This window comes from Ovis aries, chromosome 3 (assembly GCF_016772045.2).
Source record: "Ovis aries strain OAR_USU_Benz2616 breed Rambouillet chromosome 3, ARS-UI_Ramb_v3.0, whole genome shotgun sequence".
Taxonomy (NCBI): domain Eukaryota; kingdom Metazoa; phylum Chordata; class Mammalia; order Artiodactyla; family Bovidae; genus Ovis; species Ovis aries.
In genome coordinates this window covers 125,107,027-125,179,115 of record NC_056056.1, presented here as the reverse complement: position 1 = coordinate 125,179,115, position 72,089 = coordinate 125,107,027, and the positions used below count along the sequence as shown (strand labels likewise).

At 38.0% G+C, this 72,089-nt stretch overlaps 1 long non-coding RNA gene across 1 annotated transcript; it reads left to right on the top strand.

Moving 5' to 3' along the window:
- Window positions 1-17,392: 17,392 nt before the first annotated feature.
- On the top strand, window positions 17,393-60,127 carry LOC132659610 (uncharacterized). Its single transcript, XR_009600198.1, has 4 exons — window positions 17,393-17,863; window positions 47,895-48,063; window positions 53,956-53,993; window positions 55,080-60,127. It is a non-coding gene; the product is annotated as an uncharacterized LOC132659610 (long non-coding RNA).
- The last annotated feature ends 11,962 nt before the right edge of the window (window positions 60,128-72,089 follow it).

Sequence of the window (72,089 nt, the reverse complement as noted above, 5' to 3'; positions counted from 1 at the left end):
CTGATAATGGGTGATGTTGAGCATTTTTGTTTCATGTGTTTGTTAGCCATCCGTATGTCTTCTTTAGAGAAATGTGTGTTTAGTTCTTTGGCCCATTTTTTGATTGGGTCCTTTATTTTTCTGGAATTGAGCTGCATAAGTTGTTTGTATATTTTTGAGATTAGTTGTTTGTCAGTTGCTTCATTTGCTATTATTTTCTCCCATTCTGAAGGCTGTCTTTTCACCTTGGTTATAGTTTCCTTTGCTGTGCAGAAGCTTTTATTTTTAATTAGATCCCATTTGTTTAGCTTTGCTTTTATTTCTAGTATTCTGGGAGGTGGATCATAGAGGATCCTGCTGTGATTTATGTCAGAGAGTGTTTTGCCTATGTTCTCCTCTAGGAGTTTTATAGTTTCTGGTCTTATGTTTAGATCTTTAATCCATAAATATGTTCAAAATTCTTGTAAAATAGTGAGAAAGACCAAGATGAATGTTTTTCAATCATTTAAATAGCATAATGATAATAATAAATATGCAAAATAACATTAAAATTATAAATAAAAATAAATATTTTTGTGTACCTAAAAAAAAAAGAAAAGAAAAGGGCATTAAAGTCATGCAATAAATAAAGTCACCTTAGTGTAAAAGACTAGAAATCATAGTGAAAGGCATAACTGGAAAGATTTTTGGAGGAGCAGATAATACAGGTGAGAGTTCTTTCAAGGGGACTCAAACAGGATTGAGCAGGGTAGAATTCAGAGTATATTCAGTAGCATCATTTCTAGAAGCAGCAAGAGCAAGTGCTGGATTTTAGTACATGAAATTGTGTGAGGACAGGTAGGGTCAAATAACTTGAGTTAATTGGCAAACACCAATCAGGAAGACAATGAACAAGAGGAAAAGTTAGGTTCACAAATTTGAAAAGCTATATAGGAATGAAAGAGAATCTGAGCAGGATCAGTTCTAGGGTGATCTGAATAATTCTCTCAGCCTGATAATAATACATGTGTTAATTACTTATCAGCATCCATTTAAAAGCACATATTCAGCACACACAATTTTTTTAAATGCTGCAACTAAGTGCCATGCTAGGCTGTGGCCATACAAGGTCAAGCAAAATGCATTCAAGAGTCTACAGATATTATCAATACAAGTGATAGTAGCTGTAACAACACAGTGTCTAAGAGGAGTCATAGAAGGGGCATCTCACTCAGCCTTGGATACAGGGCAGGCTTCCTCGATGATTACTGTCAAAGCTGGGACACAAGCGTGGGAAATTATCACAGTATGGTGGGGAGAGGAGTGCTGGCTGTATGTTTAAAGGAACTTAGGCCAAGTAAACCCGGCAATATTTATAGAACTCTTGCTTGACAGTTTTGCTCTTTGAATTATAATAACCATAATTATAACATTATGAAATACTAAATTCCTATTTCATGCCATATACACTCTTTTAGGCACTTTATATTATCATTAGTCCTCAAAAAGCCAAATAGCATAGGGTTTTTATTCCATTGCACACACATATATACACAAAGACACAAATACAGAGTTGGTTAGGTTAATAAGATATAGAGGTCGGTTTAGTTCCAAACCATAGCTCTTTACTCCAGGATACCTGACCTTTTGATAAGACCGTGGCAGACAAACTAGGAGCTATGTCTACCACCATCCTTTCTACTCTCAGAAAGACCATCAGTTAATCTCAGCGAAAGGATTGCCTGGCTCCCAGGTGGCTCAGTGGTAAAGAATCTGCCTGCAAATGCAGGAGACACAGTAAACATAGGTTCGATCCCTGAGTTGGGAAGATCTCCTGGAGGAGGAAACGGCAACCCACTCCAGTATTCTTGCCTGGAAAAATCCCACAGACAGAGGAGCCTGGTGGGTTACAGTCTATGGGGTCACAAAGGGTTGGACACAACTAAGCAACTGGACGCAAAGCAGTTGGACACAAACAGCACACACAAAGGACTGCTTATTTCTGAAAAGCTTATTTCTTACATTGTTTGTATCTTATGTTCTCTAATTTCTTCAACAAGAAATATTGGTCATTCACATTTACTGTCAACCAATATGTAAATGCGACTATTTAATAATATTTTTCTTTTGAAAATTGAAAGCTGTGTTTTGTCAACAGGGATGTGCACATTTCTGCATCTCTCAAAGGACAGCATATTAACTTTCAAAGCTTACTCAATATTATACTTTTAAATCTGGAAAAGGAAAGTCATACTTATTGTTTTTGTAATGTTAACAGTAGGAATGAGCACTACAGAATCTTCTGTGCTGATTGTGGAGAGGCAGATGATACTCACTCTGCAAGGGGTGTAATGGGGAGAGGAAGGTTTTTGCTGCTATGTCAGTGGAAAGCATAGTAGAAGGGATGAACATTTAAAATACACACATACAGGACTTTCCTAGTGGTCCAGTGGGTAAGACTCTGAGCTCCCAGTGCAGGGGGCCCAGGTTCAATTCCTGGTCAGAGCAGTAGATCTCTAATGCTGCAACTAAGACTCGGTGAAGCCAAATAATATATATATATTATAATAATATTATATATATATTATATATATATATAAAACAAAATGCACACACTCTCACTCAAAGGGTCTGTGAACTAATAAAAAGATGAAAAATATTTATCTTGCCAAAAAAAAAAAAAAAAGAATATAACCTCTTTTTGGATACTCTCTGATCAGTTGACTTTAGCAGAATCAAGAATCTGCCTGCCATTGCAAGAGACACAAGGAACTTGGGTTTGATCCCTGGATCGAGAAGGTCCCCTGGAGTAGGAACTGACAACCCATTCCAGTATTCTTGCCTGGAAAATCCCATGGACAGAGGAGCCTGGCAGACTACAGACCACGGGGTCTCAAACAGTCAAACACAATTGAGCACAACATGAACCCAACCAATTAAATTTTAGGCTTCCACGGTGGCTCAGACAGCAAGGAATCTATCTGCAATGGAGGGGATCCAGGTTCGTTCCCTGGGTAGGAAAAATCCCCTGGAGAAGGGACTGGCCTCTCACTCCAGTTTTCTTGCCTGGAGAATTTCATGGACAGGCTACATCTCATGGGTCACAGAGTCAGATGCGACTGAGCGGCTATCACTTTCAGAACTTCAGTAGAGTAGAAATTAGACAGTTGGGGCAGACTTTTGGGATACATTTGAACTACAATTCCTTACTTTCATTCCTAAGCTTTGCAGGAAGTCTTTCAGAATATAATAGTGAGAATCTGTAAGACAACCTTTGACTTACAGTGATCCACTGGTGAATAAGAAACCTTAAGTTTTCATAAAAGCAAATTCATACATCTTGGTCTTTTAGTTCAGTTGCTAAGTCATGTCTGACTCTTTGGGACCTCATTTGCTGTAGCACACCAGGTTCCTCTTAGTCTTTTAGAAACTGGCTATAAAAAATCTCTTAGTTTTCAGCCTTCATTTGTAAGATTACACTTGAAAACATTTGAATGATGACTGAATTTCTGAAAGCCTTGGTATATTTAATGAGAACTGAAAATTTTTCTTAGTTCATTTAAGCAAGGAAAAACCCCAAGATAGAATTCTTGAACCCCACAAGTAAATCATACCAGAAAAAATTTCCTCATCCTTTGTGAATTGTGAAAGAAGTGACTCTCCCACAGAGAGTTCTCATCTTCTGCTTTGTGTGAGAAACATCAGTTTCACCTGTGTCACCAAATATAGCCTGTTTGATCTCCACAATGCCTTCCAAATCTCTAACCATTCCACTGGACACCAGGTCAAAGGTTGGTTATAAGCAGGGTAGTTGGCAGTGATCTGAAGAAGTCAAATATTATGGGGCAAGCTGAATTGACTCATTTTTATATATTGTCAAAATATAAGTATTTATTGACTTACTGGTTTTTGTTTTTACTAAGGAAAACTTTTGCTTATGAATTTAAAAAGCTCATGTTCAGAAACTAATGTGTAGGCATTGTTATAACATATAATATATATGAAACATGAAAATCAGCATATTCATGATAAAGGTTATCAGCATATAACAATAATAGTTCAGTAACTGTTACTATTAATATTATTTGCTTGATCAGTGATGCAATATGTATATAAACATTTTTGTGGCATTTTTAAAGAGCTTTTTCTTCTGCAGAATCACATTCTTTCTTGTGTAATATGACATAGCTCAATATAACAGTCTCCAAGGGAGTAACTAAACTGTTTTGCTGTGCTATACTCTTTTGTAATAAATATTGTTTAAAAGGAAGGAATTAGTCTGTGAATTCATTTGCCTTAGCTATGATGTATTTCCCTGGGGCTAAAAATGGAGGAAGAAAGGGGAGGACTTGGACACTGGGAACAATGAAAAACAAAATTCAGTGAAGTTTAAAAATTATTCATGAAAGAAGAAAATGCAAATTTGAAGGTGAAATAATTTTAAATGACACAAAATTAAAATTCTATAAATAAATAGAGAATACTTATCTGCAGCAGATATTGTCGTTGGTGGTCTTGATCTCCCCACCGCCCACTTTCCTACTTCCCCTCCTACCCACCTGCAGGTCCCATTGGCCTGCTGTGTAGGTATTAGCTTCTAAGGGCTCATATCTTTCTTTCACTTGAGGCCTGGCCTTGGTTGATAGGAGCTTCCTCATCAGGGGATACTGGAAACCCATGACCACAGGTTTGATGAGACAGGAATGTAAGAGCCCAGCTCTCTTTCCTCTAGGTGAAGATAGACTCTGCGATGCAATCCAAGCTCCAGAACTCCCTACAATATCAGGAGGCTGCACTTCTCCTAAAAGCCTTATTGACTTAACTATCCCCACATGAACTCACTCCTTTCAAACCCTTATAGGTTTCCCATAGGAGTAGTTCTTCAAACCATCACTTGCATTAAGAATCACTGTCTTTTCTCAGCATTTAAGGAGCCTGACCAAAGAATTCCCAGTGTCACATAGTTGTGTAGATGGCAGCTTGACATTTTTAGTTGTGAGACTGTGTTTTATAGAATTATTCCTCTACCTTGCATTGCTGAATAGGTGTCAGTAATTTTTTATCATCTGGTTGCTTTATTCTTTGAATTTGTTAACTTCTTTTATAGCTTCTCTCACCAAAAGGAAACTGTACAGTTTTAGATAATATATTTGCATAAGATGCAAATCTAAGTGATGAAGCTAATATTTTTTTTTTCCAGTAAAGGATTAATATAAAAGACAGAGCACAGGATTTGGAGCTCAGAAATACTTATATACTAATCTTGACTCAGTCATTTATTAGCCATGGAACTTTGGTCAAATCACATACATTTTCTGAGCCTTATCCAACTTTTTGTTTTAATTGGAGGAATGATGCCAATGTCACTTCATTGTTATTATTACTAGCATTATGATAATGTAGATGGCATACTTAGTGTATAGCACATAGTAGTGGGACACTGGGCTGGAAGAAGCACAAGCTGGAATCAAGATTGCAGGGAGAAATATCAATAACCTCAGATATGCAGATGACACCACCCTTATGGCAGAAAGTGAAGAGGAACTAAAAGCCTCTTGATGAAAGTGAAAGAGGAGAGTGAAAAAGTTGGCTTAAAGCTCAACATTCAGAAAACGAAGATCATGGCATCTGGCTCCATCGCTTCATGGGAAATAGATGGGAAACAGTGAAACAGTGTCAGACTTTTATTTGGGGGGCTCCAAAATCACTGCAGATGGTGACTGCAGCCATGAAATTAAAAGACACTCCTTGGAAGGAAATTTATGACCAACCTAGATAGCATATTCAAAAGCAGAGACATTACTTTGCCTACAAAAGTCCGTCTAGTCAAGGCTATGGTTTTTCCTGTGGTCATGTATGGATGTGAGAGTTGGACTGTGAAGAAAGCTGAGGGCCAAAGAATTGATGCGTTTGAACTGTGGTGTTGGAGAAGACTCTTGAGAGTCCCTTGGACTGCAAGGAGATCCAACTAGTCCTTTCTGAAGGAGATCAGTCCTGAGTGTTCTTTGGAAGGAATGACGTTAAAGCTGAAGCTCCAGTGCTTTGGCCACCTCATGCAAAGAGTTGACTCATTGGAAAAGACTCTGATGCTGGGAGGGATTGGGGGCAGGAGGAGAAGGAGACGACAGAGGATGAGATGGCTGGATGGCATCACCGACTCGATGAACGTGAACCGGGAGTTGGTGATGGACAGGGAGGCCTGGCGTGCTGCAGTTCATGGGGTTGCAAAGAGTCAGACACGACTGAGCAACTGAACTGAACTGAACTGAGGTGCTCAGTAAATGAGATATTTAGCAATGAAAAATGATTTAAATACAGATGTCAGCAAATCAGTTAATTAAGCCTGAGTTATCCTCTGCTTTCCATCATTTGGTCAGTTTTCTTAATTGATGATGATGAATGCTTCCTTTAGAAGCTTTCCAACAGGATCTGTTTAATCTGAATCATAGTGTTACATGAATATCCTAAGTGGAACCACACATTCAGCCTGCTGGGGTAGATAGGAAAATGGTGGTATTCAAGCCTCCAAGTTGTAGAACTTCTAGGCCAAAAGAGATTGCAAATTAGTAACCCAGAGGGAAATCTGTTTTTTTCAGGCAAATTTTGTCTTGTAAAGAAAATACAGATAAAGATAAGAGTTGTTGTTCTTGTTTAGTTGCTAAGTCATGTCCAACTCTTTGAGACCACAAAGAGAGTTGAACTAACATTAAATATCAGATGACTACATCCAAAATCCAAAGCTGGCTTCTCTTGAAAAAGCACAGATCTTTTATTTCAACATGACAGCAATTTTCTGGAGCCAAGTAGAAGCTTCCTTCTTTAGGTAGAAAATGTGCTCTCTAGTTCTTCAGAGTTAGGATAGCCACATAATTTATTGCTTAAGCCATCATACTTTGGACATGATAGGTGTCAGTTCAGCTCAGTTCACTTGCTCAGTCGTATCTAACTCTTTGGACCCCATGGACCACAGCATGCCAGGCCTCTCTGTCCATCACCAACTACCTCAGCTTGCTCAAACTCATGTCCACTGATGCCATGAGTGATGCCACCCAACCGTCTCATCCTCTGTTGTCCCCATCTCCTCCTGCCATTAATCTTTCCCAGCATCAAGGTCTTTTCAAATGAGTCAGCTCTTCGCATCAGGTGGCAAAGGATTGGAGTTTCAGCTTAAATGATAGGCGTAGAATCAATAATTATGCCAAAACAACAGTCATTAATCAGGACTGGCCCTGGGCAAACTGAGATAAGCCCTACCATAGCCACAGTCCTTTCCACTTCCTACCCCTTCTCACATGGAATCACTCTATTCTACTTTATCATTTGCCTTTCACCTGTGGGTATCCTAAGACTCTCTTCAAGAGCACCTGGTCCTTTGAGTGAGTGCAAGAATGCGTAATTAATTTATTGGGTTCAGTATTCTTCCAAGTAAATTCCTATTAAGTCGAAAGTACCTATAATAAAATCTGACTAGGATATGCAAGATGATATACAGTATTTAAATAATTATATTTTCTCTATAATTTCTTTGAACTAAAATATTTCATTATTAAAATATTTTTTAAATGTATACAGACTTATACATAATGAAAGCAGAAAAAAAAAAATAGGCACAGTTTTCCTATTAGTGGGATGTCAACAATTTCTCCAAGTCAGCAGGTTTGTGGATTTCGTTTGAAGAACACCTCTGCTGTATGTGGTGAAACGTCTTTTGAAAAGAGTGATGAGTGATTGGTAACCACAGAAGAGTGACACAGATGGCATGTAAAGTTGGAGACATGAACACAACCAGCCTCAGAGAGAAACAATGCAAGTGTATTTAGAATGGACAGCAGGCTTTGCAATCTGTTGCACTGGAGTTTTAGGGACTTACCACAGACAGTGTTTGCTATTGCAGAACATTTTGCTTCCCAGGAGGAAGGAAGATTAACCAAAAGAAATACAACATTGAAAAATACACAGATGACACAGCAAAATAAAGTCCTAAACTGTAAACCACAAAAGGCCCAATATATTTGCTTGGGAATTATTAGAGTAGCCCACAATCTAATGCTTCCATCCTAAGGATGTTTATAGAAAGAGGAGATTGGGTAATGCTTGCCCTGGCTTCAACAAAGTCCCTGTTACCACCTACCACAATCCCTATGCTCTTGAGGTTTCTTGGGCTTCTATAATTCTCCTTTGACACATTTGACTTTTGTTTCCTAAAATCTGGCTTGCTTGTGGAATGTGTGTCAAAAAACAAACCTTATTTACTCATTGGGAAACTGACCACTAGTGTGGAGTTGGGCATATACCTAATGGGAAGAAAGGAAGAAGGGCCACGTGCTCAGCCACCCACCACAGAGGACAGCCACTTCCAGGCAATGTACCATCTTGTTCCTACTAAGACAGTGAAACCACAAGTCAGGCCCACTGGCATCTCAGGCCTAGAGTACACTGGTTAACTGATGTTCCAGCCAGAAGTCTTCTCTAAGTTCCAGAAATTCCTTCCTTGTATTCTGAGATATCTGAAATTCTTCTTTTTCCCTAAAAGGATAGTCCTTAGGGTTGTTTAAAAATGTTTTGCTCTTTAATTCAACCACAATTGAGATAGTTAGTGTGTAAATAATGTTTCTATGACATTTAACCTAGCTTCGTAAACCAGTAATTACTTTCATTTTTATTTATTCTTCCTAGTATAGCAACCCTATGAAGGAAGGATAAAATATAAAACATTTCAAATAGCCCTCTTTGAGGAGGAAGGAGACAGTATTATTTTTCCTTTAGGGTCATATTCGATAGCTTTGAATACTGTTATGGTAAACCTGGAGGAACGTATCCATCGACATTCCTACATGTATAGTGGCTGTTCCCAAGCTATACTTCCTACTGAATCTCCATAAAAATAACAGGAACAATAACAATAACAGCAACAATAAAAATGACAGCAACAATAACAGGACCAATAACAAAAACAAATATATAAAATATTGGAATGGATGAATCACAAGCTGGAATCAAGATTGCCTGGAGAAATATCAAAACCCTTAGATATGCAGATGATAGCACTCAAATGGCAGAAAGCAAAGAGGAATTAGAGAGCTTCTTGATGAGGGTCAAAGAGGAGAGTGAAAAAGCTGACTTAAAACTCAACATTTAAAAAACGAAGATCACGGCATCTAGTCCTATCACTTCATGGCAAAAAGAAGGAAAAGTGGAAACAGTGACAGATTTTATTTTCTTGTGCTCCAAAATCACTGCAGATGGTTAGCACAGCCATGAAATTGAAAGATGCTTGCTCCTTGGAAGGACAGCTATGACAAACCTAGACAGCATATTAAAAAGCAGAGACATCACTTTGCTGACAAATGTCTGTATAGTCAAAGCTATGGTCTTTCCATTAGTTATGTATGGATGTGAGAACTGGACCATAAAGAAGGCTGAGCACCAAAGAACTGATGCTTTCAAATTGTGGTGCTAAAGAAGACTCTTGAGAGTCCCTTGGACAGCATGGAGATCAAACCAGTCAATCCTAAAGGAAATCAACCCTGAATATTCATTGGAAGGACTGATGCTGAAACTGAAGCTCCAATACTTTGGCTACCTGATGCAAAGAGCCAACTCATTGGAAAAAAGCCTGATGTTGGGAGAGACTGAAGGCAGGAGAAGAAGGGGGCCACAGAGAATGAGATGGTTGGATGGCATCATTGACTCAATGAACGTGAGCTTGAACAAACACTGGAAGATAGTGAAGGACAGAGAAGCCTGAAGGTCTGCAGTCCATGGAGTCACAAAGAGTCAGACATAACTTAGCAACTGAACAAATAAATGAAAATAATTGCATTAAGAATTCTAACTAGAAAACTTTTAACCTCTCATTGAATGGCTTACTATTGACTCATGTTACTGTACAGTCATTATAATAATTCAATTCAACTCAGTTGCTTAGTCATGTCTGACTCTTTGTGACCCCAGCAGCACGCCAGGCCTCCCTGTCCATCACCAACTCCTGGAGTCCACCCAAACCCATGTCCATTGAGTCCACATGTCATCCAACCATCTCATCCTCTGTCGTCCCCTTCTCCTCCTGCCCTCAACCTTTCCCAGCATCAGGGGCTTTTCAAATGAGTCAGCTCTTCGCATCAGGTGACCAAAGTATTGGAGTTTCAGCTTCAACATCAGTTCTTCCAATGAACACCCAGGACTGATCTCCTTTAGGATGGACTGGTTGAATCTCCTTGCAGTCCAAGGGACTCTCAAGAGTCTTTTCCAACACCACAGTTCAAAAGCATCAATTCTTCGGCGCTTAGCTTTCTTTATAGTCCAACTCTCACATCTATACACGACCACTGGAAAAACCATAGCCTTGACTAGACGGACCTTTGTTGACAAAGTAATGTCTCTGCTTTTAATATGCTCTCTAGGTTGGTCATAACTTTCCTTCCAAGGAGTAAGCGTCTTTTAATTTCATGGCTGAAATCACCATCTGCAGTGATTTTGGAGCCCAGAAAAATATAGTCAGCGACTGTTTCCACTGTTTCCCCATCTATTTCCCATGAAGTGATGGGACCGGATGCCATGATTTTCGTTTTCTGAATGTTGAGCTTTAAGCCAACTTTTTCACTCTCCACTTTCACTTTCATCAAGAGGCTTTTGAGTTCCTCTTCACTTTCTGCCATAAGGGTGGTGTTATCTGCATATCTGATGTTATTGATATTTCTCCCGGCAATCTTGATTCCATCTTGTGCTTCTTCCAGTCCAGCATTTCTCATGATGCACTCTGCATATAAGTTAAATAAGCAGGGTAACAATATACAGTCTTGATTGCTTTTCCTATTTGGAACCAGTGTGTTGTTCCATGTGCAGTTCTAACTGTTGCTTCCTGACCTGCATACAGGATTCTCAAGAGGCAGGTCAGGTGGTCTGGTATTCCCATCTCTTTCAGAATTTTCCACAGTCTATGGTGATCCACATAGTCAAATAACTGTTGCTTAATAGGGGTTTACTTTGTACCATGTGACTTTCTAAGCACTTTATATTTATTTTCACATTTAACCAATAAGATAGCCCTTTAAAATAGCATGACTAATATCTCTATTTTATAGCTTTTTAATTGATGTTTAAGAAATGAGCAGTTTAATTAGAGGTCATGTAGCTTACTAGTGACAAAGTGGGGATTACAATGTGTATATGTGTCTGACTCTAATGGCCCCAAGATCTTCAACCACGACTATACTTATTACTTCTGTTGTTCTTAGGCTCCTTTGCAAGCCAGGTTCTCTTAAGTGTTGGCCTGCTCTTTGTGGCTCAGATGGTAAAGTATCTGCCTGCAATGCACAAGACCCAGGTTCAGTCTCTGGGTCAGGAACATCCCCTTGAGAATTGAAGGACAACCCCCTCCAGTATTCTTGCCTGGAGAATCGCTGGTGTGCTACAGTCCATGGGGTCACAATGAGTCGGACAGAACTGAGCAACTAACACTTTGACTTTAAGTTCAACTAAAGTCAACTAAAACTTGTTGAACCCTTGCACAGTCCCAGGCATACAACCAAAATATTTCTCTAGACAGAGGTATCTTTGCCTCTCTACTTTGCAGTTTCTTTAATGTAAATAAAGATAACAGTATCTGCCTCACAGGATTGTTGAGTATAGTATCAGTAAAGGATAGCTATTATTATTATTATTAAAAATAAGTTCCTGGAATAAGGTGGCTAATCAATAAATATTGGATGGATTAATGAATGAATGAGTGAAGGTATAATGAGACAGAGTCTTGTATAACAAGTTAATAGTCTGGTTGTAGGAGCAACAGAAATACCTAGCTATCTGTCCTTCAGTGGCATGAGTTTTATAAGACACATAGGTACTGCTGAGGCAGAAATGAGCAAGTTAACCTTGAGAAGGAATGACAAGGCAGCCAATTCTGGGAGGTTTTTTGGAGGAGGAAAGAAAAAAAAAAGACAGTCTGAAAATGTCAAGGTGGTTCAAGGACTAGAGCAAAAAAGACAAGAAATAGGAAAATGAATTAGAAGATTACTCGATTATTGCAATCTTTAGGACAAAAAAATTTGATAAAAGTTTGAACTTGGCAGTGAGAGGAAATGAAAAGATAAGGATGAATTCTGGGGGGTACTGGAGTGTTTGGCAAGGCTTCGTGACTGATTAAATGAAGGAGGTGGAAGAGAAGGAGACAAAACCAGGTTTCTGGTTTATTAAACTCAATAGAGGATGATGTCATTGAGATAAGAAACCCAGGTTCCAAAGTGCAATTCTAGGGAATTTATTATCTTCTTAATCTTTACCTTCCTCTTCTGTAAACTTATGATTGTAACAGTCCTTATCACATTCAGTTGGGGTGACGATAGAGATATGACAACAGATGAAGAATTTAGCAAGTGGCTGGCACGTTGACGTGCTCAGGAGATAGCTCTCTTACTCTATAGGACCAGCAGGGGGGCTGGAACAGCAAAGAGCAAATACATTCAGTGTTGTGGTATCTGAGTTTGAATTACATACAAGTTATCCAAATCAGCATGTGGATCCTGAAAGACCATCTGATAGTTTGTGAATGTCAGGAAAAGAAAGACGCACCCTTCTGTCTGAAATGTGATTTTTAGAGATGTTTTCAACTTGAAAAGCGATCACAAAATCAATCATGGCACTTTCTGAGGGTTGGTAATAGGATTAGCCAGTAAGGAAGGGATGTTTGAGGAGGAGTCTCTATCACCCCCATTAGAGGACAAATCTAGGACTCTCACAGTCTCTATAACTCCATCTTCAAAAGCAGACTGATTGTTCATTTCTAGAATGCAGTAGTCACCACCCAAACCCAAAAAACTATCTTCCTTCCTTCAAGTTGCACTTTGGAGGTCATAATCACTCTTGACCTACTAATGGGGGGAGGGGGGTTAAATTTACTCTTTAATCCAATTTTAATTAATATGTTAGCATGGTCAATCTCTTGCTGTTTTGTATTTGACCACTATTTGCTCTGTAATCATTTCTCCTGCTTTCTCTGTATATTCTTTTACTGCTTGAAATTGGATTTTGGTTCATATTGCCATTTAAAATTTCCTCATGGTGTTGATATTTAAAATAGTCTATGGTCTTTGGTTCCTTTTGATGAAAGAAAATTACATCTAGCTTATTCCTTAGTGAAACTCATCTGCTTTACTCAGGAACTGGAGTGGGAGGTAATGGATCCTTCTATTTTGTGGGATTTTTAGTGAGTGACTGTATTTTAAGAGTATAGTGTGTGTGTGTGTGTGTGTGTGTGTGTGTGTTGTGTGTTAGTCCCTCAGTTGTTTCTGACTCTTTGCAACTCCATGGACTGTAGCCCACAGTCTCCTCTGTCCATGGAATTTTCCAGGCAAGAGAACTGAAGTGGGTTGCCATTTCCTTCTCCAGGAGATCTTCCCGACCCAGGGATCAAACCTGCGTCTCTTGCATTGCAAGCAGATCCTTTACATTTGAACCACCAGGAAGCCCCTATTGTAAGAGTAAGTAAATTGAAAAGATGAACTCTTTTTTTATTCTATATCTGACCATTTAACTCTGAGCCAAAGAAAATTTATTATATTCTATAGTCAGTTATTTGCCAAATCAGTGAAGTATCTGGCTCTAGGATGTTTATGTCATTTTTTGATAGTAAATAACTGACATGTATATTAACTTCAGTTCCTAAGGCAGCATGTAGACATGATATACTCCTCTTTTTTTTAATTATAGTGCAAACTAACTCAAGTCAGAAAAAGTACAATTCAGTTTCTTCATGAGGCAAAGTGAAGCACAGTTATATATATATATATGGATCTTCTGAGGAAAGCAAAGCAGAACTATTTCCTGTTAATTGAACATTCAACAAACACAAAAAACAATTTGAAGAACATTTTCAGCTAAGGAATTTGGAGGAGTAAATCAATAGCTCAGCTTGTTGGATCTTTGCCTGACGTGTATTGTTTATGCAAAATGTTACTAGTAAACTCATATCTTAATCCACCAACACCAAATGCAGCCCAGACTGTTTATGTAACCTAAGAACACACTCTATAAGTGACTGCTTCTTCTTGAATTAGTATTTATGAAGGAAACCACTTAACTATTCATAGTAAATAAGAAAGACATTTTAAACATTTCTTCGATATGGAAGCTGTTTAATATTTAGAGAATGGAATACACTCCAAAGATGAGGAAGTGAACATCATTGACTCTCTTTGGCAGTCTGTACTAAGGCACAGAGTAGATTTCTGATTAGATTTTACACACTTGGAATATTTTAGAGTGCACATTCATTTTGTCAAAATTTCAATCCATTTGTTAAGTTGCAGAATATATGTCTCATTGAAGATTTATCTTGTAGAATGTTTTCCCTTTTTCTTTTCATAACCAGAGACTCACCTTGCTGTTTGCAGCATGGTAAGCTACCTTTGAAAAAAATAAATTATTCCCTTTCTGACTCTGTGTGTGTGTGTGTGTGTGTGTGTGTGTGTGTGTGTGTGTGTGTGTGTGTATGTAGGTGCACACAGTGCTCGCAGAGGGGAGGAGGAAATTATAGGGTTCTTTGAGGCAATCTGAATTACCACCTCAGGTTACCCCACAGCAGTGCTTATTGAAAAAAGGTGTCATGATCATCTCTGTCTTTCAAGAGCATGAAAAGAATAATCTAAAACTTTGGGGTATGACACCCCAGTGAAAGAAAGGGAAAGGTGGTTTTAAGTTTGCAGATGGACACATGAATTAATTCTGACACTCTTGAAGCAGCATTTTAAGGGACTGGCCAGCCTGAAGTGTTGTAAACAATATCAGGCTGAGACTGGCTTGGGAGAAAATTCATGTTCCTGTCCAAGTACCTGGATCCAGGGCACATCAGTATCACCTCTGTGGCCGTAAAGCTGTTAGAACCAAAGGCAGTGACAGTCTTCTGTCCCTGGGGAGTGGAGGTCAGTTTTCCAACCCTTCAGATTCCTTGGACCATGGGCTTCCTACCAATCCAACAGGTGAGGATTTGACTGGTTTTATTAAATAAGCAAAACTACCATAATTTGAAACTTACATAGCAGTTCATAGCAGCTTTATTTTAGGTGACTTCAGCATTTTGTATTTCTTTTGCAACATGTACCAGTATTAAGCACTATGTCCTAATGTCAGAGCCAATTGCATTTCGCCATAAATCATTGGGTAGCTTCCTGTGCAGAGTATGAACTTGCTCAGGACTGATTTGGGGGATTACAGGGACTGTTAAAAGAATGAGCCTATCAAGATGTCATAGAATGCTTCCCTGTCTGGATAGCAGAGTAGTCAGAGGGGAGAAGAGGGGACAGATGAAGACTAATGTGAGTTTTCTAAATATCTGAATTTATGTTTTGCCTGTAGAGCACTACCTAAAAAAAGGAACACCGAAAGTAACTCTCAGACTTTATTTTCTAAAAGGAAAAACAAAGACTAAAAAAGCAAAACTTCCTTATGGAGAAAGAGCGGGGTCATACCATGTCAACCATCATCAGATCCCTTAATCCTAGAGTATAAGGTCACCCTTATTGTTCTTGGCCCAAAACAAGGAAAGCTATCAATGATATGGGTTACCACGTTGGGGGCAAGTGATCAGAAATACAAAATGAGAAGCAGAAACTGAGGAGTTTGTTTTTTAATATAGACTTTCCTTCTCACTTGAAGATATATTAATCCCTTGGGTAATTCAGAGTACTGAGCTGTCTCTACAATGGCAAACAGAATGAAATAGAGACAACTAAGGGATAACTTATGTAGTTGTGTCTGGAAGGAACTGAAGTGTTCTGAGACAAGGTCACAATGACTATAACACGAATTTTTAAAGAGCTAAAACTGCTTGGAAATATAAGCCATGCTGGTCAAATTTCTTAAGTCTTAACAAAATATATCAAAATTAAAATGCCTATATACACCCTTTAATCTAACAACTCTGCTATTGAACATGTTTCCTAAAGAAGTAAAAGCACTATTATGTGAGAAGAAATGTAAATGTAGGAAGGGGTGGAGATAGAGATGTTTATATTAATTTACTGACACACATAGAGATGTTATGGAGAAGGCAATGGCACCCCACTCCAGTACTCTTGCCTGGAAAATCCCATGGATAGAGGAGCCTGGTGGGCTACAGTCCATGGGGTCGCTAACAGTCGGACACGACTGAATGACTTCCCTTTCACTTTTCACTTTCATGCATTGGAGAAGGAAATGGCAACCCACTCCAGTATTCTTGCCTGGAGAATCCCAGGGATGGGGGAGCCCGGTGGGCTGCCGTCTCTGGGGTCGCACAGAGTTGGACATGACTGAAGCGACTTAGCAGCAGCAGCAGCAGCATAGAGATGTTAATGGAAGGATTTTTATGGTGGACAAAACAGACTGGGAAATTGAGAATGTCAGTATAGGAATGGTTGAATACATTTTGGCACATAATATTGCATGACCTACAATTATATGCATTGCTCCAGATGGGCATAATATGATAACATTATCCTTTTGTACTACATCAAAATAAAGCTGTGTGTGTGTGTGTGTGTGTGTGTGTGTGTGTGTGTGTGTGTGTGTGTGGTACATATGTGCAGGTGTACATAGAGAAAGATGTAAAAACATACACCAGACTGTTATTGGTTATCTCTGTGGAACAGGATTAGAGGAGTTGATGGAGTATGAGGTAGGATCTAGAAACTAAGTCACTTTTAATGATGATTTGTTTACAGTTGCTTATTTTCAAACTTAGTTTTCACACTCGGTCTCTTTAAAATGAAAAACAAAACCAACACACACACACAAAAAAAAACCACCACAAAAAATGGGCCTTGAGTTGCCAATTTTTTTTTTTTACTTTATAAAAATAGAACATTTTAAAATGCATCTCTATTTTCAATATTTTATAAAAGAAAAGACATTTAAAACAAAAAAGAAGAAAAGGTATGAGCTAGGGGTGTTCTTTCCAAAACAGTTAACTTTCTTTCTTGGAAATATAACCACATGGAATATTGCTGTTATTTTTCTCAACAAGATTCAGTGCAAACCTTATCATGGACCAAGTTTATGATCTTTTGTCTAGTGCAAAGCGGTGCACTCAGTCAGGACATTCAGATTCTAGCATGCGCTTTCTCAGCTTTAGACAACTCCTCTAGGTTATCAGGAAGGTTCCTCAGATGAGCTTCTAAAAACCCCTTTGCCTTGTAACATCCTATTATTCATGATGATTTTACTTCTCACTCTTCAAACAATTCCTCTGTTCTTTGTTTTTATTCACTCATTTAGCAAATGTTTATTGAATGCTTATCTATATATCAGGTATTTAATTGCCACTGGGAATGTAGCCATGAACAGGATAGGCAAAGTCCTTTTTCTCCTAAAGCTTACTTTCTCTTGAGGGGGACAATAAGGAAGCCAATGAGTAAATATACAGAGAATTGTAGATTATGGCAAGTGCTTCAGGGACAATAAATTGACTGGTGTGATGGAGTGTGAATGTGGAGGCTTTAAGGAGAAATAACCTGAGCTGAGTTTCCACAGAAGAGCTTTCTGTGGAGTTGAGCTGAAACCTGAAGAATGAGTAGGCATCAGCCACATGAGGTCTGGATAGAGAGCATGTCACGCAGAGGTAACAGTTCACGAGCTGGTAAAGGGCTTGGTTATTTCAGGGACAGAGAGGAAGCCGGTGAGGCTGCAGCGTAATGAGCAAATGGGAGAGGGAAGTGAAGGAACAGGTTTGACAAAGAAGGATGAAGTGGGCACGCATATCACAGATTGAATTTTCATGTAAATGCAATGAGAAGCCATTAAAAGGTTCTAAGCAAGGGGACAATATGATCTGATTTATACTTTTAAATGACCACTGGCTCGTGCGTGAACAACGGATGCTTTTGATGCAGGAAGCAAGGACAACAATTTGGAAGTTATTGCAGCAGTCCAGGTAAGATATAACATTACTTTGGATTAGGACTGTAATGAGGAAAATAGAGCGAAGCCGAACAATCCAAGACTATTTCGGAAGGCAAGCAGACTAGAATTTCTGGATTGAATGCAAGGGATGAAAGGAAAGAAAGAACCAAGTTTCACTCCATTGTTTCTAAATTAGGAAATTAGCTAGAAGGTGGTACCACTTACTGAGATGGAGAGAGGACCCAGAGGGTAGCAGGATTTTTTTTTTCTTTTTTTCCTTATTGGGAGCTGGGTGTGGAAATCAAGAAAGTGGTTTCAATTGTGACGAGCTGTAACTTCTGATTAGCTGTCCCAGTAGAGGTATCAACTAGGGGTTAAGGGGCTCAGGGGAAAAGTCAGGGCCAGAGATAGACACCAAGATTCTTCAGCATATGGGTGGTATTCGAAGTAATTTAAAGAGAAAGAGGGTGTTAAAGCTTCAGACCCAGGCAGCTCAACACCTGTAGTTACTTCCAGATCTACCAGCAAAACTACCAAAGAAACAGGGATCAGTGAGGTAGGAAGGAAATCCATGGTGTGCGATAAAGTCTGTAATTTATTTTAAAATACCTCAGCTTAGACATTGTAATATAATATGTGTGTCTTCAGCTGCCTTACTTAGGAGTTCGTGCAGAATAGTAGATTCAAGACTTAATCGGAAAAGATTCCACTCTGGGACATCTCTGTCTTGTGCTGACATGAGCAATTCTGCTATTATTGGAAGAGTTGTTTCATTGATGAAATTCACTTTTCAATTAGCAAGAGGATGTTTATAAAAGGGTTTTCATTATTAAAAATTAGTTTTGTTTGAGTTTTGTGAGATACACAGGATGGTAAGAATATGTAATTTTGTACCTGGAAGCTATCAATAATTGTCGGATGTTTGTGTTTTCATTCCTTTGAAACCAATATTTCTCCAAGATTCCTAACTTGTACAAAATTTCCAAAACTCTTCTTTACCTGTTTTCTTACTCTGAAACTTCTACCATGTTATTTGATATCTTTAAGGCACTTAAAAAATTTACTTGCTTCTTGGAACAAGAATAGTTAATAGCAGACCTATCTTTATAAATCATCAGAATTAAAAGGTCTTAAAACATTTGAGAAGGCATTTCCTCCCAGGGGCCTATTATTAAACACTTAAAATATTGAAAGACTATTTGATGTCAATTATGGGAGGAAAAACTTAGAAAAAGATTTAAAATAGTGAAGTAGAAGAGCAGAAAGAAGAAACAAGTATGGTCTGATGAGGTGAATAGACTGAGGAGCATCACGCACACACATGCCAAATATAAACTATTTCTGTCAATGGTCATTTTTGCTACTGGGCCACAGAAATGGACCGCATTGTTGCCCGGTGATCTTTAGTCAGGGTAAGGAAGATGGTTTGCTGGTATTCAACCACACTAAAATATTGCCCCAGGAGAGCATGTTTTTGAAATTTGTAAGAGCTCCCATCACACTGTGGTTTGTGATTTGTACACACTGCCCTAGAATGAGCTCTGAAACAGCTCAAATATTGCAGCCTGACTCATGTTCTGGTCCAAACTGCTCGCCGTAAAAGACAAGCAAAGTACCGCCAAATACCGCAGAGTAGGCCCTTCAGATAACACAGTTTTACTGGTGGAAAATATAAACACTGTTTTTGCCCATATTTCCATTGTGATCAAGGAACATTTGCTGAGAAAGCACTACTAATCTACAGAGAATTGTGAAACTGATGAGAGATTCAAATTACTCACGATTTGCCTTTGAGCCAAAACAAATGCAATATTTAGAAGCTCTTTCCCATAGGTATCTAAGGGAAAAGGGGAATTTTCACTGTGATACAAATGCTTTTTTTTTTTTTTTTTTTAGGAAAAGGATATTGTGATCCTGGTAAGAGAAAGCTTGTTCTTAATTTGTGTCTCTAGATTACTTACATGAGATGAAAAAATTAATGAGTTATGTTTTTTTAACCTAAAGTAACTCTTTATCCCATACCAATTATCTACAGGTTTTCTAATTAGGTGAAGCAAAATTGTAACTTAGCCAGATTCTGTGCTCAAGTCTTTTCATTGGATTAACAATGAATTTAACAAGAATTTCTGTATCAAAGCTTGTTCAAAGAATCTTGCTAAATTTTTAGGCCACAAAAGTAAATCTAATGAAAGTAAATACGCATTCTATGTACCCATAGAAAACCGCTTCTTTCTGAAATCATCTGCTGCTATTGCCCTATAGGAATGGTCTTAGGCTGTATGTATGCAAAGTCACAGATTCATTCACCAAAGTAAAGGCAGTTTATTTGCTGACATTGGGCAAACTTTATGGGTTCAGATTAAGATACACTGACAAACCCAAAAGCAAAAAGAAAGTAAATGCTCCTTTGTAATATAGAATTCCAGGAAGAAGACTGAGTATAAATACCGACGGATCATTCTAAAATTTATAAAACACTATAATCCACATACAGACATATGCTTTATAATACAGCAAGTATTAGGGGCAGTTCTCATGATACTCCTACTGGAGGTAGGTAGTGAGGTGGTTACGTTCCTGAGGAGAAAAGCACCTGTGTTTACGTGGAATCTTTTTCAAAATTTTCTTTCTCTGGTCACTTTGGGAAGGAGTATGAAGTAGTAGTTAAGAGCATAGACTCTGACGCCGCACTGTTTTCTTATCCCAGGTCTATCACCTGCTCACTGCCTGGTATTGATCAAATTACTCAATCTCTCTGACCTCCACCTTGCATCTATACAAGAAAAGTTACAATAATTTTTAATTCTTAGGGCTATTTTGGCATAGTTGAGATCTACCTCTTTAGGAAATTCTTAATAGACTACTTTTAAAGATCAGATTTAGATTCACAGCAAAATTGAGAGGAGCAAGGTACAGAATTCTCTTTATCGCCCCTGACCACACATGTGCATAACTTCTCCCATAATCAACATCCTTATCAGAGTGGTACATTTGCTACAACTCATAACCCTACACTGACCCACTATAATCATCATAATTTGCATTGGGAGTCACTCTTGGTGTTGTACAGTCTATGGGTTTTGAGCCATGTGACATATAGAATGACATGCATCCACCATAACAATATCATACAGAGTAGTTTCACTGCCCTAAAAAACATCTGTGCCTCGTTTAATCCACCCCCCTCCCATCTAACCCGTGGCTACCCCTGACCCTTTTACTGCGTTCATACTTTCACCTTTTCTAGAATTTCATATCATTGGAATCGTATAGTATGTAGCCTTTTCTAGATTAATCTTTTTTAAAACTTAATAATATGCATTTAAAGTTCATGTCTTTTCATGTCTTGATAGCTCTTTTTTCTTTGGCTCTCCTGAGCTATAATTGACAAAATTATAATATATTGAAAGTGTACAATGTGATAATTTGATATATGTACACATTATGAAAGGCTTCCCACAGTAGAGTTAATCAACACATCCATCACCTAACATAGCTACCTTTTTCTTGGTGAGAACCCAAGTTCTACTCAGCAAATTTCAATTACATAACATAGTGTTAGCAACTATAGGCACCGTGTTACACGTTTGATCTGTATTCATCTTATAACTGAATGTTTGTATTATTCTACAGTGTTTCTATGAGCTCTACTTCTTCTCCTTTCTTTTAAAAAAATGTTATTTATTTTTATTTATTTATTTTTTAGATTCCATGTCCAAGTGATGCCATACAGTATTTGCCTTTTACTGTCTGGCTTATTTCACTTAGCATAAAGTCCTCCAGGTCCACCTATGTGGTTGTAATGACAAGATTTCCTTCTTTCTCACAGTTGAATAATATTTACTGAACATACACTGTATTTTCTTGATCCTTTCATCTGTTAACAGATACTGAGGTTGTTTCCATACCTTGATTATCACTAATAATCCTGCAATGAACATGGAAGTACAGATAGTTCTTTGAAATACTGCTTTTGTGTCCTTTCGATATATACTTGGAAGTGGGATTACTGGATCACATGGTAGTTCTAGTTTTAATTTCTTTAAGGAAACTGCATACTACTTTCCATAGTAGCTGTGGTAGTCGTGGTTACTTAGTTGGCAAGTCGTGTCCGACTCTTTGTGACCCCCATGGACTGTAGCCCTCCAGGCTCCTCTCTGTCTATAGGGTTTCCCAGGCAAGAATACTGGAGTGGGTTGTCATTCCCTCTCCAGGGATCTTCCCAATCCAGGGATCCAAGATGTATCTCCTGCATTGCAGGTGGGTTCTTTACCAACTGAGCCACCAGGGAAGCCTAGTATCCATACCAGTTTGCATCCCCACCAACAGTGAAAAGGGTTCTCTCTTCTCCACATCCTTGCCAGCATTTGCCATCTCTGAATTTTTGATTATACACAGCCTGTGTATACACAGCTGTGAGGTGATATCACATTATCGTTTGCATCTCTCTAATGATTAGTGATATTAAGCAGTTTTTATATACCTGTTGACCACTTGCATATCTTTTTTCAAAAAGTTGGTTTATTTTTTCATTGAAATATAATTGACATATAACATTATATTAGTTTTAGGTGTACCACATAATTCAATATTTGTACACACTACTAAATGATCAATAAATCTAGTTAACATCTATCATGACACATAATACAAATTTTTTTCCTGTGATAAGAACTTTTAAAATCTATTCTCTTAGCAATATTCAAAGATACAATTCAGTATTGTTATACTGTAGTCATCATGCTGTACATTATATCACCCAGACTTATTTATTTTTATAACAGGAAGTTTGTATCTTTTGACCACGTTCACCCATTTTGTGCACCCCTACCTCTGATAACCACCAGATCATTCTCTGCATCTATGAATTCATCATGAGGGGAGGTTCAATTAGACATATAAGTGAGATCGTATGGTATTGACCTTTCTCTGTCTGACTAATTTCACTTAGAATAATGCTCTCAAGATTCATCCATGTTGCTCCCAAAGGAAAATTTCCTTCTTTTTTATAGCTGCATAATATCCCATTGTTTATATATATTTATCACAATTTCTTTTTTATTCATTCATTCATCAGGGGACACTTAGGTTGCTTCCGTGTCTTGGCTGTTCTAAATAATTCTCTAATGAACACGGGGATTCAAATATCAAGTTAGTGTTTCCATTTCCTTTAAATAAATACATACAAGTGGAACTGCTAGATTATATGTAGTTCTATTTTTAATTTGTTGAGGAACTGCCACGCTGTTTTCCGTAGTAGCTGCACCAATTTACATTCCTACCAACAACAGTGCAGGAGGGTTCCTATTTCTTACAACTCTTGTTATTTGTTGTGTTTTCAATAATAGCCATTCTAACAGTTGTGAGGTTTGGTTTTGACATGCATTTCCCTGATGATTTGTATTGTTGAGCACTATTTTATGTACTTGTTGGCCGTCTGTATGTCTTCTTGAAAAATGTCTGTTCAGATCTCTGTTCACATTGCAATCAAACTGTTTGAATTTTGTTATTGAGTTGTATGAATTCATTACATATTTTAGATTAGTAACCCTTTATGAGATATAATATTTGCAAATGTTTTATTCCTTTTGATACACTGTCATTTCATTTATTACCTTTTCTGTGCAGAAACTTTTTAGTTTCATAAAGTCCTGCTTATTTATTTCTGGTTTTGTTGCTTTTGCTTTTGGTGTCAAATCCAAAATATCCATTGCTAAGACCAATGTCAAGGGGCTTAGCTCCTATATTTTCTTCAAGGAATTTTATGGTTTCAGGTTTTACATTCAAGTCTAACTTATTTTGAATTAATTTTTGGGTATGGCATAAGATAGTGACTCAGTTTCTTACTTCTGCATGTGGCTATCCATTTTCCCATAACTATTTATTGAAGATACTGTTCTCTTCCCATTGCGCATTTTTAGTTCCTTTGTCATTAATTATATATACATATGGGATTATTTCTGGGATCTCCCTTTTTTCCCATTGATTTATGTGTTGTTATATGCCAATAATATGTTGATTACTACAACTTTATAATATAATTTGAAGCCATGAAGCATGATGCTTCCAGCTTTGGTATTTTTTCCAAGACTGCTTATCTGTTTAATGTTTTTTTGTTGTTGTTGTTGTTGCTATACATATTTTGCATTGTCCTAGTTTGTGAAAAATGCCAATGGAATTTTTGTAGTTATTACATTGAATCTATAGATTGCTTTTGGTAGCATGAACCCTGTAACAATATTAATTTTTTCAGTCCATGAACATAACATATCTTTCCATTTGTGTCTTCTTAAATTTGTTTCATCAATGTCTCATCATTTTCAAAAATGTCTTATTTTTTAACCTTCTTGGTTAAATTTATTCTTATGGGTTTTTTGATGCACTTATAAATTATATTGTTTTCTTAATTTCTCTTTCTGATAGTCTATTATTACTTTATACAAGTGCAACTGATTTTTGTATATAGATTCTGTGTTTTACAATTTTACTGAATTCATTTATTAGTCCTAACAGATTTTTTCTGGTGGGCCTTTTAGGGTCTTTTATCTATAATATCATTCCATCTGCAAGTAATGACAGTTGCACTTCTTATTTCCTGAGTTAGATTCATTTTATTTCTTTTCTTTTTTTTTCTCTAATTGCTTTGGCTAGGAATTCCAGTATTACACTGAATAAAATTGGAGAGAGTGAACATCCTTATCTTGTTCCTGATCTTAGAAAAAAAGTTATCAGCTTTTCACTGTTAAGTAGGATGTTGCCTGTGGACTTGACACATATTGACTTTATTATATTGAAGTATGTTCCCTCTACATTCACTTTGTTGAGAGTTTTTGCTGCTCCCTCTGTGCAGAGCCTGGGTATATAGCTAGGGTAGCATTCTCATTCCTGTTTAACAAACTGCTTCTTTGCTACCTTATGAAATTCAGAAAAACAAGCACCTTTGGCTCTTAGTTCAGTTCAGTCAGTTCAGTTGCTCAGTTATGTCTGACTCTTTGTGATCCCATGAATCGCAGCATGCCAGGCCTCCCTGTCCATCACCAACTCCCGGAGTTCACTCAAACTCATGTCCATTGAGTTGGTAATGCCATCCAGCCATCTCATCCTCTGTCATCCCCTTCTCTTCCTGCCCCCAATCCCTCCCAGCATCAGAGTCTTTTCCAATGAGTCAACTCTTCGCATGAGGTGGCCAAAGTACTGGAGTTTCAGCTTTAGCATCAGTCCTTCCAGATAACACGTAGGGCTGATCTCCTTCAGAATGGACTGGTTGGATCTCCTTGCAGTCCAAGGGACTCTCAAGAGTCTTCTCCAACACCACAGTCCAAAAGCATCAATTCGGTGCTCAGCTTTCTACAGATACTTTAAAACATACCTATTGACTTCCCAAAGTTGTGGGACAGCAATAACAGTTTTAAAATCTTCCTTCAACTGAATTAATGAAATTTTGTTTCAAAAAACTACATTTGTGAACACTCAATGAATGGGATTGTATTTCTTTCCACCTCTGCTTGCAGACTGGCTGGCTTGACTGTGCACATACCTTTGTTATGGAACTGTGCTTTTAATTGTCTCTCGCATTTCTCTTAATGGTCATCACGTTGAGCTATAAGAAACAAATGTATTGTTTTACCAAAGTATAGCAAAGATTATCATCTCTTTAGAATATAACATCTGAGTACTCCCCATCTTCCATTCATTTACTTAATAAATGCCAAATATAGTGGCTCAGTGGTAAAGAATTTGCCTGCAATTTAGGAGACCTGGGTTCTATCCATGGGTTGGGAATATCTCCTGGAGAAGAAAATGGCAACCTACTCCAGTATTCCTTCTGGGAAAAATCCCATGGACAGAGGAGCCTGGAGGGCTACAGTCCATGGGGTCATGAAGAGTCAGACATGACTGAGCAAGCACACTTCTATTACATGCAACCCTCAATTTCAATTTCTAAATGCCTTTGCATTCAACGTTTACTCACAGATTAAAGAAGTCACTCTAGCTAGTTTAAGCTGAAAAAGATTTCATATAGGAAATTAGGTGCTTGGAAATCATTTGAGGGGCTAAAAAGCCACCTTTATGTTGAACCTCCAGAAACAACTCCCAGAGCACCTGTATAGAATTGTGCCGCCAAGCAAGTCTCTACCTTCATCATGATCAAAAGATCAAGGAAGCAAGCATGATTACACACGTCTTCTCCCAGGATATAGGAAAAGTGAGGCTCCCACCATATCCAGCTCCAGGAACAATCTCACTTAGACAAAATTCAAGCCAGTAAAGAGGATGCCAAGGACCCTGCCTAACAATACCTATGAAGTTAGGCACCATGCATAGGCCAGTAATTACTGTTTCATAAACCAAATGCCACAACTAAAGTCACTAACAGAAACAGCATAATTACCAACCTGCATTGCCAATAGAAAAGTGTGTCTGCTCAATGAAAGCTAAGGCCATTTGGAACCTGAGTTGTGAAGGAGTCTGAGAAAAGCAGCCTGTAATTTTTCAACCTTTATCATTCAATTAAGCATGTTCCAAGACACCTGAAATGGACTGAAGTCAGTCAATGTGCAATATAGGTCGTAAGACCTAAGAGTCAATCAGTAAAAGGAGCTTAATGAACAAAAGAACATTTACGCTAAAGAAATTAACATGCTATTATAAGGAATACATACAATGAAAAGGAAAAACCTATAGTGCATATATTAAGTATAAAATCAAATGCCAGAAAAACTACATACACATATATTCAAATATATATGTATAATTAAATATATGAGCATATATAGCTATATTATGTAAAGATACAACCGAATAAATTCAAATCTGTAGAAGACAGAAGTTTGCATAACAAGCTACTTATAGTGTTACTTTCGGAAAAGGTGGTAGAAACGTGAAAGAAGTAGCCAAAGTGACAAATGTACACTTTTCTATCAATATTTCTCTATTGTTTACATATAGATAGAAGGTAGCTTTTTAAATATAACTTTACAAAGTTGGAAAATTATATATTTAGATATATACTGACATAAAAAGACATCTATAATATATTGTGAAACTAAAAAAGTATACTGCAAATTATTATGTTCAATATGATCTCATTTGGGAAAAAATATGTTTTTTCTACTTTATCTATTATATACTCGTACACATATATAAGATATATGGTGGTGATGGTTTAGTCGCTAAGTTGTGTCCAACTCTTGTGACCTCATGGACTATATAGCCCACCAGGCTCCTCTGTCATGGGATTTCCCAGGCAAGAATACTGGAGTGGGTTTCCATTTCCTTCTTCAGGGAATCATCCCGACACAAGGATCGAATTTGCCTCTCCTGAATTACAGGTGGGTTATTTACTTCTGAACCACCAGGGAAGCCCATATAATACATATACAATAATGTTAATAGTATATATGTTATTATCAATATATACATGATTGTATATACATATATTATATACATGTATATATATACATATTTTATATATACACACATATGTGATGTGTGTGTATATATATATATATATTTATACATACTTTAATGCTTCTATATACATTGAAAAGATATGGATGTATATACATCACTCAGTGTGTACCTTTGGGAACCGGGCTGTCTGGAGTGAAACTTTCACATTTTCCTATCTGCGCTTTCATGTTATTTGACTTTTTCAAATGTAATATTTTTAGATTAAAGCCTATTATTTTCATAAAATAACAGGTATTTGTTATTTAAAAAATTAAAGCAATGTGGAAAGACAAAAAAGGGAAGTAAAAATCAGTTTCCCAAAATCCACTCCAACTCCTACTCCCTAGAAATAAATACTAAAATTTGGTGGATAACATTGAAAATATCATGATTTGCCTTTGTTCATATGTGATAATGATATAGATGGATATGTAGATAGAAAAAAAATGGAATCTGCTTCTGCTAATGTTACAATAATATACTAAATTTAATTTTGCTTGATTTAGAAATGAAAATTAAGCATTAAGATAAAAACCAAAGTAACTACTTCTCAAATAAGTATATTCACAAGTATTATTTCTCTCAGAGTAAGACAATATTGTATTGGAGGTTCTTGCTGTAAAGATACTAAAACATAATTACTTATTTAAAGACTGGAAAAGAGGAAATGAAAGTCATTATTTCTAATGTGTGATATAATTATCCTCATAGGGAAACCCATAGACTCTCATCCAAGTATCTAGAAATAAGCAAGAGTTAACTAAACTAACTGGATGTAATATCAACATATAAAAGTCAAGTAATTGGACATCTGCTTCTGAGCATAATGGAGAACATGGGCCATGGATAATATTTTCCATAAATCATTAGAAAACTGGACGAATAGAGAAACAACTATTTTTGGACACACAGGCAGTACTGTGGTCCATGAGAGAGAGGAAGCAGCTGAGGTGAGCCTGAATAATCACGCTGGCTTTCTCCCTGGAGGCAGTATCCAGACCACGGGCACAGGAAAGGAGAATCCAGTCAGCCTTGCAGTTTAGTGATGGAGAAGGAACTCAGGAAAGTTGAGACAGCTGTAAATTGCATGGCAGAATTTTATAGAAGAAGGAGATATTTAAGGAAAAAAAAAAAACCTTCAGAAACAGGCATTGAGGTACCTTGAGTCTTTGATATATACTGCTAGTCTATGCACATGTAGGTAAAACTCAGTGAAGTCAGACAAAGAGTTGTGAGGTGAACAATCCTTAGTTCCTGCATAAGCCAGGAACGCATCTGCGCTTGACTAGCCAGTGCAGAGATTCTCCAGTCATCATTAAGGTATCAGGAGATCCCAAGAGGGGTCACATCTTGGTAAAGAAATCAAAGTGTACCCCAAAGAAAAAATATACTATGCATATATACTAAATATATAGCATCTATGTACTATATATATTAAAATATATACTCTATCTATACTAAAAATGTATAATATATACATGCCATAGAAATGCTTAAAAGTAAAAACTGAATGGATTAAGTTAATCTTCAAGTAAGTTAAAGAACAAAGCACAATACTCTTTAGATAGTAAGGAAATTGAAACAGTCAATCCTAAAGGAAATCAACCCTGAATTTTCTTTGGAGGGACTGATGCTGAAGCTGAAGCTCTAATCCTTTGGCCACCTGATGCGGAGAGCCGACTAACTGGAAAAGACCCTGATGCTGGGAAAGACTGAGGTCAAGAGGAGAAGGGGTGACTGAGGATGTGATGGTTGGATGGTATCACTGACTCAATGGACATGAATTTGAGCAAACTCCGTGACATAGTGAAGGACAAGGAAGCCTGGTGTGCTGCAGTTCACAGGGTCACAAAGAGTCTGACAACTTAGTGATGGAACAGCATAAATCTATGACATTATAGATATTCAACAATATAACTTCACCATGTCTAGCACACAATTTAAAAAGTTACTGCACCTGCAAAGAAGCAGGAAGTTATAGCACACAGGAAAAAAATCAGTGACTAGAAGCGGACTAAAATATGATAGGGAGGATAGATTAGCAAATAAGGACAACAGCTATAATAAATACGTGCAATATGTTCGGAGATTTAAGAACAAAACAGAAATGATGAAGACAGAAATAGAAGCTACAAAATATACCAAATAAAATGCCTAGAGATAAGAGAAATGTGAAATAAAATTCACAGGATGGGATTAAGAGAGAATTAGACTGTGCAGACATTGCAATAGAATCAATCCAAACTGAAGAGCAGAGAAAGAGAAAATAAGACTAAATACTAATGGATAGCGCTTCAGTGACCCGTGGAACAATAGGAAGCAGTCCAGTATACCTTTATTTGGAGTCTCAGAAGGAAAAGCAATAAGTGAATTAAGCAAGATCACAAGATAGAAGGTATAGTCAAAATCAATTTCACTTTTCTATACTAGCAATAAATAGCTAGATGCTTAAGTTTAAAAACGTTATTTATAATAGCATAAAAATGTAAACTACTTCAAAATACATTTAGTAAAAGATACATACATCCTGCCCACTAAAATTATAAAATATGGTTAAAAGCAGGCAGACTCTTTATGATCTGAGCCACCAGGGAAACCCTGGACAAAAAGAAGTTAAGAGACCTTAATGAATGTTGAAATATGCCATATTCATAGGTTGGAAGATTCAATAGTGTTAAGATGTCAGTTCTCCAATTGGTCTACAGATTCATCTTCATTTACATGAAACTATAGGAAAGACAAATTTTATTCAAAATGAAGACAGCACATCAATGGTAACCAGAGCAGATATTAATAGAATGACTGTTAAAGGACACAGGTTATATGAGTGCATGCATTTATCAATACTTACAGAACTGAGCATTTGAAATGGGTACATTTTCTTATACGCAAATTATACTTTAATAAAGATAATTTAGAAATAAGTCAACTGACTTTCAATATGCTAGCAAAAATTGGAAGCCTTGAAAAAAAACCCATTTATAATAGCAACTAAAATTAAAAATTATCTAGAAAGAAATCTTCCAAAAGTCTATAACCCTTATGTTTGCACAAATGTCTGTGTGTGTGTGTTTTCCTATAGTCAATCAACCTATGTTTGATTGTATTTTCAGTTATTAGCATTCTGTTTTGTTATGGCCTCTGTATTAGTAATGCTTTATTTCCTGTAAAGGGTTTTTTTTCGGTTCTATTTCTTTTTCAAGATTTACAAGCTTCCTTTCCAAATATTCTTATTATCTTATCACATTTTGGCTGCTTTATTCTTTGAGATTCTGTTTGTTCTTGTTGCTATGTTATTTTACTGTTTTTGAAATGATGAAGAACAATGTATCTGAACTATTTCTATCTCTCTTTGGTTAAGCCTTTGTATGATGTCGACCTTTTGCTTGCTTTTAGCTTATGTATACTTCCTGGATTTTTATATAGTACTTATGTTTAGGTTCTGCATTTTGTTTTTGATAATTACTCATTTTTATATTTCATAAATATATATTTTACAGTAATATGCTTTATGTTTTTCTTAAAAAGTTTTTATTTTATATTGCAGTATAGTTTATTGACAATGGTGTTAGTTTCAGGTGTACGGAGCATCCACTGGAGAAGGAAACGGCAATCCACTCCAGTATTCTTGCCTGGAAAATCTCATGGACAGAGGATCCTGGCAACCTACAGTTCATGGGGTCGCAGAGTCAGACATGCCTGAGTGACTGAGCACAGAATATTGAGCACAGTTCTCTGTGCTATACAGTAGGTCCTTGTTGGTTATCTATCTAAAATAGCAGTATGTACATGTCAATCCCCAACTCTGTAACTATTTGCTCCCCACCAACCCTTCCCCCTTAGTAACCATAAATTCATTCTCTGTCTATGAGTCTGTCTCTGTTTGAAACAGGGTGCGTAACATATGGAAAATAAACAGAGTACTTAATCAATTTCTTTCCCATTTATTGTTCTGAAACCATCTTAACAAATGCTTTATTTCCTTTGCCCTGATAATTCATTTTTCCTTAGTGTTTGATGTTTAAGATATTTAAATATTAATAGCTTAAAACAAAGCCTTAAGTCATAGGATTTCTATGCTGAAGTATAGGAATCAGTGCCTCCATAACTTACCCCACTTCTCCTCGGGAAGTTTCCCTTGTCTAGGGTTACAACTCATAGAAAGTGTAAATGAGTAGTAAATATCATTTCTTTTTTTTTTTTTTTAATTTTAGTTTTTTATTTTTTAAATTTTAAAATCTTTAATTCTTACATGCATTCCCAAACATGAACCCCCCTCCCACCTCCCTCCCCATAACATCTTTCTGGGTCATCCCCATGCACCAGCCCCAAGCATGCTGCATCCTGCGTCAGACATAGACTGGCGATTCAATTCACATGATAGTATACATGTTAGAATGTCATTCTCCCAAATCATCCCACCCTCTCCCTCTCCCTCTGAGTCCAAAAGTCCGTTATACACATCTGTGTCTCTTTCCCTGTCTTGCATACAGGGTCGTCATTGCTATCTTCCTAAATTCCATATATATGTGTTAGTATACTGTATTGGTGTTTTTCTTTCTGGCTTACTTCACTCTGTATAATCGGCTCCAGTTTCATCCATCTCATCAGAACTGATTCAAATGAATTCTTTTTAACTGCTGAGTAATACTCCATTGTGTATATGTACCACAGCTTTCTTATCCATTCATCTGCTGATGGACATCTAGGTTGTTTCCATGTCCTGGCTATTATAAACAGTGCTGCGATGAACATTGGGGTACATGTGTCTCTTTCAATTCTGGTTTCCTCGGTGTGTATGCCCAGAAGTGGGATTGCTGGGTCATAAGGTAGTTCTATTTGCAATTTTTTAAGGAATCTCCACACTGTTCTCCATAGTGGCTGTACTAGTTTGCATTCCCACCAACAGTGTAGGAGGGTTCCCTTTTCTCCACACCCTCTCCAGCATTTATTGCTTGCAGATTTTTGGATCGCAGCCATTCTGACTGGTGTGAAGTGGTACCTCATTGTGGTTTTGATTTGCATTTCTCTAATAATGAGTGATGTTGAGCATCTTTTCATGTGTTTGTTAGCCATCCGTATGTCTTCTTTGGAGAAATGTCTATTTAGTTCTTTGGCCCATTTTTTGATTGGGTCGTTTATTTTTCTGGAATTGAGCTGCAGAAGTTGCTTGTATATTTTCGAGATTAGTTGTTTGTCAGTTGCTTCATTTGCTATTATTTTCTCCCATTCAGAAGGCTGTCTTTTCACCTTGCTTATATTTTCCTTTGTTGTGCAGAAGCTTTTAATTTTATATAGAAAACTATAAAACACTGATGAAAGAAATCAAAGAGGACACTAATAGATGGAGAAATATACCATGTTCATGGATTGGAAGAATCAATATAATGAAAATGAGTATACTACCCAAAGCAATTTACAAATTCAATGCAATCCCTATCAAGCTACCAGCCACATTTTTCACAGAACTAGAACAAATAATTTCAAGATTTGTATGGAAATACAAAAAACCTCGAATAGCCAAAGCAATCTTGAGAAAGAAGAATGGAACTGGAGGAATCAACTTGCCTGACTTCAGGCTCTACTACAAAGCCACAGTCATCAAGACAGTATGGTACTGGCACAAAGACAGACATATAGATCAATGGAACAAAATAGAAAGCCCAGAGATAAATCCACACACATATGGACACCTTATCTTTGACAAAGGAGGCAAGAATATACAATGGAGTAAAGACAATCTCTTTAACAAGTGGTGCTGGGAAAACTGGTCAACCACTTGTAAAAGAATGAAACTAGATCACTTTCTAACACCGCATACAAAAATAAACTCAAAATGGATTAAAGATCTAAATGTAAGATCAGAAACTATAAAACTCCTAGAGGAGAACATAGGCAAAACACTCTCAGACATAAATCACAGCAGGATCCTCTATGATCCACCTCCCAGAATTCTGGAAATAAAAGCAAAAATAAACAAATGGGATCTAATTAAAATTAAAAATATCATTTCTTATTTAGCTCTACTTCCTCGCCTTTATGCTGTGTCCAACCAAGTTTAAGTGATGATACTCCTTATTTCTGTTGTGATCTAACCACACCTCAAAATCTTGTCAGTTTAATCAAGATATTTGGATAGGACTAACACTTCATGACCAAGGTAATCACGATGGTGTGATCACTTACCTAGAGCCAGACATCCTGGAATGTGAAGTCAAGTGGGCCTTAGAAAGCATCACTACGAACAAAGCTAGTGGAGGTGATGGAATTCCAGTGGAGCTGTTTCAAATCCTGAAAGATGATGCTGTGAAAGTGCTGCACTTAATATGTCAGCAAATTTGGAAAACTCAGCAGTGGCCACAGGACTGGAAAAGGTCCGTTTTCATTCTAATCCCAAAGAAAGGCAATGTCAAAGAACACTTAAACTACTGCACAATTGCACTCATCTCACATGCTAGTAAAGTAATGGTCAAAATTCTCTAAGCCAGGCTTCACCAATACATGAACTGCGAACTTCCAGATGTTCAAGCTGGTTTTAGAAAAGGCAGAGGAACCAAAGATCAAATTGCCAACATCCACTGGATCATCGAAAAAGCAAGAGAGTTCCAGAAAAACATCTATTTCTGCCTTATTGACTATGCCAAAGCCTTTGACTGTGTGAATCACAATAAACTGTGGAAAATTCTGAAAGAGATGGGAATACCAGCCCACCTGACCTGCTTCTTGAGAAACCTATATGCAGGTCAGGAAGCAACAGTTAGAACTGGACATGGAACAACAGACTGATTCCAAATAGGAAAAGGAGTACGTCAAGGCTGTCTATTGTCACCCTGCTTATTTATCTTATATGCAGAGTACATCATGAGAAAGGCTGGGCTGGAAGAAGCACAAGCTGAAATCAAGATTTCCAGGAGAAATATCAATAACCTCAGATATGCAGATGATACCACCCTTATGGCAGAAAGTGAAGAGGAACTCAAAAGCCTCTTGATGAAAGTGAAAGTGGAGAGTGAAAAAATTGGCTTAAAGCTCAACATTCAGGAAACGAAGATCATGGCATCCGGTTTCATCACTTCATGGGAAATAGATGGGGAAACAGTGGAAACAGTGTCAGACTTTATTTTTTTTGGACTCCAAACTCACTGCAGATGGTGATTGCAGCCAAGAAATTAAAAGATGCTTACTCCTTGGAAGAAAAGTTATGACCAACCTAGATAGCATATTCAAAAGCAGAGATATTACTTTGCCAACAAAGGTCCATCTAGTCAAGGCTATGGTTTTTCCAGTGGTCATGTATGGATGTGAGAGTTGGACTGTGAAGAAAGCTGAGTGCTGAAGAATTGATGCTTTTGAACTGTGGTGTCAGAGAAGACTCTTGAGAGTCTGTTGGACTGCAAGGAGATCCAACCAGCCCATCCTAAAGAAGATCAGTCCTGGGTGTTCTTTGTAAGGAATGATGCTAAAGCTGAAGCTCCAGTACTTTGGCCACCTCATGCAAAGAGTTGACTCATTGGAAAAGACTCTGATGCTGGGAGGGATTGTGGGCAGCAGGAGAAGGGAACGACCGAGGATGAGATGGCTGGATGGCATCACGGACTCGATGGACATGAGTCTGAGTGAACTCCGGGAGTTGGTGATGGACAGGGAGTCCTGGCATGCTGTGATTCATGGGGTCGCTAGGAACTGGACATGACTGAGTGACTGAACTGAACTGAACACTTTTAGCGGAACTTGATTCCTCCTCAAGTTTTGAAAAATTATGTCAGCTCTTACTTTTGTCCATGGTAGTCCAAATTCAATGTAATTGACTGGAGTACTTTATTATACATTTTTTGTATGTAGTCAAATACTAAAATATGTAAATCAATGCCTTCTTCATTGACGACAGTGATTTTGGTGAGTTCTAGTATAAAACTCTCTGCGATTTTCATATGCCAATTTAAAAAGTTTACCAACTTCATAAAAAAGAATTAAAGTATTCCCAAAGTAATTTCACACTAAATATACAGGTAGGGAGGAGTTACCCCAAATAGATTAATTCCTCTTAGCTATGTCTAGACTATATCGCTTAGATATAAAATGCTTATTTATACCCATTCTAATCAAAATTTCCCACAAACAGGATGTCCCTTAATAATTCACAGGAACAGTAACCAAGGGATCTCCAGAAAGTAATTCCAGTTGTTTACATGACACACAAACTGAGTGGAGAATAAATGTTAAAAGCCCTATTTTTATTATTATAACAAACCAGCTCTGCTGTATCACTTTTATTTCTTCTCATGTGAGCTTCACTGATCCTTTAGGAAAATTCTTTTTATCAGCATGTGCCACAATAAGTGGATATACCCTTGAAATGATGATGTAGCTCATTTTTTAAAGAAGCTGTCCAAATCATTAGATTCAGTTATTTCTAAATCTACTTAATTGTTATGAATCCAACATAATTCATTTTTATTAAGCAAAAGAAGTAATGTTACCATGTCTGGCATGTATCTTTTCCTGTAGATGGTAGTCATTAGGGACCCAGGGTGAAAGACTAGCCAACATCTGAAATGTCATTGTTAAAAAGGAATTCTGGAGGATCCAAAATTAGCTATTGGTCCAAAATTAGCTTGGTCTAGAAATCCCACACATAACTTTTACTTAAAAAATCACTAGTCAGAACTAGTCACACAGTCCCATTCAACCATAAGATGGTCAAGACTTTAAGCATACCATTGCCCAGAACTTTGAGAACTAACTTTAATGACTATAGAGTGAATCCCCCAGGAGAAAAAAAAAAAATAACCTATGACTATCCAAATATGAGTTAGTTACCAAAAACAACACATTACCTAAACTTCCTGAGGCTGCTTATTATCCCATTGAGCCAATATTATGTAAAATAGACAGTAACATAGACAGTTATATAAGTAAACTAGGCTTCCAATGAAGCCAATTCAAGGACTTAATCATTTTTTTTATTATGCTATATAATTTATGTAAAAAAATCTTTGGCAGAGACAAACATTGCATATTGACACATACTGCCAAAGTTATTATTAAGGCTACTCCCTTTTATTTTTGGCACTTATTCTGGAAGAAATTTTCCACATTTTTATTGTTATTGTAAAAGTTTTACAAGCTTTTCATTTTTGGCCAGTCAATTTCTGCTTAACAAATGTCTTTCATAAATGAAATCTGCTTATCTTCTAGAGAGTTTCTAAGACATCACATTAATTTTAAAAACAAATGTTTGCTATGTCATACTGCTTTTTAAGATCAACTAACTTATTTGAAGTTCCTAATAAACAGTTTCATACAGAAAATAGGTCTTGTGACTTTGATCATCAGAAACAGTTCATTTTCTGGCTGTTGATTTGTTTCTTTTTCTCACATCATGAATTGGACCTCTCCAGAGTAATGCAAGCTGCTTTCTGTATTATTCTTCATTATGGATGATAAATGTGAAACTTTACTTGTATTGCGATCCTCAGTCTTTTTCAAAGTTAATACTTTCTGGTAGTTGAAAAGAGAGATGCTGATGGCAAATCAGAAGCCTGCTTGAGCATATCCGAGGGTGTCCCTTAGATTATGAAAATAAAGTATCCTGCTGCATAAATTTGAATTCTGCTAAAATTACTTATTGATTTATAACCCTACAGTCCAAAGAGCTACTGAGGAAACACAACAGGGTCATTTATATATAGTGTAAGTGCTTAAAAATAAAAAGAACCATCAAGTTTTTAAAAAGTTAATACTTCAAATTGTAAAAACAAAAAGCATGTCTAAAAAAGGCAAAGATTTCTCAAAAGCCTGTGGGAAATTCTATGTTCATAGAATTTCCACTGAAAGTATTTGTAGACATTGATAACCCTGAACTTTCAGAAGTGTTAGAAAATACATCATCACCTTTGGGGCTTGTTTAAAAGCAACCCAAATATGTAAAAATAGAGTCATCTTGTTAGTAGAGTATGTAATGGTGAAAAGTTCACAAGGGTAGCGTTAGTTGTTTAGTCATTTCTGACTCTTTGTGACCCCATGGATTGTACACTGCCAGGCTCCTCTGTTTACGGGATTCTCCAGGCAAAAATACTGGAGTGTGTAGCCATTTTCTTCTCCAGGGACTCTTTCTGACCCAGGGATTGAACCTGGGTCTTCTGCATTGCAGGCGGATTCTTTACTGTCTAGGCCACCAGGTGGACTATAGCCTGCCAGACATAAGGGTAAAGTCCATGCTTATTTTATAATTACTCTATACATGGTGTTACATGTAATAGCCTCTAATAAATGTTTGTTTATTAAATGAGTGAAATGTCCAACGATCGCATAATTAAATAAATTAAAAAACTGACTAGGACTTCCACTGTGCTCCAATGGTTAATAATCCGTTTTGTAATGCAAGGACACTGGCTCAGTCCCTAGTCAGGGGACTAAGATCCCACATGCTATGAAGCAACTAAGTCCTCCAGCCACAACCACTGAGCATATGCATTCCAAAGCCCTCATGCCACAACTACAGTCTGTGAACCTTGAAAGATCCAAAGTGCTGCAACTAAGATCCAAGGCAGCCAAATAAATAAATATTTTAAAAAATAATACATTGCTCAATAATTCACTCAGCTGACTGTCGTAAATGCTTTAGGAAAACAGTTTCATTAGGAAACAGATTCTCATACAATAATGGTGGAATATAAAGTGATATATTATTTTGGGGAGAGCACTTTGCCTTTGTGTATCAAAAAGTTTTTTAAATGGGCCTACTTGTTGTTCTATCAAGTTTATTTCTAGGAATTTATTCTAAAAATATAATTATAATTTGTGACATCACTTTGCTCTAAAGAGGTGTATTGAAGAATTATTCAAATTAGCCAAAATTTATGGAACTATGCTTATTTTTCTTTTCTTTCTTTTCCATATTTTCCATAATGTGCTTATATTATTTATACATCATTACACATTTTAAAATTATGTCACAGAAAAAGATACTACTACGACAATGGAATTTAACTATTCTATAGGCTTTAAAGTCAAGAAGAAAACAATAAAAAAATTAAATCATTATTAAAATGGTAAAAAATATTCTGACAACTCTTCAGTTCAGTTCAGTCACTCAGTCATGTCCCACTCTTTGCAACCCCATGAATTGCAGCACGCCAGGCCTCCCTGTCCATCACCAACTCCCAGAGTTCACTCAGACTCACGTCCATTGAGTTGGTGATGCCATCCAGCCATCTCATCCTCTGTCGTCCCCTTCTCCTCCTGCCCCCAGTCCCTCCCAACATCAGAGTCTTTTCCAATGAGTCAGCTTTTCACATGAGGTGGCCAAAGTACTGGAGTTTCAGCTTTAGGATCATTCCTTCCAAAGAAATCCCAGGGCTGATCTCCTTCAGAATGGACTGGTTGGATCTCCTTGCAGTCCAAGGGACTCTCAAGAGTCTTCTCCAACACCACAGTTCAAAAGCATCAGTTCTTCGGTGGTCAGCTTTCTTCACAGTCCAACTCTCATATCCATACGTGACCACTGGAAAAACAATAGCCTTGACTAGACCTTAGTCAGTAAAGTAATGTCTCTGCTTTTGAATATGCTATCTAGGTTGGTCATAACTTTTCTTCCAAGGAGTAAGCGTTTTTTAATTTCATGGCTGCAGTCACCATCTGCAGTGATTTTGGAGCCCCCCAAAATAAAGTCTGACACTGTTTCCACTGTTTCCCCATCTATTTCCCATGAAGTGATGGGACCGGATGCCATGATCTTCGTTTTCTGAATGTTGAGCTTTAAGCTAACTTTTTCACTCTCCACTTTCACTTTTATCAAGAGGCTTTTTAGTTCCTCTTCTTAAAGATCATTAAATAATTTTTAAATGATGCTATTGAAGGCCTACAGAACTGTTTGGGAAAAATTGTTCCAGCCCCTCCCTTAGCCTCACTGCCATGCTACAAGTCATTTACTTTTCCTTCAACCTCAAGTAATTGTTTTTCTGTCCAGTTATTCTATCAATTACTAATATCAAAGTATGGGCAACTTCAGCTATTAATATTGACTTGTCTGTTTCCACATTTCCCCCTTCTATTTGCCATGAAATGATGGGACCAGATGCCATGATTTAGTTTTTAGAATGTTGGTTTTAAGCCAGCTTTTTCACTCTCACTCTCATCAAGAGGCTCTTTAGTTCTACTTCAATTTCTGCATTTTGAGTGGTATCATCTGCATATCTGAAGTTGATATTTCTCCCGGCAATCTTGATTCCAGCTTGTGATTCATCCAGCCTGGCATTTCTATACATATGTGTACTATACATATAAATATATATGTATACATATGTGTACTATATATATAAATTAAATAATCAAAGTGACAATATACAGCCTTGTCATACTCCTTTCCCAATTTTGAACTACTCAGTTGTTTCATTTCCAGTTTTAACTGTTGCTTCTTGACACACCTATGGGTTTCTCAGGAGACAGGTAAGGTGGTCTGTTATTTCCATCTTTTGAAGAATTTTCCAGTTTGTTGTGATCCATACAGTCAAAGGATTTAGTGTAGTCAATGAAGCAGAAGTAGATGTTTTTCTGGAATTCTCTTACTTTCCCCATGGTCTAATGAATGTTGGCAATTTGATCCCTGGTTCCTAAGCCTCTTCAAAACTCAGCTTGTACATCTGGAAATTCTCAGTTCATATACAGCTGAAGGTAACTTGAGAAATTTTGAGCATTACCTTGCTAGCATGTGAAATGAACACAATTGTATGGTAGTTTGAGCAGTATGGCATTGTCCTTCTTTGAGGTTGGAATGAAAACTGACCTTTTCCTGTCCTGTGGCCACTACTGAGTTTTCCAACTTTGCTGGCATAATGAGTGCAGAACTTTAATAGCATCATCTTTTCAGGTTTGAAATAATTCAGCTGGAATTCGATCATTTCTGCTAGCTTTATTTGTGGTCATGCTTCTTATAGCTCATTTGAATTCACACTCCAGGATGTCTGGCTCTAGGGAGTGACCACACCATCATGGTTATCCAGGTCATTATGACCTTCTTTGTATACTTCTGTGTATTCTTGCCACCTGTTCTTAATCTTTTCTGCTTCTTTTAGGTCCATACCATTTCTGTCCTTTATTGTGCCCATCCTTGTATGAAATGCTCCCCTGATATCTCCTTGATATACACGTACATATCTCTATGTGCATGCTAAGTCACTTCAGTCATGTCTGACTCTTTGCAACCCTTTGGACTGTAGCCCACCAGGCTCCTCTGTCCATGGGATCTTCCAGGCAAGAATACTGGAGCGGGTTGCCATATTCTTCTCCAAGGGATCTTCCAGACCCAGGGATCAAACCTGCATCTCCATTGTTTCATATTTTCTTTAATTCTTAAAACATGGTTTCCTTTAGTGAAACATTTAAGTTGCCTCAAAGACAATTTCTATTGACCACTTTCATTTTTCTGTATATTGGCTAAACTTTCCTCTTTATTTGCTTGTGTCTTAATTTGTTGTTCAAAACTGGAAAATTTAGATAATAGAGTGGATGATTTTTGTTCATGGCGGTTATGCTGTATAAAGCCACTGCAAACCTGAATTAATAAATACTGAACTGGTGCATATGTATATCATATAAATTAGTCTTAAATCCTGAAAGCATCACATCCTGGTAGACTTTTATTTTACAAAGAGAAAATAATGTTTAGAAATGTTACTAATTTGCCTGAGGTTGCTCCACTACTGTCTTCATCTTGTGGTCACCTCTGATGAGAGCTAAAACAAGAAGGCAGAGAACCACCTTATTTGACCTCACCTGAACATCTGTATCAGGTGACTTTAAATTTTTGCTACTCTGTACACTCAATTTGTGAATACTCTGTGCATTCACACTAAATATCCATGTGAATGACTGTAAAATACCATGAGTACTTTGGTGTCATAAATCAGTTTCAGTGAGTAGGCAACAAATATGGAATCTGGGAATAATAAGGACCAACTGTACAATGTAGCAACTCTGGAGTCAGACACTGCTTTCTGCAATTTCGTTTTTACTCTTTCATGTGCTGTTGCTGCTGCTGTTGTTTGTTTGGTGACTTTTCACGGCTAATTCAAGAGTATTCCCTGCAGTGTGTGGCCACTGAATTTTTGCTTTTTAACTTTCTTTTTTGTTGTTTGTATTTTTAAGCCTGGATTGGTTGGGTTTACCCCTGGGTTAGCATAGCTTACTGGTCAGTCGTTGGTTGGTCACAGTTTTCCATCAGCCAACAAATCTTCCGCCCTTTCCAAGGGGATCTGTGTGCACATGGAGACAAACCTGCAGGCAGTTTACACATCCGCTTTCACCTTTATTCTTGCTTGCTAAGGGCATCAAGGCCAGACAGATATGAGTAAGTAACTGGGTCTTTCTCCAGTTTTTCTGCACATGTGCACAACCTACACATGTGTGTGGATCCTTAGCAATATTTGGAGCTTCTCCAACCCTCCAAAATCACTGCAGATGGTGATTACAGCCATGAAATTAAAAGATGCTTGCTCCTTGGAAGAAAAGCTACGACCAACCTAGACAGCATACTAAAAAGCAGAGACATTACTTTGCTGACAAAGGTATGTCTAGTCAAAGTTATGTTTTTTTTCAGTAGCCATGTATGGATGTGAGAGTTGGACCATAAAGAAAGCTGAGCGCTGAAGAATTTATGCTTTTGAACTGTGGTGTTGGAGAAGACTCTTGAGAGTCCTTTGAACTGCAAGGAGATCCAACCAATCAATCCTAAAGGAAATCAGTCCTGAATATTCATTGGAAGAACTGATGCTGAAGCTGAAGCTCCAATACTTTGGCCACCTGATGCGAGGAACTGACTCATTGGACAAACACTGATGCTGGGAAAGACTGAAGGCATGAGGAGAAGGGAAAACAGAGGATGAGATGGTTGGATGGCGTCACTGACTCGATGTACAACAGTTTGAGTAATCTCTGGGAGTTGGTGATGGACAGGGAAGCCTGGTGTGCTGTAGTCCATGGGGCTGCAGAGTCGGACATGACTGAGCAACTGAACTGAACCATAGTCACCATGCTGTCCGTTATAGCCCTGTGACTTATTTTTATAATGGAAATTGTGTACCTTTTGACCCACTTCACCCATTTCATATCCTACCTCAGACACTTTTCCCCTTGTGACCATCAATCTGTTCTGTGTATCTATCAGCTTGGGGGTCTTTGTGATTTTGGTTTTTTAGATGCTACTTATATAAAGCTGAGATTATATGATATTTATTTCACTTAGCATGATTATCTCAGAATCTATTTATGTTATCATAAAGGCAACATTTCTTTCTTTAAAGGCTGAAATACATACACATAAACACAAATATATACCATATTTTTTTTTATCCGTTCATCCACCGATGGACACTTCGACTGTTTCCATATCTTGGCTATTGTATATGACACTGCAGTGAACATGGGGGGTGCATATATCTTTTTAAGATGATGTTTTCATTTTCTTTACCTAGTAGCTTTTCTTAAATAAACATTTTCTACTTTGAACTATGCCTCTGGTTAATTTCTAAGGTTCTGTAATGGTTGATGTAGACAATTTTTGCTAGTATTTTCTTTGTTCTTCTGGAGGGAATTTACCAAGGTTATTTCTCTGTCATTCTGAAAGTTTCACCTCAAGCAATTATTTTTATCACTTTTCTTGGAAACTAACTTTTGTAGTGGCAACCTATACCTTTTTTTGCCATCATATTATGCTTACCTGGTATGCTTTCCCAAGCTCAGCTGATAGGGTAATCAATTTTAATATAGTCATTTCTTTTTTTATTTATCAGCTTTTTAAGTATCCATAATATACACAATCCTTGGTAATTACTGTGGAAAATTTAAAGAAAACTTCACAAACCCACTTCACTTCATCCTGAAGGATCTTACAGTCAAACTGAATAAGACAGACATAATACAGATAAAATTGTATTGGTGATGGACAAGGGAGCCTGGTGTGCTGCAGTCCATGGGGTCACAAAGAGTCAGACATGACTGAGCAACTGAACTGAACTGAATACAGATAAATATAAAACCTTAAAGTATGTAATAAGTTCTATAAAATGATTAGAGCACACAACTCAAACACTTTTAAGTAGTAAGTGATATTTCACCTAGAGGCATCATGAAAAGCTTCATGAAGTCATGGCATAAAAGTCCATGTATTCATGGTGATAACATTATCCTTTCTAGTTTCTAAATGTATATTTTTAAGATGTCAGCTTACCTGCAGTGTTATATGAATTTAAGTGCTTTAATCATGGAGACAGGTCAACAGAGCAAGCAGGTTTTCACCGCCCCTCTAATCTTGCTATCTCAGAAACTTTCTATTCCAGCTGTGCTATGGCATAACTTTCAGTATTTGTCATTACAGTGTTTTATCTTAAAGGCTACAAAATCATCTAGCATTTGCCTATGCCTATCATCATCACCCTTTTGAAAATTATAATGAGAAACAGATTTTTTGTTGGAGGGCAAGGATAGTATTCCTCATAGAGAACACTAGAAAGCAGATCATATACTAACAGACCTACACTGCTGCTATTTTCATGATCAGACAGTGTGAACTTTCATCTGTGAGCAGGCTGGTCGTGTCCATATTTGGTGCACTAGAGATGCTGAATGAATAAGTGGGGCATCTGTGGAAGCCCAAAGAGAACGAACATCTTCCAAATAAATGTCCAGGTAAAAATAAACAATCAAAGCACAGGTCTGTTAAATTCCACTGTTCGCTCTAAAAATAGCTATACATGAAAATAGAGTCAAGTGTTTTACAAAGTACCTTGGCAATAAGAAGTGCTATTCCAGTGAAGTGTAAGTCCTAGGAATTCAAAAGAGTTGGGCAAAGCAACTAAATGGTGAAGTTATAAACACAGGTTGCTAAAGAAAGAAGCATTAGTAATAATGACATCCATGTGGGAACCCCTGCACAGAGCACCATAAATCTGACTGACTCATGTCAACAAGACAGAAAACAGTGACTGAAACAAAAGATCTGAAAAGCTTGCTGCAAAAAGGTCAGTGGCGGATTGTGAATAATTTAGGACAAATAGTAAAGGACAATACCAGCCAGTCTTTCTACGTGACTAGAACATTACAGCTTGAAAGTACTCAAATAAAGATGAAATACTAGATGTTAAAATGCATTCTGTGTGTTTACTGGAAGGTGGTTCATGTTAATCCTTTTAAATCTCTGCTCAGTATTAAAGCCTAGAGAATCCTTCATAGGGCAGCAAGGAGTCGTTTTTCAAAGGGAGTGTAATGGAAGGATAATCCTAATATTTGTTGCTTGATTTTTAGTCCTCATTCAGCTCATGTGAAATTGGGACTCGTTTTGTAGGTTGATTATAAAACATTATAAATCTCAAAATTTAGCCAAAACATATACAACAGTGAGTTCCAAGTTATCAGTCATATGAAGTGGGGGAGTAGGGAGCATGGAAGCACAGCTTCAATAATGATGCTGCCATTTTCTATAAATGTGCTACTTTTTGGATGTTTTAAGCTATTAAGAACTTTTTACAATAACATATTTAATAAGCCAAATAAATCTGGATACCACAACAAAGACTACTGCTTGAGATTTCAACTTCTGCATCACTCCCCTGGGGACACTCTGTGTCATATAAAATAGCACAGCAGCCTCCTGGCCACTTAATGTGGCACAATAACACTTGAACTGAAAGCCAGGTCAACTGATGCTAATTTGTAATTCTTTTAAGCATGGCAGGTGAGTTGGTTAATTTTATGTATTGACTTAGCTAGGTCATGGTGATGAGTTTTTGTTAAACATCAGTCTAAATATTGCTGTGAAGGTATTTCTTAGCTGTGATTAATATTTAAAATAGTAGACTTTGACTAAAGCAGATTACCCTCCATATGGTGGGTGGGCCTCGTTTAATTTGTTGAAGGTCTTAGGAAAAAAGACCAAGGGTGCCCAAGGAAGAGAGAATTCTACCTTGGACTTCCCTTGGACTTGAGATCACATTATCAACTCTTCCTTCAGTCTCCAGCCTGCTGGCCTGCCTGTGTGTATGTGTGTGCTAAGTCATTTCAGTCATATTTGACTCTTTGTGACTGCATGGACTGTATAGCTCACCAGGCTCCTCTGTCCATGGGATTCTCCAGAAAAGAATACTGAAATGGGTTGCCATGCCCTCCTCCGGGGGATCTTCCTAATCCAGGGATCGAACTCACATCTCTTATGTCTCCTGCATTGGCAGGTGAGTTCATTCACAGGTAAGCACCACCTGGGTCTGCCTATAGATTTCAGAATTACCTACTCCTACAAATCATGTGAGCCAGTTCCTTAAAATATCTATCTATCTAACATCCATCTATCTACACACATCCTATTGGTTCAATTTCTGTGGAGAACATTGACCATCATACCAAACAAAATAGAAACCCAACAATGTCTTCCATGTTTGGCCATCAGTGTGTCTAAACTACCTGTAAATGCAAGTTGGTCAATACTCACTAGAAATGTTGAAGACTGGTATACATACACATGCTGAACAGAATTCCTGTAGCTACTGACTTGAAGTAATAGGCTTTTCCTAAAACATTGACACGAATAGCATACCTCTGAATGCTTTATTTTTTTCCCTAGTTGCCTACCAGAAGTGAAAGCAATTCATTATACACATTGGAAATTCAACTGCAACATAAATCTGATGGCTTTCTGGGCAAAAATGATGATCCTATTCCAAAACCAACACAAAGTGTTTTGGTATGATTTTACAGTTGTGATGGTCTCTTAAGACATGCTATATCTCCATATTTATTTGGTTCCCTCTTATAACCAATAAAATTTTTGAAAAATATAACCCTCTCTACCTCAATCCAAAAACATCTGTTGAGGACCCACTGTGTTCAGTGCTAGAGATAAAAAGATGAGGAATAACTTTAAAGAGGTCAATGTTCAATAGGAACACAACATATAAATAATTATTAAAAAATGTCTAAGTAAGGCAATGTATTAAAGACACGTTTATTCTACCCTTCAAACTCAAATCCCATCAAAAATAGCAAAAAAAAAAAAAAAAGACAAGTAAATATAAAACATTCATTAAGATGAAGAGATTCCTGTGACTTCTCAGACACATTAAGGATCACACCCAGAGAGAAGAGAACATGCTTAGTTCCAACAAACTTTGTTTTGGATTTTGAGTTAGAAATAAACCACCCCCCAATTTGTTACATAACGGCAACCCACTCCAGTATTCTTGCCTGGAGAATCCCATGGATGGAGGAGCCTGATGGGCTACAGTCCACGGGGTCGCAAAGAGTCAGACATGACTGAGTGACTTAACTTTCAACGGGCATATACAATAATATTTTTTATTAGAATGCCATGTTAGACCAATTTTGAACTGTGATTTAGACCAATTTTCAGAACTGTGAAACAGGGAACACTTAAGGAAAATTTGTAGTGGTGCTCATGTCATTTCTACTGTTAGTTTCTCTGCCAAAAGGGAGGGGTAAGTCAATGGAAAAGAAGATTAAAGAACTTTTAAAAAGACTATTAAGTAAAGTTTCTACACTTTGCAAGCTAAGGAGACATTTATTCCTTGGGTAAAGAAAATAACTTGAAGATAGCAGTGTTTGAAATAAATCCCCAAACTGTTCATCAGCAGGTACTTACCACCACTCAAAGCTCAGAAATGTTCAGAAAAGAAATTATCATGGGACCTAAGCCAGAAAACTTAAGAGGGGAAAGATAGACTGGAAGCAAGAAAGAAAAAGAAACATGAGGAAAAGAGAGCTGAAAAACACAAAAAATAGTTAAATCACATAATTCTATGTAGTAAAATTGTAGAGAATGATTTTAAGAAAAGATATTGAAAAGTTCAAAATAGTTATATAAGTGTACAAAGAAGCACTCAATAGAGCATGGAAAAGAATATGAAGCAACTTATAAAACTCAGGCATTAGAAGAAGACAAGTAAAAGCATCATAATGATGAAAAATATTCTAGAAACAACCCTCCTAAATGGAATAAATGCAACTTAAAAAGTCAGAAATATGGAGACTATGTTTGAGAAGCTAACCTCAAATGAAGTGGAAGAACTAGGCATGCAGGATTTCAGGCAAGATAATTGGGGACTTCCCTGGTGGCTCAGATGGTAAAGCGTCTGTCTACAATGCGGGAGACCCGGGTTCAATCCCTGGGTTGGGAAGATCCCCTGGAGAAGGAAATGGCAACACACTCCAGTACTATTGCCTGGAAAATCCCATGGACAGAGGAGCCCGGTAGGCTACAGTCCATGGGGTCACAAAGAGTCGGACACGACTGAGCAACTTCACTTTCACTTTCAATACACACATAATGTCAGTTTCTGAAGAAGAGAAAAGTGTCTTGGAAGCCAATAATGCTCTTCATGTAGATTCTGATTTTTCACTCATTCCAGGAACATAGCAAGATTTCCTTTGATAGTCATGGCCATGTGACTAGACTGAACCCCATAAATGTGAATGATAAAGGCTTTAGGAGTTAGCATTCAATTTACTACATTCCCTTTTCTCTGCATTTGGTCAACTTTGTAAATGTGTCAGCAAGGAGACTTCAATACTGCATATCAGTAATATGTGAATTTTTTTTTAAGGTCAAACTCTTAGAAACAAAGAGAAGAAAAGTATCTAGATGTGGGGTAAATACAAGTTGGGATCAAGACTGCTGGGAGAAATATCAATAACCTCAGATATGCAGATGACACCACCCTAATAGCAGAAAGTGAAGAGGAACTGAAGAGCCTCTTGATGAAGGTGAAAGAGGTGAGTGAAAAAACTGACTTAAAACTCAACATTCAGAAAATTAAGATCATGGCATCTGGTCCCATCACTTCATGGCAAATAGATGGGGAAACAATGAAAACAGTGACAGACTTTATTTTGGGGGGACTCCAAAATCACTGCAGATGGTGACTGCAGCCATGACATTAAAAGACACTTGCTCCTTGGAAACAAGCTACGAAAAACCTAGACAGCATATTAAAAAACAGAGAGATCACTTTTTCAACAAAGGTTCATATGGGTTTTTCAGTAGTCATGTATGGATGTGAGAATTGGATCATAAAGAAGGCTGAGTGCCAAAGAATTGATGCTTTCAACCTCTGGTGCTGGAGAAGACTCTTGAGAGTGCCTTAGACAGAAAGGAGATCAAACCAGTCAGTCCTAAAGGAAATCAACCCTGAATATTCATTGGAAGAATTGAAGCTGAAGCTGAAGCTCTAATACTTTGGCCAGATGATGTGAAGAGCTAACTCATTGAAAAAGACTCTAATGGTGGAAAAGATTGAGGGTAGGAGGAGAAGGGGGTGACAGAGGATGAGATGGCTGGATGGCATCTTCGACTCAACGGACATGAATTTGAGCAAATTTCAGAAGATAGTGAAGGACAGGGAAGCCTGGCATGCTGTAGTCCACTGGGTCTGAGTCAGACACAACTAAGCAACTGAATAGCAAAGTGAAAGGGTATAAACACTCAACTATAAGATGAACAAGGTCTGAGGATCTAATGAATAGTATGATGATTATAGTTAATAATATGACATTGTATAATTGAGAGGAGGGAATGGCTACCCATTCCAAAATGTTTACCTACAGAATTCCATGGACAGAGGAGCCTGGCAGGCTACATACAGACCATAGGGCCCCAAAGAGTCAGACATGACTGAATGATGAACAGTTTCTCTTTTTTTTTTTTTCAAGAGAACAGAAATTAAATGTTATCACTGGAAAAAAACAGATAAAAAAAAGATGAATGTGTTATTAGATGGTGGGAATCCTTTCACAATTCACACGAATTTCAGATCACCATGATGTACACATTAAGACATAGATGTACACCTTAAGATGATATTCATCTAGCATCAATTATATCTCAATAAAGCTGGAAAAATAAAATTAAAATAGAAAAGGAATCTCCATTAGCTTGGGTTCTTGAGTGACTGTAACCAACAGTGCTCTAATGACCCATGTTGGACTTGTAATAACAATAAGAAATAAAATTTAATGTGTAATGACATTAAGATTTTAATAGTACAGCATAACTTAGACTGATACAAATGTAGTGTGAAAACTATTAAAAGAAAATAGTCTATCCCAAAAGTCTTAGTACAGTTTTAAGCCTTCTTATGTTCAGTAGTATAAATGATACCAACTTAAAGAAAAAAAAAAACAAAACAGAATTTGAAAGTTTATTTACATTTCCTCTATACTTATTTTTGTTGTTGCCAATGCATTTTTCTTTTTTGTGGTTGTTTCTTCCAATTTTCACCATATTAAATTAGAGGTACTTAAAAAGTTAAAATTACAAATGTATTGCTTGAAATTCACAAAACTAAATAAGTATAAAAACATATAAGTAACTTTCAAGTGGTGAAATTGGTGAGGCATTATTTGCTTCCCTCACTAGTCTGTGAAGGCAGGAGGAGAAGGGGATGGCAGAGGATGAGATGATTGGATGGCATCACCAATTCAATGGACATGAGTGTAAGCAAGCTCCGGGAGATGGTGAAGGACAGGGAAGCCTTGCGTGCTGCAGTCCACGGAGTCGCAAAGAATGGGAAATGACTGAGCAGCAACTAGTTTGTGAACTACTTGAAGAAAGAGACTACGTTTTAAATCAAGCAGAGGGCCTGGCATTGTATAGATCTTAAATAAACTTTCTTGGACAAAACTGATTTGTTACTGCCTTTAGTGTCTCCATGTAGATTGTTTGAGACTGATATATTTGACTAAGAATTATGACTGGGACCCTTTTGACTCAACATATATATGTACAGTTAAAAAGGTTTCTAGTTTCTTTACTTTTGATAGTATGGCTTTTATTTAAGTCAATTTAGCTGCAGAGGCTACTGAAGATACTTTAAGCTTCAAATTGTAAAAGATATGATTGATAGAAGCCGTTATATAATTATGTCAAAGTAATCCTTTATAAACTGGTTTAGAAATGACAGAACAGCATTTTACAGTTAAAATGAAGTTCAAATTGAGACATCTGAACATGTAACTGACAGGGTTTTACTCTTTCTCTCTTTGAAAGCAAAGTGATCAGTCATGTTCTGCAAATGGATTACATACATGAGATTGAATGCATAAATATCTCAGCTTAAATCTTTTAAAATGCCATAATTCTTCTTCTCCATTACCCACTTGACTCTATCCAGATAATATATGTAGTCTTTAAAAGCCATTACATATCTTTAACCTTTAACTTTAACGTAGAAAAGAGATGGTTAGAGGAATTCTTTTCAGGTAAATCACAAAAGTACAAGAGACTCATCTTCTCTGGCTTATATTTTAGCTCCAATCTTTGACTAAATATGTTATCATACTTCTCTGAGTCTCCTCTACTTCTATTATCACTGTTACTTGGTTTCCTTTGCTGACTCTTCTTTTGTCCTCTTGCCCCTTTGATTGTGGATAATTTATTGAATTCAATCCTCAGGTTTCTTCCCCCCCCTTTGATGATCGTTTTAATATCTATGGCTTTACTGAAAACTTTCAATTTAACATCTTCAGCTCTAACCAATTACTTCCATCTCAATTTTTTGTCACACATGCCGCCTGGAATTTTCTGCAACCTCTGCCAACTTAGCGTATCTAAAAACTGATTTCTTCCCTGAGCATGTCTTACCAGAATTTTTAAAACTTTAAATTTATTTTTAATTGAAGGATAATTGCTTTACAATATTGTGTTGGTTTCTGCCATACATCAACATCAATCAGCCATAGGTATACATATGTCCCCTCCCTCTTGAAGCTCCTTCTCACCTCCCACCCCAACCCACCCCTCTAGATTGTCTCAGAGTACTGGTCTGAGCTTCTTGAGTCATACATAAAATTCCCACTGCTACCTATTTTACATATGGTGATGTATGTTTCTATGATACTCTCTCAGTTTGTTCCCCCCTCTCCTTCCTCCACTGTGTCCACAAGTCTGTTTATATGTACATCTCCATTGCTGCCCTGCAAACAGGTTCATCAGTGTTCTCTTTCTAGAGTCCATATATATGTGTTACTATATGATATTTGTTTTTCTCTTTCTGACTTACTTCACTCTGTGTAACAGACTCTAGGCAAATTTTAAATCAGTGGTTCTCAACTCAAATTTTGGAGAGGAAACCTGAAGTTGTTAGAAAGTGAAGTTGAATCAGAATTATATATGGAGATTTTCAAATCAGCCTCTCTCCACATAAACTGTGTCAGAACTTCCTGGGGTGGGGAATTGGGAAAATGGACATAAAGTAAAAAAGAGTTTCTGGGTGATTTTGCCCAATCTTAACCTCCCACTACCCCCAGTTAAGATGGCTATGCTAGGCCCATGTATATCCACAACTCCTTTATCCTTGTCCATTCCTTGCAACTGCTGCTGCACACATAATCAAACGCATTTGAGACAAGGTAAGGGATTTCTTATTTTCACCAAAAGAGAAAGAAAGGAGCTAGCAAATTACATGGAATAGTCCTAATTCTGAAACACCTCTAACAGCGATTTCATGCTCAACATCTCCAACGTTTGTTTCATGTTCTTTACGCCCATTCTGTCTACAAGATGCCTTTCTTCAGGATTACTAGGATCATCTTGACTTCTTAATACCTTCAGTTTTGTTTTTCTTTTCCTTTATTACCAGTGTATATTTGTTTTAATTTATTTTTTAATTGAAATATAGTTGTTCCTTTAGTCTTTTTTCAACTTCATCCACCCTACATCTACTACCAAATGTATAAATTACATGTGTGTGTAGGGCTTCCCTAGTGGCTCAGATGGTAAAGCGTCTGCCTGCAATACAGGAGACCTGGGTTCAGTCCCTGGGTTGGGAAGATCCCCTTGAGGAGGGCATGGCAACCCACTCCAGTATTCTTGCCTGGAGAATCCCCATGGACAAAGGAGCTTGGCATGCTACAGTCTATAGGGTCACAAAGAGTCGGACATGATTGAGCGACTAAGCACACAGCACATCCTTTTAATTTTGGCCATTCTAGTAGAAGTATAGTTATATTTCATTGTGGTTTTAATTTTCATTTTCCTGATAACTGATTATGTTAAATATTTTTTCTGTGCTTGTGTGTCATTTATGTTTTTCTTTGTGAAATGCCTGTTAAAATCTTTGTGTTTTTTTTTTTCCCAGACTTTTGTCTTCTAATTATTGATCTATGTCTTAGCATGTGTGTGTGCTCATTCCTGTCCAGCTCCTTGTGATCCCATGGACTGTAACCCTCCAGGAGCCTCTGTCCATGGAATTTCCCAAGAATACTGAAGTGGATTGCCATTTCCTCCTCCAGGGGATCTTCCTGACCGAGGGTTTGAACTTGTATTTCTTGTGTCTCCTGCATTGCCAGGTGGACTCTTTACCACTGTGTCACCTGGGAAGCCCCAATTATGAGTTATAGTTGTTTCTTTTTATTGTCAGGATACAAATGCTTTCAAAGATATGTATTTCACATATATTTTCCCCAAATTTTGCCATACCTTTTCAGTTTTTATATAGTGTCTTTAGAAAAGCAAAAGTTTTAATTTAATGAAGTCTAATTTAATTTAATGAAGTCTAATTTGATTTAATGAAGTCTAATTTAACCATCTTTTTCTTCCATGGTCCGTGCATTTTGTGACATATCTAACTTTTGTTGTTGTTGTTGTTGTTTAACCCAAGGGCACAAAGATTTACTCCTCATTTTTTTTCCAGAATTTTTATATTTTATTTTTGTTTAGGCCTACAATCCTTTCAGAATAATTCGTATATATATAAGATAAGGGCCAAAGTTCTTATTTGCATGTGCTTAGTCACTCAGTCATGTTCAACTCTTTGCAACCCTTTGGACTGTAGCCTACCAGGCTCCTCTGTTCATGGGATTTTCCAGGCAAGAATACAGGAGCGGGTTACCATTTCCTCCTCCAGGGGATCTTCCTGACCCAGAGATCAAACCTGCTTCTCCTATATCTCCTGCATTGGCACGTGGATTCTTCACCCACTGAGCAATACCAGGAGCCAATTATTCCAGCACTATTTGTTGAAAAGACCATCCTTTGCCCATTGAATTACTCTAGCTCCTTTGATGAAATTCGTGCTCTCTCTTCTATTCCGCTGATCTATATGTTAACCCTAATGCTAGCACTACACCATTTCGATTAGTAAAGTTTCATAGTAGACCATGAAATCGAGTGGTATAGGCTTTTAATTTTTTTCTTTTCAGCAAAGATCATCTTTTCATCATGAATCACCTTGGCTATTCTATGTATGTAGAATTTTCATGTGGATTTAAGAATAACTTTGTCAAATTCTTAAAAAAAAACAAAAACAACAGTGGGTTTTTGACTAGAGTAGCATTGACACCATAGGCCATAATGGGAAAAATTTGAAATCTTAATAGTAAAAGCTCTTCTAAAAAGCTCAATATATGTCATGTATTTGGATATTCTTTAATTAACTCCAGCAATGTTTCATAGTTTTTAGTTTATGAAATTTGAACACAGTTTGTTAATTATGTCCATGAGTATTTCATATTTTTATGCTATTTAACTGGTATCGATTTTTAAACGTCATCTTTTAGTTATGCCATGCTAACAAATAGAAACAAAATTGATTTTGTATAATTGCTTTGAATATGCAATCTTGCTAAATTCATTTATACATTCTTCCTTTTTTTTTTTTTTTTTTGTAGAATACATAGCATTTTCTTCATAAACATGCCCTAAGCAGGTAAGGTCAGTTTTATTCTTCTATTCCAATTTATATGCATTTTGGTGGGGGGGAATGTGGTTATTCTTCTGGCTAGGTCTTCCAGTGCAATGTAGGAAAAAAGTGGAGGTGGGGAACATATTTGGTTCTTCCCAAACTAGGGAGAAAATACTCAGCATTTCATTATTAAGTATAGGTTGTGGGTTTCTCATAGATACTCTTTGTCATATGGACAATCTTCTATCCAGTTGCTTGCCTACTAAGAGTTTTCTATCAGGAATTGCTGTTGAATTTTGTCAAATGCTTTTTCTGTATCTATGCTGATAATTTTGGAGATGGCAATGGCAACACTCTAGTACTCTTGCCTGGAAAATCCCATGGGCAGAGGAGCCTGGTAGGCTAGAGTCCATGAGGTCATGAAGAGTCGGACACGACTGAGTGACTTCACTTTCACTTTTCCTTTTCATGCATTGGAGAAGGAAATGGCAACCCACTCATGTGTTCTTGCCTGGAGAATCCCAGGGATGGGGGAGCCTGGTGGGCTGCCATCTATGGGGTTACACAGAGTCGGACACGACTGATGTGACTTAGCAGCAGCAGCAGCAGCATGCTGATAATTATATCATTTTTTGCTTTAAAACCTGTTAGTAAGTGTATTACATTGACTACTATACAAATGTCTCCACAAATGTCAACACTGCATTAGTGAGAGAAAACCTACTTGCTCATGTTGTCTTTTCCTTCAATTATTGCTAGATTATATTTGTTAAAGTATATTTTATAAACTCTAAGTTATAAGCATATCCATTTTGTCTTGCCTTATTGCTTGCATTGTTTCTGACAATGCTATTAGTCTTATTTTTGTTCCCTTGTATGCAAAGTGCCACTTTTTTTCTGGCTGCTTATAATATTTGATCTTTTACAATGGTTTTGAGATATTTGATTTATACACACCTTGGTATAGTTTGCTTCATGTTTCTTGTCTTCAGGTTTATTGAGCTTCTTTGAAATATAGATTGATAGTTTTCAACAAATTTATAAAATTATATTTTCAAACATTTTTATAATGTTTTTCATACAAATATGATGTTTTCTGCTGCAATGCAGGGGACCCCAGTTCAATTCCTGGGTCAGGAAGATCCACTGGACAAGGGACAGGCTACCCACTCCAGTATTCTTGGGCTTCCCTTGTGACTCAGCTGGTAAAGAATCCATCTGCAATGTGGGAGACATGGGTTTGATCCCTGGGTTGGGAAGATCCCCTGGAGGAGGGAAAGGACCAGTTTTCTGGCCTGGAGAATTCCATGGATTATACAGCAGAGTCGGACACGACTGAGACTTTCACTTTACTTCATGATGTTTTTCATATAATATAAATGCTATTACATTTTCAAACATTTTTCTGTCTTTTCTTCTCTCTCATCTCCTTCCTCAACTTGGAATACATGTAGATTAGGTAGCTTGAAGTGGCCCCACAACTCACTGATGCTTTATTCACTACTTTTACTTGTGAAATACTCAGATCTATTGGTCTTTTACTCACACAATGGCACTGAGAGGTAAATACTATGCTGTTCATGTTGAAAAGGGACTTTCCTGGTGGCTCAGAGGGTAAAGCGTCTGCCTGCAATGCGGGAGACCCGGGTTCCATCTCTGTGTCGGGAAGATCCCCTGGAGAAGAAAATGGCAACCCACTCCAGTACTGTTGCCTGGAAAATTCCATGGATGGAGGAGTCTGGTAGGCCACAGTCCATGGGGTCGCAAAGAGTTGGACATGACTGAGCGACTTCAGTTTCACTTCCATGTTGTAAAGGAGGAAACCAAGACTAAGAGGTTGACTTCCTTGACATTTGTTATTTAGCAAATAGTTTTAAGCATCAGTGATTAGCTGAACACTGGGGATCTAGTGCTTATATTGAACACAAATAAATATGACATGGTCCCTGATTTTGTTTTCTACTCAGTATATACAAATCAGAATAATTATAATAAATGTCCTCATATCCATCACTCTGCATCAGTAATGATTAATTTATGACAAGTTTATTTCACCCATATGAAGGAGGCAGCAGAGAATGAGACAGTTAGATAGTATCACCAACTCAAAGGACATGACTTTGAGCAAACTCTGGGAGAATAGTGGAGTACAGAGGAGCCTGGCATGCCGTGGTCCATACGGTTGCAGTGCCAGACATGACTTCGCAACTGAACAACAAAGTTCATTCTATCCCCTCCTCTCAGCTTTTATATAGTGCTTTTTAACATTTTAGTTTGAAATGATTATCAATTCACACGAAGCTACAAAGATAGTACAGAGAGGACTGAGGTATCTTTTACCCAGTTTTCCGTGGTTATATCTTACATAGTCAAAGTACAATATCAAAAACATTGACACTGATACAACATGAGTATAGTGTTTTGTTTGTTTGCTGTAATTGCATATTGGATTCATTTAACCACCACTGAAATAAAAACAAAAACCATTTTATCCCATGAATATCTCACTTATATTACTTCTTTAGAGTGATACTTACTGTCTTCCTAACTTTCCTCCCAGATGGTCAAGACTGAAATCAGATTGATTATATTTTTTGTAGCCAAAGAAGGAGAAGCTCTATACAGTCAGCAAAAACAAGACCAGGAGCTGACTGTGGCTCAGATCATGAAGTCCTTATTGCCAAATTCAGACTTAAATTGAAGTAAGTGGGGAAAACCACTAGACCTGTCAAGTATGACCTATATCAAATCCTTTATGATTATACAGTAGAAGTGACAAATAGATTCAAGGGATTAGATCTGATAGAGTGCCTGAAGAACTATGGATGGAGGTTTGTGACTTTGTACAGGATGCAGGGATCAAGACCATCCTCAAGAAAAAGAAATGCAAAAAGGCAAAGTGGTTGTCTGAGGAGGACTTACAAATAGCTGAGAAAAGAAGGGAAGCTAAAGGCAAAGGAGAAAAGGAAAGATACACCCATTTGAATGCAGAGTTCTATTCCAAAGAATAGCAAGGAGAGATGAGAAAGCCTTTCTCATTGATCAATGTAAAGAAATAGAAGAAAACTATAGAATGGGAAGGACTAGAGATCTGTTCCCTGGAGGAGGGCATGGCAACCCACTCCAGTATTCTTGCCTGGAGAATACCTTGGACAGAGGAGCCTGGCAAACTATGGTCCATGGAGTCGCAAAGAGTTGGACCTGACTGAGTGACTTTGTATGCACACAAAGATCTCTTCAAGAAAATTAGAGATACCAAGGGAACATTTATTGCAAAGACAGGCACAATAAAGGACATAAATTGTATGGACCTAACAGAAGCAGAAGATATTAAGAAGAGGTAGCAAGAATACACAGAAGAACTATACAAAAAAGACTGTAATGACCCAGATAACCACAATGGTGTGATCAGTCACCTAGAATCTGACATCCTGGAATACAAAGTCAGTGGCCTTTAGGAAGCATCACTATGAACAAAGCTAGTGGAGGTGATGGAATTCCAGTTGAGCTATTTCAAATCTGAAAAGATGATGCTGTGAAAGTGCTACACTCAATATGCCAGAATATCTGGAAAACTCAGCAGTGGCCACAGGACTGGAAAAGGTCAGTTTTCTTTTCAGTCCCAAAGAAAGACAATGCCAAAGAATATTCAAACTACTGCACAATAGCACTCATCTCACACACTAGCAAAGTAATGTTCAAAATTCTCCAAGCCAGGCTTCAACAGTACATGAACTATGAAATTCCAATGTTCAAGCTGGATTTAGAAAAGGCAGAGGAACCAGAGATCAATCTGCCAACATCTGTTAGATCATTGAAAAGCCATGAAAATTCCAGAAAAATATCTACTTCTGCTTTATTGACTATGCCAAAGCCTCTGACTGTGTGGTCACAAGACACTGTGGAAAATTCTGAAAGAGATGGGAATACCAGACCACCTGACCTGCCTCCTGAGAAATCTATATGCAGGTCAAGAAGAAACAGACCCAGACATGGAAAAACAGACTGGTTCCAAACTGGGAAAAGAGTACATCAAGCCGTATATTGTCACCCTGCTTTTTTTAACTTACATGCAGAGTACATCATGAGAAACGCTGGACTAAGTGAAGCACAAGCGGCCATCAAGGTTGCTGGGAGAAATATCAATAACCTCAGATATGCAGATGACACCACCCTTATGGCAGAAAGTGGAGAAGACCTAAAAAGCCTCTTACTGAAGGTGAAAAAAGAGAGTGAAAAAGCTGGTTTAAAACTCAACATTCAAAAAAACAAAGATCATGGCATCCAGTCCCATCACTTCATGGCAAACAGATGGGGAAACAATGGAAACAGTGACAGACTTTTGTTTTGGGCTACAAAAATCACTGCAGATGGTGACTGCAGCCATGAAATTAAAAGACGCTTACTCCTTGGAAGGAAAGTTATGACCAACCTAGACAGCATATTCAAAAGCAGAGACATTACTTTGTCAACAAAGGTCCATCTAGTCAAGGCTGTGGTTTTTCCTATGGTCATGTATGGATGTGAGAGTTGGACTGTGAAGAAAGCTGAGCGCTGAAGAATTGATGCTTTGGAACTGTGGTATTGGAGAAGACTCTTGAGAGTCCCTTGGACAACAAGGAGATCAAACCAGTCAATCCTAAAGGAAATCAGTCCTGAATAATCTTTGGGAGAACTGATGCTAAAGTTGACACTGCAATACTTTGGCTACCTGCTGCAAAGAACTGACTCATTTGAAAAGACCCTCATGCTTGGAAAGATTGAAGGCAGGAGGAGGAGGGGATGACATAGGATGAGATGGTTGGATGGCATCACCGACTCAAAGAACATGAGTTTCAGTAAGCTCCAGGAGTTGGTAATGGACAGGGAGGCCTGGCATGCTGCAGTCCATAGGGTCACAATGAGTTGGACATGACTTAGCTACTGAACTTAACTGAAATTTAATCCCTAACCCCTAGAAACCACTGACTTAACTATCATCCTTTTTATTATATCATTTTAAGAGAGTTATAGGGGACAGGAATGCAAAAGTAGGAAGTCAGAAAACACCGGGAGCAACAGGCAAATTTGGCCTTGGAATACAGAATGAATCAGGGCAAAGGCTTACAGAGTTTTGCCAAGAAAATGCACTGGTCATAGCAAACACCCTCTTCCAAGAACACAAGAGAAGACTCTACACATGGACATCACCAGATGGCCAACACCGAAATCAGATTGATTATATTCTTTGCAGCTGGAGATGGAGAGGTTCTATACAGTCAGCAAAACAAGACCGGGAGCAAACTGTGGCTCAGATCATGAGCTCCTTATTGCCAAATTTAGACTTACATTGAAGAAAGTGGGGAAAACCACTAGACCATTTAGGTATAACCTAAATCAAATCCCTTATGATTATACAGTGGAAGTGAGAAATAGATTTAAGGGAATAGATCTGACAGACAAGAGTGCCTGATGAACTATGGACAGAGGTTCGTGACATTGTGTAGGAGAGAGGGATCAAGACCATCCCCAGGAAAAAGAAATGCAAAAAAGCCAAATGGTTGTCTGAGGAGGCCTTACAAATAGCTGTGAAAAGAAGAGAAGTGGAAAGCAAAGGAGAAAAGGACAGATATACATATTTGAATGCAGAGTTTCAAAGGGCAAGGAGATTCACCTACCTCAAGAGGCAGGTCAGGTGGTCTGGCAGTCCGAGATTGAGGGCAGGAGAAGAACGGGATGACAGAGGATGAGATGGTTGGATGGCATCACCAATGAGTTTGAGTAGGCTCTGGGAGTTGGTGTTGGACAGGGAGGCCTGGCATGCTGTAGCTCATGGGTTTGCAAAGAGTCAGATATGACTGAGCAACTGAACTGAACTGAACTGAACTCAAGAGAGTTATATAGCTGGAATCATATAGTATGCGCCTTTTTGAGACTGACTTTTACCATTAGGTATAATGTTTTTGTTAATGTTTTACCATTAGGTATAATTATACCTAATTTACCATTAGGTATAATCCAAGTTGTTGTATGTATCAAGAGATTGTTTCTTTTTACTGCTGAGTACTATTCCACAGTATGAATATACTGCAGTTTGTTTAGCCAGTCGCCAATTACAGGTCATTTTGGTTATTTCCAGTTTTTAACTGTTGCAAATAAAATTGCTATCAACAACTGTGTACAGGTTTTTATGTGAACATAAGTTTTCATTTCTCAGGTAAAATTCTCAGTAGTGCGATTGCTGAGCCAATCATTAGCGTATGTTTAGTTTTTAAATGGAAACTGCAAAACCAGTTTCCAGAGTGATTGTAACATTTGGTATTTCTACTAGCAATGTATGAGAGATTAGGTTTCTCTGCATCTCCACCAGCACTTGCTATTGTCACCTTTTTCATAAATGTGTGATGGTATCTGATTGCATTCTTTTGCAATACCATGATGATGGTCAGAGATATGGTGAACATTTTTGTGTGCTTATCCACCATCTCTTGATATATATCTTCTTTGGTGAAATGTCTCTTAATGTATTTAGTACACGTTCTGATTGGACTGTTTGCTTTTTATTGCTGAGTTTGAGAGTTTTTTACACATTCTGGATATGAGTGCTGTGTCAGATATGTCATTTGCAAATGCTTTATGGTTTGCTTTTTCATCTTTTTACCTGGTGACTATAGTTAATAATACTGTGATGTATATGTGATAGTTATTAAGTGAATAAATCTTATAAGTTCTCATCATAAGGAAAAATTATAACTATGTGTTGTGGTGGACATTAATTAATTGTGGTGATCAATTCCAATACATACAAATATCAAATCATTGTGTCATACACCTGAAACTAATATAATAGTAAATGTCAATATCTCAATAAAAAAGAATTACAAAGTTCTGATTAAATATGGTGAATTGACCATAAACTCCAGTATTTTCTCTTAAAATCATACTAAAATGACCATAAAGGGATTTCAAAAATGTTATAAACCAATAAGGAAAATATACATAGGAAAAGGTCATAAATATGTTTTAGAAGCTTGTGTGTGTGTGTGTGTGTGTGCTTAGTTGCTCAGTCATGTCAGACTCTCTGTGACTCCATGGACTTTAGTCCACTAGGCACCTCTGTCCATGGAGATTCTCCAGGCAAGAATACTGGAGTGGGTTGCCATACCCTTCTCCAAGGGTTCTTCCCAACCCAGGGATCCAACCCAGGTCTCCTGCATTGCAGGTGAATTTTTTACCACCTGAGCCACTAGGGAAGCCCATGAATACTGGAGTGGGTAGCGTATTCCTTCTCCAGGGGAGGGTCTCCTGCATTGCAGGCAGATTCTTTACCAGATGAGCTACCAGGGAAGCCTTGTTGAAGCTTAAGCTCAATTAAATAAGTTATGACTGATCTAAAAGACCAGAAGCTTCATTCAGAAGGGTGGGAATCTCTGAAGCAAACTAGTTACAATACAGAAGCCCAACAAAGCTCAGGAATAGGAAACACCAGCTATCTTGAAGTGGGGTAGGACACAACTGGGGCTTGCAAGTGGAAGGTTATTTAAAAATCTGTATAAACAGTAATTCAAACCCTAGATCCATTGTCATGCTCCTCACAGTCAGGAAATCCACCCCCTACCCACACTCACCCCTCCACCCCTCCACATTCCCCAGCAGATTAGATTTTATTTTCTAGAAAGGTTGAAAATGAGGGACACTACATACAGATGAAGGCAAGGGCATTACAAGAAATATTCAAGAGCAAAGTAAAAGGTCATATATATACATGGACTTCCTTGACTCATTTAGTTATGAACAAGTAGCTGGTAGCCAGTCTCATTCCCTTAGGGCAGGATATTACAGGGATTCGTCTATGGAAAACTGATTGGTCTTAAAAAAAAAGAAGAATCTGCAGATGTTAACCATATTCAGCATTGCTTCACCAGTGAAACAACCCAGACATATCACACGGTAGTGAAGCCCAGAAGTGGAAAAGCTATCTTCTTACACTGAACATTCAATCAGCATTTTAGGCTCTTTAAAGATAACTGGGCAGCCAATAATCACCAAACTGGAGAGAAAATACTCTAACACAAAAGGCAGAGATTAAAATGAGCAATAAAAAACAAAAGAAAACAAAGAAAACCCCAAAGCAGATAGTGAAAGGAACAGGAGAAAACTTTTTGTAAAATTTTAATTGAAGAGAAATTGAACTGCATTATAAGAGCGGGAAGCAGTAGCAAAGATTTGGAGGGAAAAGCTCATCTTGAAAATTAAAAATTAAGGAGTAAAAATACAAAATTCAAAGGAGAGGTAGGAAGATAAATTTGAAAAAATATCTTAGAGAAAACAGTTAAGCTATAGGAAATAACAGTTAAACTGACTTTCCTGGTGGCTCAGATGGTAAAAGTGTCTGCTAACAATGCGGGAGACTCAGGTTCGATCCCTGTGTTGGGAAGATCCCCTGGAGAAGGAAATGGCAACCCACTCCAGTACTCTTGCCTGGAAAATCCCATGGACAGAGGAGCCTGGTAGGCTACAGTCCATGGGGTCGCAAAGAGTCAGACACAACTGAGTGACTTCACTTCTTTATAAATCTTATGTAACTATTTCACTTTTTAAACAATATAGGTAGTTTTCTGGAAATTAGGGGTTAATCAATTAATCAATTAATTCTGTAATAAGTTACAGAATCTGTAACTTCTTAAGAAACTTGATTTTTTCCTAGAAGAGAAGAGAATGTGTAGCAGGCAGGGGACAGCTGATTAAGGGCTATCCACATGCAGAAATAAGATTCTTCTCTAAAGTGCTCTGGTGAGGTTAGTTTCCAAGTAAGCACTGAAGCCTTTATTTGAGGCTCCATGCTTCAGGAAACTAGATATATCACAGAAAAAAAAGTGCAGGAAATTCACAGGAAAATTTTCAATTGTGGTACAAAATGCCAATACAACATAGGACTGGCATACTTCTGAGCTGGGCTGAAAGACCACAATTATAAAAGATTTTCAGCATCCAAGATTAGCAATTTTACATGATCTCAAAGTTGTCCATGGATACATTTTAGTAGCTGAGGGATATTTAGTAACATGGAGGAAAAGCTGTTAAAATTCAAGCAACTTTTTTAGTGAGCCATTGATGCCTTTGAACTGTGGTGTTGGAGAAGACTCTTGAGAGTCCCTTGGATGGCAAGGAGACCCAACCAGTCCATCCTAAAGGAAATCAATCCTGGGTGTTCATTGGAAGGATTGATGTTGAAGTTGAAACTCCAATACTTTGTCCACCTGATGCAAAGAGCTGACTATTTGAAAAGTCCCTGATGCTGGGAAAGACTGAGGGCAGGAGGAGAAGGGGATGACAGAGGATGAGATTGTTGGATGGTATCACCTGACTCAATGAACATGGATTTGGGTGGACTCTGGGAGTTGGTGATGGACAGGAGGGCCTGGCATGCTGCGGATTATGGGGTCGCAAAGAGTCAGACACAACTGAGCGACTGAACTGAACTGAGACAAGATGCTGTGGAACACATCTTAAGAAATTGGTCTTGATTAAGAGCTGGTTCATGTCAAGCAACTGACAACAAAGCTTTACTGAGAGACCTTCCTTGATATGTGAATTACATATTAATCTCTTTTCCCCAAATGCACACTTATTCATTCAACATTTATAATGACTACCACCAGTAGTCATTAGATAACTGTGAGAAAAAACAGAGCTTCAAAGAAAATGACCAGACATAGTCTTTGTGTTCATGGAGTTTATAATCTAATTGGGAATTTGATAAGGGTTATAAGCAATTCCAATACGGGTCAAGGTCATTACTTTTGAAGGAGATGTCAAAAGTAAGAGTGACGCAACCCACTCTGATAACTCAGAGAAGACATCTTTGAGAAAGAGATATTTGAATTGATAGGCGGGCAATATTTAATTAAGCAAGTAGAAGAGTATTGATAGGGATAGAATAGGATAGTTATACAAGTAGTTGTAGAACTCCCAGTAGGAGACTATAGACAGAGAAGGAAACCTAGGAAATTTTGGGTGGCCATGGTAAGTTAATGAGAAAGCTATTGGAACATTATTCAATGAAACAGGCTTGCTAAATTATAAAGCCACAAACAAAACCACAAGATATGCCCCAGGCCACTAGATGGAAGAAATGTTACCACCCTCCTACTAATACGATAATCCTAGTTTGACCTCCTAGGGTCAGATACTTTCCTGCCTAATATGAAGGAGAAGCTAGTAAAAGTGAACGTCTGCAGAAGGTGGTCTTCTCCCCACCCCATCCCCGTTTTTTTCGTTATAAATTGTAGCCCACTCAATCCTCAGGGCAGAGCTCCCTTGCCTGCCCACTCGCATCTCTTACAAGCATTCTATATTAGTAAATCTACTTCTTGCCTATCACTTTGTCTTTTGCTGAATTCCTCCTGCACTGAGACAAAGCCTGAACCTTAGTAAGTCCAGACACCAGGTGAGTGATTCTAATTAAAAGGTTCTGGGCTAGAGTCCCAAACTGAGTTTTGGCTGAGTTTGAGTCCCAGCCATGTGGGTTCAAGTCCCAAACAGGGTTTTGGCCAGGTTTGAATCCTGGCCATGTGGGTTTGAGTCCCAAACTGAGTTTGAGTCCCAGCCACATGCGTTCAAGTCCCAACCTGAGGTCAATGGTTTCAGTATCAAAATGTTTCAGGCAGAAAGAACAGCATGTGCAAATGTCTTGGGACAGAGAAGAACACAGTGCCTTCAAGGAAGTGAAGGGCAGTCTACACACCAGCCTGTGGTGAGAATAAGGCATATTGTGGATTAGGGACTTTAACCCAAAGGTAATGAGAGATTTGACGAGTTGCTCAGTTTTGAATTCCTATAATATTCTGACACCTTTGTGATGATCAGATTGGAGGAGAAGAAAAATAGATTCAAGGAAATCAGCTGGGAACTTTTGCATCTTGTTAGCTTTCTGTTGAATTTTCTGTTCCTACGTTTGGTGCTTTGTTGCTGTTGTTCAGAGGCTACTCTTAGTAGCCTCATGGACTGTAGCATACCAGGCTTCCCTGTCTTTCACTATCTCCCACAGTCGGTTCAAACTCGTGTCCACTGAGTGAATGATGCCATCCAACCATCTCATCCTCTGGCATCCCCTTTCTCCTCCTGCCTTCAATCTTTCCCAGCATCAGGGTCTTTTCCAAAGGGTCAGCTCTTCGCATCAGGTGTCCAAAGTACTGGAGCTTCAGCTTCAGCATCAGTGCTTCCAGTGAATATTCAGGGTTGATTTCTTTTAAGATTGACTGCTTTGATCTCCTTGCTGTCCAGGGGACTTTGGTGTTTTATTTTCCTCAATAAGGAATTAGGAATAAGGAACAGGAAATTTCTTTGATAGGTTTATAACATTCAAATGGTTGTTTCTTTAGGTATCAAGAAACTCAAATCAGTGAAGTCTGAATTCATACTTGGTATCCAACAAGTACTAGCTAAGAGACAGGCTGTGTGTTAGTCTGTAGTGAGGAGAGGTCAGGAAGGCTAGGGGCATGAGAACTGAGTTCTCTTCACAGTGTTCTTTGTTTCTTTTGTTTTCTGTCCTCCCACCCACCCTCAAGAGTTTCCCTTGTGTCTCAGCTGGTAAAGAATCTGCCTGCAATGTGGAAGACCTGGGTTTGATCCCTGGGTTAGGAAGATCCCTTGGAGAAGGGAAAGGCTACCCACTCCAGTATTCTGGCCTGGAGAATTCCATGGACTGTATAGTCCATGGGGTTGCAAAGAGTTGGACACAACTGAGCAACTTTCACTTTCTTTCTTTCACCCACCCTCAGGCATCTCTTGCCTGAGGCATCGAATTTGTTATGGCAGCCTCTTAGCTGTGATGTTTTCTGTAATACAATCAGTTATTACAGAGCTCCATAATTTCCTTCATGAACTGTCAACCTATCTCTTGTGTCATTTTATTATTTTAAGCTTAAAAATGAATATGTAAACTGGGGTCAAAAGGTCTATGTTTTGATAAGAAAATGGATTTGGAAAGATAAGGGCATGCCCTCTTTTCCCCTGATATAAACCTTTGCCTAATTTTAAGTGTAACACCAGTCAAATGAGTTTGGGGAGAAAGAAAGGTTGCAAGTAAGACCTGAAGTTTCTCTGTCCAAAAAGTCCATTTTTAAACTTTTATTCCAGGCTGAGCCGCTTAGAATACACTGGAGAGAGGCTTATACAATTACATAAGCAGAAAACTTCATCTGTGTCGATCCTATGGTATGTCTGATGATTTAATCACTGTTCATTCATTCATTTACACAAGTAGTTGTGAAGCAGCACTGCCAAAGGCACTGTTTGAGACCTTTACTCTTGAGTGGTTTTCTTTTAGGTGAGTGATATAAATTGGCAGTGATAACAGAAATAGGCAATTCACAATTACAGGAGGTGAATGTGGTCCGGTAACTCAAGCAGCACACATTAGGGCATTTAACTCAGACTTGGCACTTGTCTTGGAGGAGCACAGTGTCTGATGGAAGTTTCCCTCAGATGGATAGAATTCTCCGAGGTGCAGCAGAGGAGAAGAATGTTCCAAAGCAGAGAAAAGAGCATGACATACAAGGCCAGAGAGGGCGCATGGCCCTGTGGGGCTGAGCGTAGCTCTCTGTGTGAGATGATTGTGTGGGTGGCAGGAACAGAGATAAGCAAGGGTCAGATCATGACATGAGCCACAGTGAGTGGTTTGGGTTCATAGGACTCTGCAGGCAGGAGAGAGCCATATAAAGTTTTAAACTGAAGACTATAATTATATTTGAATTTTGGACACACATCACTATGACTGCAAGGCAAAATATGGACTGGAGGCAAGCAAATCAGTTAGGAAAACTAAAGTAATTCAGCCAAAAGATAGCAGTATACCATATATTGGGGCTGCGTGGCTGAAGAGAATTAGATGAAATAAAGAATAATTTAGAAGAAGGTTAATAGGACCGGCCGATTGATTTGGATATGTGTAGCAAGATCAGTTGTGTGCAACTCTCTGCGACCCCATGGACTGTAGCCAGCCAGGCTCCTCTGTCCATGGAATTTTCCAGGCAAGAATACTGGAGTGGGCTGCCATTTCCTCCTCTAGGAAATCTTCTTGACCCAGGGATTGAACAAACGTCACCTGAATTGGCAGGCAGATTCCTTCCCACTCTTCTACCTGATGTGAGGGGATGCATAAAGGGGAGAAAAGTGAAAGATCATGGTCAAGTTGCTGGTTGGGTTCCTATGTGGACAGAAGTGGGCATGTTCAGTGGCATCTAAATGGCATCTTCAGTGAATCTATTTTTTTTTTCCAAGTACACTATTTTAATTGAGAATATTCACCATTTGGAAAGTATGTAGTGTCTTTTCCTGCTAGTTGCCTTTTCAAAATACATTCAGTTCAGTTCAGTCGCTCAGTCTTGTCTGACTCTTTGCCACCCCATGAATCGCAGCACACCAGGCCTCCCTGTCCATCACCAACTCCCGGAGTTCACTCAAATTAACGTCCATCAAGTCAGTGATACCATCCAGCCATCTCATCCTCTGTCGTCCCCTTTTCCTCCTGCCCCCAATCCCTCCCAGCATCAGAGTCTCTTCCATGAGTCAACTCTTCCCATGAGGTGGCCAAAGTATTGGAGTTTCAGCTTCAGCATCAGTCCTTCCAATGAACACCCAGGACTGATCTCCTTTAGGATGGACCAGTTGGATCTTCTTGCAGTCCAAGAGTCTTCTCCAACACCACGGTTCAAAAGCATCAATTCTTAGGCACTCAGCTTTCTTCACAGTCCAACTCTCATATCCGTACATGAACAACCATAGGCTTGACTAGACAGACTTTTGTTGGCAAAGTAATGTCTCTGCTTTTGAATATACCGTCTAGGTTGGTCATAACTTTCCTTCCAAGAAGTAAGTGTCTTTTAATTTCATGGCTGCAGTCATCATCTGCTGTGATTTTGGAGCCCCCAAAAATAAAGTCTGACACTGTTTCCACTGTTTCCCCATCTATTTGCCATGAAGTGATGGGACCAGATGCCATGATCTTCGTTTTCTGAATGTTGAGCTTTAAGCCAACTTTTTTACTCCCCTCTTCACTTTCATCAAAAGTCTTTTTAGTTCTTCTTCATTTTCTGCCATAAGAGTGGTGTCATCTGCATATCTGGGGTTATTGATATTTCTCCCAGCAATCTTTGATTCCAGCTTGTGCTTCTTCCAGCCCAGCATTTCTCATGATGTACTCTGCATATAAGTTAAATAAGAGTGAGTGAAGTTGCTCAGTCATGTTCGACTCTTTGCGACCCCATGGACTGTAGCCCACCAGGCTATGCCATCCATGGAATTTTCTAGGCAAGAGTACTGGAGTGGGTTGCCATTTCCTTCTCTTCAGTGAATCTAAAATGAGATTTCTAATAGAAAATTATATTTATGAAAACTAGAGTTCATTGATGATGGGTTTGTAGGTGGGAGGGGAGCATCCTATCATGAAAGACTCTTTCATTTATAAATGATATAATACCTCAGCCATACAATCAGGGAAATATATTGGCTCACGTTTTAGAAAAATCCAGAAATATTCTTAAGGTTTCAAACCCATTTGGATCTAGGACTCAAATGAATTAATCAGGACTTACTGTTTATCTGCTTTCCACAGTGATGGCCTCTTTTTCTGAAATTCAATGACACTCTGCTTAACATCATTCTCACCACCAGCAATCACAGTAGAAAGGATGTAATTTTTCCTTGATGGCTTCAGTAGAAGTTCTAGGAAAGAAACTCCTTGGCTCTGTTTCACCTGATTTGGGTCATGTGGAATCCCTAATTCAACCTCTGTGACCAGATTGAGTGAATAAAAAAGTCCACTGCAGTCTTGTAATCCACACATTATAAAATGGACATTAAAAAAAAAACAAAAAAAAAACAGAAAATTATCCAGGAAGGTGATAGGAAATTATGGTGCTGAAGAAACCAACAGAAGAGTATATTCAAGAAAGAGGAAATGGTCAGTTGTGATTAATGATGGTACTAAGTCAAGTAATGGAGAAGGCGATGGCACCCAACTCCAGTACTCTTGCCTGGAGAGTCCCAGGGATGAAGGAGCCTGGTGGGCTACAGTCCTTGGGGTCACAAGGAGTCAGAAAAAATGTAGAATCAAATGACTATTTGATTTAGCAACGAAATGATGGTTTATGGCATTGGCAAAGAAATTTCTATGTGTAGTGGGTCAGAAGAGAGGCTGGAAAGCCACAAATTAAAAACTGGTCAAGTGGAGGGGGCTGGGAGTATAAACAACTCCTTTGACTGTGAAGTGAGCACCAGCATGGTAGTCAAGTTCACAATTACTGCTACCTTATTCTGCAAGCAAGTAAACTTGACCACTAATGGAGTCAAACATAAGTGGTGTGAGACTGCCACCACCTCTAGCCACCCCGCCTGGCACTGTCTCTGTATTCTTGTGACACAGCCTGCTGTCTCTCAATGAGACTGACACGCACCATTCCTAACAGCAACCTCAGAAGAGGGAGTCTAGACCAAAATGGTGACGTTAATTTCAAGGCAGCAGGTCAGAAGGAATGTGAGACAGAGTTTAAGACTGAAAGAATAAAAAGAATATACAACAAAGTAATGACTTATGAGGAGTTTTAATGAAGCACCTCCACTTCTAAATTGAGGAGCTGCTGCTGCTGCTGTTGCTACTAAGCCGCTTCAGGCGTGTCCGACTCTGTGCGACCCCAGCGACGGCAGCCCACCAGGCACCCCATCCCTGGGATTCTCCAGGTAAGAGCACTGGAGTGAGTTGCCATTTCCTTCTCCAATACATTAAAGTGAAAAGTGAAAGTGAAGTCACTCAGTCGTGTCTGACTCTTCGCAATCCCATGGACTATAGCCTACCAGGCTCCTCTATCCATGGGATTTTCCAGGCAAGAGTACTGGAGTGGGTTGCCATTTCCTTCCCTAAAATTGAGGAGCATCCACCATTAAATTTTTATAAACTGTGTTTGGGTCTGTTTCTAGATGTCCTTGTGTGTGTCAGAATGCTACAGTAGTTAATTAAATGGGCTTTGAGATTACAGAGATTAGGAACTGGCTCTAACAGTACTTTTGATTCTTGGAAAATTTTGCAAAGTTCTCTATGCCTCAGCTTTCTCATAGGTAAAAAGTGGACAATAAAAATAAGACCCATTACAAAAACATGCTCTGAAGATTGTTACATAGTATAAGGTAAACATATATCACAATACCAACTACATACAAAGTATTAAACTGATGTTTACTTCTGCTACTGTTATTATAGCTTTTAAAAAATTTAACCCATCTTCAACTGTGCATTAACTAGCTAGTCTATTAAATGATACATTTTGTTCAACAGTAAATGATGAGTTCAGTTCAGTCACTCAGTCGTGTCCCACTCTCCACGACCCCATGAACTGTTGCAGGCCAGGCCTCCTTGTCCATCACCAACTCCTGGAGTTCACCCAAACTCATGTCCATTGAGTCTATGCTGCCATCCAGCCAGGGGGGAGGTTAAAAAATAGTAAATTTTTTTTTCTCAATTTATGACATGCAAGCTAAATCTTTATACTTATATGCCAATATAAAATAACAATAAGAAAACACAAAAGAGAAAAAAAGAAGAAAAATTTAGATGGCTCTTTACTCTGTCCAATCATATAGTATTGTTTTTATTAACTTCAAATTCAGTTTCCACAAGTAGCCACAGCATTAATTAATTGTTCACTCATTTTTAGCACTTTTACTAAGTAAATCCATGGTGTTCTTGATTCAGATTCCAGTAAACCCAGATTTGCACTAGAGTCTGGTCTCAGTTTAATAAATGTATTCAGCATCTTACTTAAATCATAAAATGGCAACCAAAATATTTACCAGCATTTTAGTTACAGCAAGGTTCTTTTGCCTACTCACACTATAATTTTTTTCTCCTAATTTGCATTAAAAATGGTTGATAATACTAAGCTATGATTCCAGCTACTAATGATGGAGTCACACCACAGTAGCATCTCATGCAGGAATTAGTTAAAGCCAAGACAATTTTTTCTCCAGTCTTAGACTAGAATTCTGTTTTCTTTGGCAAATCACCAGATGGCAGCTGGCTTGCATGTAAGGCATTTAGAGACCATGTTGCAGGATAAAAACCTATTTACTGTGTGTTTAAAAAAGAATTACACTTACCGTTGTTGGGAACTGAGGACAGCAGATTCTTGTCTTCCATTTCATACTCACTCAGAACCAAAAATTCACCCTGTGGACAGGGGACAAAATCAACTGATCTCTCTCTGACTTCCACACACATATAATTGAATTTAACTTACATAAACATATCATGCTTCTCCACTGTAACATTTACCAGTAAATGAGATTTTTTAACACCTATGAACAAATTTCTTTCACAAACACATATGAGAGTTAGACTTAATATTACTAACAGCTTTATAAAATATGTTAAACCAAAAAAACAAAAACAAAGAATTTGGCAGAGATATTGCCCAAATTATGACTTCTGTTAGGAGCATAACAATGATCACAAAAGATGAGTTATGGGCCAAAATATCCAGTTATTTGTGAGGTCGCCCACTACAGCTGTGTTGCACAACCAAAATCTGGAAACATCTACCTCTTTCTTTTTATGGTAATGGAAGAGCATGTGAAAGGGTATTACAAAGCTGTGTAACCATATTGAATGCACTAATTGGTGCTACATATACTGAAATTATGGAGAAAGAAATGGCAACCCACTCCAGTATACTTGCCTGGAAAACTCCATGGACAGAGGAGCCTGGCAGGTACAGTCTATGGGGTCATAAAGAGTTGGACACGACTGAGCATGCACGCACGTGCATGCTGAAATGAAACTATCTTGGTAACTGAGATAAAAGTATTTTCAGAGTAATTACGACAGCGGAATTCCCCTACCAATACAGCTTCAAAGTAAGAAACAAATCACCAGTCTATGTCCGATGCAGGATACAGGATGCCTGGGGCTGGTGCACGGGGATGACCCAGAGAGATGTTATGGGGAGGGAGGTGGGAGAGGGGTTCATGTTTGGGAACGCATGTACATCCGTGGTGGATTCATGTCAATGTATGGCAAAACCAATACAGTATTGTAAAAGTAAAATAAAGTAAAAATAAAAATTAAAAAAAAAGCTACATAAAAAA